The sequence below is a fragment of the Magnolia sinica genome, chromosome 6 (genome assembly GCF_029962835.1).
Source record: "Magnolia sinica isolate HGM2019 chromosome 6, MsV1, whole genome shotgun sequence".
Classification (NCBI taxonomy): Eukaryota; Viridiplantae; Streptophyta; class Magnoliopsida; order Magnoliales; family Magnoliaceae; genus Magnolia; species Magnolia sinica.
Genome location: NC_080578.1, coordinates 18,860,944 through 18,930,787, shown reverse-complemented (window position 1 = coordinate 18,930,787; position 69,844 = coordinate 18,860,944). Strand labels below are relative to the sequence as shown.

Below are 69,844 nucleotides of genomic sequence, written 5' to 3'. Positions count from 1 at the left end.
ATGGCTACAAAGTTTCATATCGGTGTTTTTCACTTTATTCCAGTGGCAAGGACTTTATAAACGGACTGGATGGCATATAAACATTTAGATCTCATGAAAATTTCAACGATAGGAAACTCTTTTTCAATGATGTGGAATGATCACAAACATCACAGTGGCCCCACTTAGCATCCCAGCGCTTTCGCATGAAATCCGCGTCGTAAAAACGTGTGCGAGACTCGACTTTTCAGGTACTAAATTCAATGCCGTACTAAATTCGAAAACGGATTTGCTACTCCCTGCGAAATCGGATTACGTACTGAGTTACTCAGTATGCTTTTATCGTACTGAGTAAACTCAGTTTGGCCTACCATGAATGTGTGTGGATTATCCACGTCGTACATTTGTTTTTACGGCTAATATTAGTGGTTGAGCCGAAAATTGAAGCATGCACAAAGCTCAAGTGGAACACACCACAGGAAACACTGGGAATAATGACATCCACCGTTGAAACCTTGGTAGGCCCCACAGTGATGTTTATTTGTCATCTAACCTGTTCATAAGATCACACAGACATGGATGAAAGAAAAACAGAAATAACAGATTGACCCAAAACTTCTGTGTCCCCTAAGAAATTTTCAACGGTAGAATTTCAATTCACACTGTTTCCGTGGTGAGGTCCACTTGAGATTTGGATACACTTTGTTTTTGGTCTATGGCCTCAAGTTATCTTTTAAAATGGATGGACGGAGTGGATAAAATATGTAAATTATGGTGGACCCCACCGAATTTACTCAGTTTACTCAGTATGCTTAGCGTGCTGAGTTACTCAGTACACAATCCGCGTCCCTCCCCTGCCGGGCTGGTGGTCGGTGCTCTGTCGGCCCACCATGATGTATGTGTTTCATCTATTCCGTTTATCCATTTTTCCATATCATTTTAAGGCTTGATGCAAACAATGAGAGGTATATAAATCTAAGGTGGACCACACCACAGGAAAACAGTAGTGATGGGATATCCATCATTAAAATCTTCCTAAGGCCCGCCGTACTGTTTATTTGACATCCAATCAGGGCATACAGGCCCAACGCAGGAAAACAACAAAGATCAGCTTGATATAAAATCCTCCTAAGGCCCACTGTCCTGTTTATTTGACACCCAACCTGTTGATTAGGTCATACAAGGCCAGACGAAGGAAAACAACAAAGATCAGCCTGATATAAAACTTTTATGGCCCCCAGAAGGTTTTTAATGGCTGTCACTCATTCAACACTGTTTCATATAATGTGGTCCACTCGAGATTAGGATATAATTAATTTTTGGTCTCATCCCATAAAATCATATGAAAAGATAGATGGACGGTATGGATGAAACATATACATCATGGTGGGGCCCACAGAGCACCGACTATCAGCCATTGGCTGCTGGCAGGGTGAGTAGCCAATCCGTTTCCACCAAATTAATTCCTTGGTAACGGCTAGATCTGGCATATCTAACGGTAGTAGAAACGCTGACATAGTAACCTTCAGGCTCTATTTAAACCGTCCATTTCTCCATTTGACCCACACTCAATTTCAAGAAATGGCAGCAACTAAACTTCGCACGACTGCTTTTGTTCTTCTCTTGCTCGTTTTCTGCACCCTGGCAATAGGTAGGTAGTTTCAAACCTTCATATTTGCAATGGTTAATTGAGATTTGAATAGTGGTAGTTTTAAACCTTCATATTTGCAACGGTTAATTGAGATTTGAATAGTGGTCTATCCCTCGATGTTCCCTATCAACGTTCTGGGTCAAGGATACATGGTCTCCATCTATACAAGCTATGCATTTCCATGCAATTCCTCTTGTTTATGGTCACCACCTAGTCGTGTGTCTCGACTAACATGCACCTTGGTGTGTTGCAGGGACCATGGCCGAGGACTTATGCTCATGGCTGGAGGTGCCATGCAAGACGGACGACGACTGCACAAAACACTGCCAATACCATATATTTGCTAGCTCGGGATTTTGCCAGGACTATCCGGCTGGTGGGACCAGATGCTGTTGCCATTTTTGATTATAATGAAGAAGATGAACGATCATGATGTTCCGTGAGATATGTTTTCCGGTGGATGGATGATGTTCTTTGATTAATAAAACTGGGTTCAGATATTTTAATATATTTTACAATTCTCCAGTGCCTTCAGTACCGAGTCCAGTTGCTTCACGCCCCGAACCCAAACCCTATAACTGGACCCGTTATCTGAGATGATATGAACACGCTAAATTTTTTTGGGCCAAGTCCCATGTCAGGCTAAAATATTGACAAAAACCTCAATGTCCCACTTGAATTTGCTAATCTTTGTGTTCGACCAAGTGGGCCACATATGCGTGAAGAAATAGATGGGATGGCTCGAGGAATGAAATCAATGGTCTACATTGTAAATGAAGGGGTGGTATAAGAAAATATGAGACATGAACACAAGAAGTGACACAGGGAAGGACATGTAGAGGTGGACCGCCATCTTCCTCTAGTATAACTACTCCGAATCAACAGAGCTTCAGTGGACTCCTCATAGAGATTTCTCAAATCCACGAGAAAATAAACAAATATAAAATAGAAATAAATGCTAGAAAATTCGTAATTGGATTGATGATTGAAATAAACAAGTTTACAACCCTTCAAATAGGGATGCTAAGTCATGGGAGAAGTTTCGGAACCAAACTACAACTAAAACTCCTATAATTCACAATTTACTATAAATAGTAAAGTTACTACTTACAGACACAGTCGTGATCTCTACTAGTGTGCATGGTTTTCGGCCCAAAATAGTAACTATCCTATTTGGATGAATCATGATGTTCCCCTAATTATTTTAAGCATTTTTCATGTTGGATGCAACTGCTAAAGCCCAATGGATGAAGAGTTATAACTAAAACTTACTATAAATAATAAAAACATTAATAAAACGGGCATGCAGAATCTTGCAAATTCGGCTTGCGCATATGCTAGGTTGGGTGGCTAAAGTAGTTCGTCCTACCCCAAAATCATATATTGTACGTTGAATAACTCATTTCGATTTGCGAGATATGTGCAATTTAAGGTCCTAACGGTCCGGATCACTTTTGCTTGCGATCGGGCCTCTTCTTGTCCATCTTGGCCATGAAATTATTCACAACCCACTCTACATCAAAAAGTGAAGTGAAGCTACGCTAGGCTGACCGGGTTAAATTAAAAAAAAAAGGACTTGTGCACGATCCTGCCCAAAAAAAAAAATGATTAGGCCATGCATATCAGACTCAGATCTGTCCCATAGGCCAGGCTAATATGTATATATAAGCCCAGTCCAAATCCACGTCAGCCTCTTTGGCCTTGGGGTTGCTCGGCCTAATACCACCCTTATACAAAACCATTTCGCAGCAGTCCATCTTAAACAGTAGACCCTGCTGTTGCAAAAGAGGATAATCTATCTTTAACTTAGGCTGCGTTTGGTTGCACCAAATATTATGAAATTTCATGTCAATTCACAGGGTTCCTTATATAACGAATGGACCAGTGTTTAACATGTATTCCATGACCCTTATGAGACCAAAATGATCCTTGACCTCCAGAATTGTAGTGGATTGCCTGATCGATGATCTATCCCTGGTGATCCAAATCTATAGGGCCATGGTGATGTATGTGTTTTGTCCATACCGTCCATCTGTTTTTTGATCCCCAAAAATGTGACAAATCCAAAGCTCAAGTGGGCCACGTCACAAGAAACAGCGGGGATAAAGTCACAGACTACTTGGATGTAGAAACACAAATACACTACAAGAAAATTGGCCTTCACCAACAATTAACTTCCATTGTTTCCTGTAGTACTGTGGTCAACTTTATTTAATTCCCATTGTTTCCTGTAGTGTGGTCCACTTGACCTTTATATCTGCCTCATGAGCCTAAAATTGAGCAGAAACAACTCAGTAGATCCCACCATGATGTATTTGTTTTATCCACACTGTGTTGTTTTGTTAGCTCATTTTAGATATGAGCCCAAAATGAAGTATAACCAAAATTCAAGTAAAGCACGGCATAGAAAATAGGGGTATTGAAAGCCCAGCATTAAAATCATTTTGAAGGCCATAGAAGTTTTGTAGCAAATCGATACTTGCGTTTTCCCTTCATTCATATTGGTGTGATAGGAACTCGGTGGATGGCAAATAAACACTATGGTGGCCCCTAGGAAGGTTTCAATGTGGGCATTATAATTCCCACTGTTACACATGGTATGGTTCACATGAGCTTTCCATCTACCTCATTTTTTTGTCATGAGGATAAAATTAGATGGACAACATGGAAAAAACACATACATTATTGAGGCCTCACAGAGTCATGCCATGAGGGATATCTGTAACACCTTCGTAACTCAAGTGTACAAATTGTTTTCCGAAATACCGAGTGTTAACCATAAAATTTAAAGTTCAAATTTAAACAATTAATATACATAGTTAGCAGCAATTACTAGCGGAGTAGACTGAACATTGAGTAAAAGTATTACGTTCATTACAAAAATTCAAATGTAGTTCCCATACAGGATTTATACAACCCAAATACCAAAAGTACGCTAATTCGAAATGAAAATCTATTAAGTAATGACGAAGCTCAGTATGCTCCACTAGGACATCATCTAGCTCCTTAATTACTCAATCATTTCCATCAAATAGGTGAACGGTGTCGACTCGCTCTACGCCTGCATCAATTGATATGTTTTGATAGTGTCAATGAATATTGTAATGAGGAATACCCTTAAGATTACACACCTAACATTCATAATTAAGTATAGCTCGCTAGACAAAGAAAAAGATATATTCAATAATGAAATTCTAATTCATGATCATATACACAAAGAACATAAATAATCAACATATTTTCACCATTAATAGAATGTGTTAGAGACCATAATATATTCTATTAATGGTCTGGATTTAAGATTGTATTTATGATACTTTAAATTAATTTTTTTTTATTTTGGAAATATAAATGGTCTGGATCTAAGAGATCTATTAACCCTTTATCAATTTAAAATTTTATGATGTCAATGGATGGCTTAGATCTGTCTCGTATGATCAGTAAATCATCTCCGAGTAAGATGTTTGATTATAAAACCTTTAACCTCTACGTAGATGTTTATATTTTGCTTCTAGCATGGGAATTGGGCATGGCCCACGTTGACATGCATGTGCAATCCGATCCACACCATCCATCTAATTATTGAGGTGGAATTACGTTGGAGCCACAAATATTAGGTCAATCTAATCATCAGGTGGACCATGTTGATTAGATGGTATTTGTTAAAAAGAGAAGTATTAAAAATACCGTGTGGGCTATTAAGGTTTCAAATTAAACTGATTATTTGGCCCTACATAAACTGTTCCTTAACTGGTCATTAATCGGTTAGGATTTGACCAATATATTTAAAGTATACTTTAGATTTTAAATAAGAAAACTCTCAAAACTTTTATTCTTTTCTAAAGAATAAAGTAGAATTTAAGAGTTAGTCAATTTGACACGTAGGATTATCAATCCAAATTGATAGAGAGATCTTAACTAAATTTGACAGAGCATGCATCAGTCAATTCGATTCAGTCCGACCGACAAAGGTAAAAACATATTACTTATACTCTGAATTTAAGGACTCTGATGAATTGAGTCATTTCATTTATGATTAACTATAATTGTTGGGTTATTTGAAATGTAAATGAAAATGATAGAGACCACTTTGATTAATCAGGTAGGTCTCGCATGAAATGGTTGTCATTACAGACCCTGTATCAAGGGTTGAATCTAAAGAGATCCAGATTTGAGAATATTATGGACCCTGGTCATGTCCTCGATCAATCAAAGGTGGGCCTTATCATATGAATTCTATAAATCAGGATAATAATTCTATGTATATGTTGTGTTTTAGGAAATTCTAAACTATCATATTTCAATTATTCGAAAAATAATTCCTCCTCGCCAAATCATTAGGTGAGTGAACTCGATATGTTTTTTATCCATTGTTATTAAAATAGTCATCTCATTGTTTTGATAATTGTGACTTTTTGTGTTGATGCAAAAATCAGGTTAACCTTCCTTGGACCTTTAAGCACATGTACAAGGAACGGAGAAAGGAGACCCTGGCTAATACAGGGGACCCTCCAATGCCTAAGTCAGGTAAGGAATTTGAGTCTAGTTGTAAACGGAGTTTTAGGCTAGAGATTGTGCATACCTTCCACCATTGGAAGGGCTCCTATTTATAAATGAGGAGAGGCGGTGGCTTAGAGGAGATCTCCTTGTTGGGTAGGGACGTGTTGTGGTAGGATTCGTATCCCGTATGTGTCACGATAATCTTCCTAGATTCTCGGCTAGGATCTCGGGCAGATCCATGTTGCAGCCGCTTTCCTAGATCCTTGGCTGGGAACTTGGGTAGACACCGTCAGGATCAGGTCGGAACCAGGAAAAGAAAGGTTGTGCCGGCCTGGGGTTATGCCGACTTAGGATTATGCTGACCTGGGGTTACGCTGACCTGACTCCTTTGGCGAGTAATAGTTGAGCTTCTTTTGAAATTAGGCAAATCAGTGGGTCTTCTGACCTGCTGACGAGAGACCGAGCTCGACCTTATTTCCTACTCGGTCTGGGGCCAGAGGTCAAATCTTTAGTCGTATCTGTCGTTGTAATACCCTGAACTTTTCAATACCCGAGTATTGAAAGTTCTCGAGTGTCACCATAAAGTTTAATTTTGTATGCACATGTGTACGATAGCAATTTACCTATCATAACCTTACATTTATTCTTTAACATGAATTTGACCGTTGAGAATGATCTTCATCCATAGATCAAGCCATCCAACCGTTAATTTTAAGACAAGACATCATATGTCTGACTATTCCCACTTGTCCACCATAACTAATTGTTCAGTCAACTATCCACCAATAGGTAAAAATATTTGACCGTCCACTTTGAGTTTAGACCACTCAATTATAGTAAACTTAATTACTTGATATCTGCATCCACTCTTACACATATCAAATTGAGATTTTAATATGTTCATCTTGTTCACTACCTATGAATATGTTTAACTTATCATCAAAACTACAATCTGAGAAACTTACACATGTGAACAAGTCACTTAAATCTAACGGTATATATGTTCTACTTCTTGATCACTCCAAAAACTCACTTGTGTTCACCAGTTTACAAAACTGACCATACAATCACCTACATGCATGATTAGAGTACTAACCATCAAGTTTTTCTATTTTAACATGTCATCTGAGCATCCATCATATTTGGATCCGCCCAATGAGCCGCCTAAATATCAGAATGAACTACTCAGTTTGAAGATCGTAAGGTATATGCCACAACTACCGGCTGACTTCTTTATTAGATATATGAAAGCATTGATTTAGACCTAAGGGCGATATAGCTCATTAAAAAGGCATCTTGGTCATCTGTAAGTGATCAAGGCCCAAAATGAGGTAATGGAAAAAGAATGAAAAGTAAAAAATGTCTGTCAAATTTCAATGTATTTGGATGGTATAGTCCGACGTTACAGATGGTAGAAGTTGGAGAAATAAAATATGGCAAAATTATAAACACTTAATGTCATTAACCTATACCCTTGAATTCTAAATCACATGGTTCCTATGATACGTTTCATGTAAAATTTTATACCATACCTATTTATTATAAATTAACCATACACCTCGAATTTCAGCCCTTAAATCATTGTAAAAGTGACCCAATTAACAAATTAGTCCATTAACTGTTGATTTTGGTGTCCATCGAGTAAAGAAAGCTCGTAGGTAGTCATAGTAGGATATTTCCCTTCGTAAGAATAACTTAAATTTTTCATCATATAGACCAAGTATGAAATATGAGAACCCCACCTTGGTAGGTTTTCTTTAGTCGCAAAATTATTCGTGTCACGCTTACCGACTCTTTCTAAATCTGGAGCTTACGATTGACCCATTTTACACCGTCAATCATAACTCAAATTTGGACTACACTTTGGCCTCATATGACTATGATATCATATAAAATTTAAATCCCAATCTATGATCCTACACTATTGAATGATGACCGCCTTAACTCTAATTCATTCCTTTTAGTACAAAAGGTGAAATTTCAGATTTAGGCATTTTTCACCAATTATCAACTACCAACTTTTGTTCAACCGTTTTCCTATCATGACTACACATTTCTACCAAAATTGGGCCCTGATCATTAAGTGTGATCCGTTAATTGAGATTAAGTTTGTTTTAGCACCCGTTAAGAGAATTTTAAAGATATGCCAATCTAAATTTCGCATCACCAAGAAAATCATATATCCCGTCTCTATTTGATGACCCCGACACACTGAACGAATTAGATTTAAAGAAAGATCGCCAGAAAAGGTCAAATTGGAGAAACTCAATCCAAGTGGGATGTGAAACACACCCCTCTTACACGCCCACTCCTTTTGTAAAAGGGGTGTACGTCCCCTTCTCCACTCACACACCACCTCCTAATGTCCAAGGAGAAGAGAGAAATAGAAAGAGAGAAAGAAAAAGAAAAAGAAAAAGAAAAAGAGAAAGAGAAGCTTAGACGTCCACTATCCTCTTCCTTCTCCACATGTATGGTGTCTCCCTCTCACTCAAGCGATGTCATAATTCATGTAGAAGCTCTTCTACATCAAGATCTACCTAGGGTTTAGATCTAAGGCTAAGGTGAGGGATTCCTTTAAGCTTACACTAATTTGAGTCAATATGATTTATCTTGTTTTTGCATACTTTCATATTATTGTGATTTTTCATGCAATTAATTGATGGATCGTTATGAATTATTTATCCTTTCGGGAATTATGGTTAAGGTATGATTTTAATTATGCGTAATTTTTATGAATTTATGTGGGGTGATGAATACAAGCCTTGCCCTTTGTCAAGTTTAATAGCGACGCGTGCTTCCACTTTATATTGAGTTGGCCTTTTTGATGAAATTGCGGTTTAGACCGCTACAATAGAAGTATGGAATTAGTTCAAGTATCTTAGAGGGGGATGAATAGGACTTTTTGAATATTATGTCAATTTAAAAATCCTAATTGCCTAATCTTAAACTACTTAGTAACTAAACTAAGCAAGGCAATATAACTCTAAAGGCTTCCAAGCCAATAAAGGGTCCAATCACATAAGCTACTTAAAATATGCACATTAAGTAACTAGCATATAGCATAGTGAACATGTGTGTATGGAATATGCTATCTATCAATCCTAGGCATTCATCTAATCATGTATACATAGTTAAGCATTCAAATACATAAGCATAATTAAACAAATGCGCAAATGACAAATCCAAACACAGGCATGTATAGTGGTTCAACTACGTACCTACTCCACTCCCGGCGGAAGCAATCTCTCGTAGAGTATACCGAATTTCACTATTAAATGGTTTAAAATCAGGTTAACCATCAATCTTCACAACCTACACAAGGTTAACTAAGGAGCCTACACAAGGCAACCTTTGTAGGCAACAGGTCCTACACAAGGACATAACAAGTCCTATACAAGGACATAACAAGGAGCCTACACAAGGCAACCTTTGCCTACACAAGGTGAAGACTACACAAGGACATAACAAGTCCTACACAAGAACATAACAAGGAGCTTACACAAGGACTCTACAATTTATGCCCTACAAAAGAGCAAGGGTCCTACACAATAACATAGGTTTAAGCCACATAGGCAAAGGTCATACACAAGGGCCTAACAAGGAACCTACACAAGGCAACTTTTGCCTATACAAGGTAACTTTTGCCTACACAAGGTGAAGCCTACACAAGGCTAACCAGTCCTACATAAGGACTTGACGTATTCTCCCACCGAAGGCCTATGAAGGTCTTAGCGAGTTTGCAAACAAAGTCTGAAACCACATCTTACACAAGAAATAGGTTTCAAACTCTTTGGACTCTTATACTTACCTTATAAGTGGATGAGCCCTTCTTGATATAGTTTGTAGGTTGCTTGATCTCTGCTTTATTGAGCTTTAATCAGCTCCCTAGTGCTCCTCCGATCACGATGCTGTGGTTGACCTGATGTTTCAGCTTCACAATCGATTTCCTTGTATATGATGTTCCTTTTCGGGTAAACATGGTAATAGGAGTAGGTTGAATCTCCTATAACTTGACGGCAAGTGAATTTCCTAGGGGATTCAACTGATGGATGCACTAGAGTATGACGAAGACTAAGAATATACCAATAGGTTTGGTCTCAATACTCTAGTGAAGGCTTGAGATCATGTTCTTCATTAATAAGAGCTTTGAATACTCATTAAGATGATGAATCACAATGAAAAGAACATGAATCTCGTATGGGTAGAGTCTAAAATGGCTAGGGTAAGCTTGTGATGCACTAGGGACTCCAGGATGCCTTAATCCATAATTTTTATGAAGTTTTGGATGCTCCTTTTATAGAGAAAAAGTGTCACGCCACAGACCTAGAAATCGGATTCACAGGAATCCCGATTATCGAATCTGGTGTTGACAGAAGTTGGTATCAGGGCATAACTTAGGAATACCAGAAGATAACATCACATATCTACTGATAGATACCTTACACTCTATGATTGTTAAAAACTTGTGGTTATGTTTTTTACGAGATAAATGTACGTTGAAAAAAAAATTTCCTTGTAGGATCCCAGGATCGGAACCTGTCATATGGGCGCTGGGAGCCGAGAATGGGGCACTACGGAGGCTGCCAGCACCAGATTCGGTAATCGAGATTCCTGTGAATCCGATTTTCCGGTTTGGGTGTGACAAAAAATCCTAATAGATCTATAACGGCTATATTTTGGTCCTACCGAGGGATCCTTTAGTCACGCCGAACTATCGTCGGTAGGACTGAATTAACTCTCGGTGGTGCCAAATTAAGTCTTAAAGTTACTGGACATTTTTTTATCACTTTCGGTGGCACCGAATATAGTATCGGTGTGACCGAATTGCCTTCAATGTTTGTTGGACTGTTTTAGTCACTTTCGGTGGGACCAAAGATGCCATTCGGTGGCACATTTTCTAACCGAAGTTAAGACAGTTTTTTCCTATTTAAGTTCTTGTCCTACAATTCTTTCAGCAACTTTGAACCTATATAGCCCAATTAAAGAAGATGGGGAATATGAGCTTTTTGGCTAAGGGATGATCTAAATAAGGTTTCTTATTTGAGTCAGGATCATCTAAAGGGTATAGGTTTGTTTTGTTTTGAGGATATGAACATCGTTTTACCCTTTGAATGTATCTTGACTCTTCTGCTCCAATTGAATCTTCAGTCTTCATTTTCCAACGGCTCACCGAACTTAGTTGATACAATTATTCACGTGATTGACAAACAAGTGTGCAAGGTGAGTGCACTAACATTTGATCATCTCCCATTATTCTTGTTAAGTTAGCCTATTTGCTATTCTTCTCTTTTATTGAGTTAGCTTATTGCTACTCTTCTCCTTTATTAGGTCAGCCTTGTATTACCTCCCTTTATAGATCGGGCATGTGTCTTGGAATTCAAAAATCCTCATGTTTTGACTTATTTCTCCATTGATGTAAGTGATGTATTTTAAGCCTCATATATAGTGGTTCATATATATTATCATGGGTGTAATGCATTTCAGGTAGCGGCCCTCTTGGTCGGCACGTAATCTCATGGGTTGGGTAGTGGTGTACAATCAATATAGGTAAACTATTATGCGTGTTACATCACTTCTCAGGATTGGATGTCACAAATAGTTACTCCATGAACAAATCATGTCACGTAAATCTTCAAATCGTGTTGTCGTGTCGCTTTGAGATGTTTGCATAAATTTAAGTTAATGTTGGAGATGCCGGTGAATCTCCGTAGTGTAAGAATGCAGGGCGAGCTGAATTTTCTATGAATTATATTTCACATTGTGATGATCACTACGTATGATGGAATGCACACACTTTGCTAGGCATGCATTCGTGTTTGTGAGTGTGTGTGTGCGCGCGCGCATATATGTGTATATTGGTTGCGCATACTGATACTACTCGTAGTGGTGGAGTACGAGACGTACCCTCACATTATTCTTATGAATCTCTAGAATTAGAGTTAATCTTAAAGGATAACCATCACTATGAGTAGGGCATGGACCCTCTCCAATCATATAGATATTGCAGGTGAATTACATGTTGATGATACGGCCGGTTATCATTGTATGGAAGATTCTTTCGAATAAAGAAGAAGGATAGCACCACGAATTATTTTATTTAGTTTCCACTGCAAACTTTGATAATGTAATAAGTTCTCATTGAGAAAGCATTAAAGAATTATTTGTATATTTTTTACTCTAATGGAATAATAAATACAGTTGATTTTATTCTTGTGAATGTAATTAGATGTGATCTAAATGAAAAATAAAAAAATAAGGTACGATTTTGAAGCATTCAATATTTACATTATTAACATCTGGAATTCTTGGGATGTTATAGTCGTTGTCTGACCTAGCGAAGTGCATAAAGTTCTGACCTGACCTTATTTTATTGGTCGATCCATTTTTCCCATAACAGTAAGCTCCCCCTACTTTCAAGTTTACATAGGGGGGCTTGAGAAGTAGATCGGTCTTGGTCAGGTTGTACTATCTTGTGCCTGGGGTGTCGAATCTTCTTGTCATTAATGTTGAGTTAGGTGGTGTGCATAGAAATCGGAGCATATTTGCAATCATGATACGTTGCGAATGTGGTGTCGTGTCATGGCTCGAGGTCACGTGCGCTGTCAGGGCGCCTTTTCAGATCTCGACGTATGGGGTGCTGACGTGTGGCCTGTTCTCAGTCGCAGAGCTATGCAGCAAGTGGTAGTGCTCCACGTGTTCAGAAGAAGTGTTAAGGAGCCATCTTCGGCTACGCATTAAATGCAAGCATTGAAACCCGTACAAGTAAACCTGCTATAAAAGGCAGTGCCCTAGGTGATGCAAAGAGGTAGATGCGGCTCTGATGCAGAAGAGCGTTGAGTCTAAGTAGCTTCACTTGGAGAATGTTTCTTTGAAGGCTCAGGTGGAGAGGGCGAAGACCGAGCTGGAAGCGTTAAAGTCGCTTCTTAAAGAAGCTCTGGAGAAGGGCGCCCGATGGAAGGCGAATTGAGGCGCGAATATAGAGCAAAAATGAAGGAAGCCCAGGCAGCTATCCCTGTGGCTCCGGCAGCGGCCGTAGAAGAGTTCAAGGCCTCCAAGGAATTCGAAGAAGATATGGATGCGCTTGTCAGCCTTGGATACGACTAGTGCTTGGAAGATGTAGGTGCACCCTAAGATCGACCTGTCTGCTTTAGAGGTCGACCCCTCTAAAGACTTCACCCCGCTGAAAGTTGAAGTTTCACCTTCCGAGTAGCCTCCTCGAATGGAACCCTGAACACCTTTCCCTTCTCTTGTACCCCTCTTACTGTTGTATTTCTTTTTTCCCCCATTATGTACTCTTTTTATCACGTAAATGAAAAAGATTTTTTGTTGCAATGATTATTTGTGCAAATCTTCTAAGTGGACTAGTCAAATCAGTTTATCATTAATTGGCAGGTTGACCCTTTAGGTCATGTCAGGGCTTAAGTAAGAACCCTCCTTGTAGATCGTGTGGTTAGTGGTCCGACCTCTTCTTTAAGGGTTGGGTGATTGGTGAAGACTGTTTCTCCCTTGTACTAAGGGAAGTCCTTAGTAGGCCATGTAAATCAAGCTATTGTAGATGACAAGTAGAAAGCAAAATTTCCTGACCTCAGGATTTTTATTGTAGATTCTAAAGAAAACATGTGGGTTCCGACTTGGTCAGTTGCTTATTATAGATTCTAGGTAACAGAACTATGGATTTTGGCCTTAGGCCTTCTTGGCTTTCATGGGTAGTAGATTTTCAGATGTTCGGCATTTCATGCGCGTGGAAGAAGTCGACCTTCCACATCTTTCAGTCGATAGGTTCCTAGTCGGGTCGTGTCCGACACTTTGTACAGTCATTCCTAGTTTAGCCCTAAGGTTCCCATACCAGGCTCTTTGGTGTTTTGGAAGGTCCGTCGGAGAACCAGTCTCCAACTCAAAACCTTTTCATCTTCACTATAGAATCGTAGAATTGGACGACCTACTGTTGTCGAGCTGTAACCTTGAGCTGGGCTTGCCCACTCCTTTCTTCGAGTATGTCAAGTTCCAGGGCCATCTACTCGACATTCTGAGCTTCATCGTAGAAATGAGTCCGAGCAGTGGGGAGCCCGATCTCGACCGGGGCAATGCCTTCGGATCCAAAGGCTGAGGAGAAAGGGGTTTCTATTGTGGTTGTTCGGATAGTAGTTTGGTATGCCAAGAAGACAAGGGGGAGCTCTTCGGCTCAGGCCCCTTAAGCTTTCTTGAGTTTGGTTCATAAATGGTTCTTGATGATATTATTGACCACCTCGACCTAACCGTTAGCCAGGGGATGCCAAGGTGATGAGTAGATGTTTCAGATTCTGAGGTTTTCACACGTGCTTCGGAATCGATTGTTGTCAAACCACTTCCCATTGTCCGAGACGATTGTGTGTGAGATCCCATATCGACAGATGATGTTTTTCCATATGAAGTCGGTAATCTTTTGCTAGGTGATCTTGGCTAGCAGCTCGGCCTCGGCCCAATTGATGAAGTGACTGCAATGATCGCGGATTTGGCCTAACCCTTCCCAGTTGGCAAGGACCCGATGATGTCGATTACCCATTGGGCGAAGGGCCATCGTCCATTCATGGGACTCAGCTGTTCAGGTGGCTGGCAAGGTATTGCTGCGAACCTTTAACATTTATTGCACCTCTGGGTGTACTCCTTGGCGTCCTTCTGGACGGTTAGCCAGAAGTACCCTTGCCAGATGACTTGGTGGCCCAGTGCATGGCTGCAGAAGTGGTTGCCAAAAATCCCCTCATATATCTCTTTGAGAACGTATTTAGCCTCTTCAGGTCGAAGGCACCTGAGGTGTGGGAGGGAGAATCCTTTTTTATATAGGGTGTCCCCAATCATGGTGTACCGAGCCGACCTGGAATGGAGTCTATGTGCCTTGAGTCAATCTTCGAGTAGTCTTCCTTCCTGTAAGTAGCTGGTTAACGGGTCCATCTAGGTTGATTTCGAATCTATTGGGAGGACTGTGTTCAGGTCGGATTCTCTGATACTCGATTTGGTCAGGAACTCGATTAGGATCGACTTCGGGATGTCGTCTTCAGCCGCCATGGCCAACTTTTCTAACATATCCACCTTTGAGTTCCCCGATATGGGGATCAAGTTGATATTACACCTCGAGAACTTGCTGATCAGATCTCGGGCCTTTTGCAAGTAGGCTTTCATTCTCTCTTCCTTGGTATTCACTGGCTATCTGGTTGACAACGAGCTGTGAGTTATAGTAGACTTTTAGGTTCTGGGCTCCCATTGCCACTGCCAGCCTGAGCCTGGCTAATAGTGCTTCGTATTCTGCTGTGTTGTTTGATGTTTGGAATCTAAATCTCAAATAATATTGTGTGCAGGTCCGTTCAGGAGCCTGTTCACACCCCAAGTATAGGGTTGTGATGTAGTAATAAACTCGGTAAGACCGAGGTCGAATCCACAGGAACTGAAACCTGTACGTAATCTGAAAATAACCAAAACTAGAACTAGAATAAGATGAAATCTAAATTGAATGAATATGAGGGAATAATGGTGAAAATATTAATTTAAAATTTGTAGAAATCAAAGGTGGAAAACTAGGGATTTAGAGGATCCACTTGTAGAGATCGGGGAGATCTACGCTTGATTCACAAACTCAACTGGACTTTGAGCCCCATCTTCATCCAGTTGGAAGATATATCACTAAAGCACAATCTAAACTTCCTTCGATCTAGTTTTCAAAGAGATGAAAGGTATAAGAATTAGAGATAATTACATCACAAAACTATGCCCATGAGACAAAGCAAACAATAGAATTAAACCAATCAACAACCAATTAGATAGACGTATGAATGTTAGGAAGGATTCCATCATCCAACCATGTCCAAGGGGCATTGATGAACAATAGAGCTTCCTAACTTCACAATCAAATAATGGAAAGGAAATACTTAAAGCTATCGTAGACTTACTGTAATTCCAGTCACAACAAACCATTAAAAACTAGAAGTATTCTTATAATCAAACCAGAATCAATATCAATTCAAAAACATGAATCCAAGCCGTAGAATCAGTCCCATCACTCTACAAGCTTCCCCTCTTAGCCCTAACTAAGAGGTTTAGCCCAACATAATAGGACTAGATCTCTTAAAAATCATAAAAACAGTAAAGAAAAAATAACTAAAATTCAAAACTTCTCTCTCTCTCTTTCTCTCTCTCAACCGTGGATTGAATGCCTCAACTCTCTCTTCTCTCTTCTCTATATAGCAGCAAAAGGTCAGTTGGTGAGAGCTTTCGCACAGAGAGGCGGTGCATAGACAGCTGGAGTCGGTTGTGGTTACAGAGGCAGTGGAGAAGGCGTGCGTAGTGACAAATCTGGAAACCTTCTTGCGCAACAACTAGTAGAAGCAGAAACGGGGAGCTGATCGCGTGATCTGCTCCGTTCAGTCTCCTTGGGGGTGATCGGTTGCCCATATGAAGGGTTTGGACGACCAGGATCATTGGTCCGATCCTAGCCATGGTCGTAGAACGGCCCCGAAATGTCCGAGTTTCGGCAGACGCGCGGCCTTCTGCGCAACACATGCAACTAATCCGATTTGCATTAGTTGTGGGGTCCCTAATCGATGCTGCTTGGAAATCCAGTCCGATAATTGTTTCCATCTCGAAATTTAAGCTGGAAATGGATGGTTTTGGTTGTCCGTTGATGCAGCCCAGGGAATTCGTGCTTTTGCCATCCGACTTGCGTTTGCAACTTCATGCACATGCAACATTCAAGATACTCAGTCCACCGATCATGGTATGATAGGTTTGACCCCCTAGTTTCAATGAACGGATTGGATCATTGAATGGTATGATGATAGTGGCCCACCGAGCTTCGTTCGCAAGCTTTGTCTGCGAAACAGAGGCGACAATCTGGATTTTCCAATCTAGACGGGTCAGCAGTTGCTGACCGTTTTGAATGGCTTGGTGTACAACGAGTGCACTTGCTGCAGTGCACGTGCAGCACTCGTGTGAGATCCAAAATGATATTTCTGATGAATCCACACCGTCCATCTGCCTTCCCATCTCACTTAAAGGGTTGATACCAAAATTGAAGCATATTCAGAGATCAGGTAGGCCCTAGATTAATGATTTATGGGCTGATCTGTCTGTTGGACCACTTTCACAGGGATCCAATGGCTAAAATTTGACTTGTACGGTTAATTTATGATCTTCTAGCCATATATAAAGTTTCGAGCCGAATGGATGGTGAGAACCCTATGATCTTGCATTCTGGACTAATTTCAGGCTTCTTTAACGTGACATACTGGATTTTCTCGAATCCCGAGTGTATAAATTCTTCGATCTCGGTCCTCTGGAGTTCATTCCTTACCTTAGTGACTTTAGAGCGTCAAGTCCATGCTTTTAGCATCCTTTTCTGTCCATGCTCGTACATTCACCTTGCATCACAAACACGATTAAAATAAGGCGTTAAATGGTATCATGTTCGTAAAATCCGGTAATAACTAGGGTCTAATATGCAATATTTGACCCTCAATAGAGCCTCAAGGACTATCTTGGCCCTGTTCAGGAGCCTCAAGGACTATCCATGTTGGTAGATTTAGCTCGGGTGTCTGATCTTTAGGCTGATTGGTTTGGATGCTCGGACTAGCCTCCAGGTCACTCTCGTGCACGAGTTCGACAATGAAATCAGCCACTGCTTGGCCTTTGATGGTGCTCCAATATTGATATTTAATGTTGAACTCGCTGAGCTTGATTACCCATTTCGTAAATCTTCCCAATACCTTAGGCTTTTGGAGTACCTGACGGAGAGGTTGGTTGGTTGAGACTACGATGGTGTGGGCTTGGAAGTAAGGTCGCAGGCGACAGGATGAGATGACCAAGGCCAAGGGGAGCTTTTAGATGTCTGGATACCTGGTCTTGGTAGGGACCAGAGCTTTCCTGACGTAATACACCGGTAGTTGTTTTCCTTCTTGCTCTCGGATGAGGACCGAGCTGACTGTTACTGTCGAAACTGCCAAGTATAATAGCAGTGGCTTCCCTTGCTCAGGTTTTGAAAGTAATGGTGGAGATCTCAAGTACTGCTTGAGCTACTGGAAGGCAAGCTCGCACTCCCCTGTACATTCTATCTTTTGTTTCCCTTTCAGTTGCTTAAAAAATGGGAGACATTTATCAGTGGCTTGGGGCTGTAATTCTCTCTATGAGGCATTGAATTTCTTTCGTTGTCTTGGGCGAGCTCATATCCAGCAGAGCCTGAATTTTATCGGGGTTTGCTTATATTCCCCTCTGGCTGACAAAAAAGCCAAGGAACTTTACCGAGCTGACGCCGAAGGGGCATTTGCTTGGATTCAACTTCATCCGATATTTCCACAAAATCACAAACATCTCCTTGAGGTCAGTGATGTGGCTTGTAGCTTTGATTCTTTTGACGAGCATATCGTCGATGTAGTCACTACCAAAAAAAGACCAACACCGACGGCTGTATAGCGTTTTTTCTGACGGCTAAAATCCGTCGGCAAATAATAATAAGCCCCAATAGCATAAAAATTGGAATGTAACGCCCACTACATAATTTCTATTTTATCTAAGCCGTTTATCCATTTTGAAAGCGCATTTTAGGGTATGAGCCAAAAAAGGAAGTAGAACGAAGGCCTAGATGGACCACACTGAAATAATTGACATCGAGCGTCTACCATTGATACGTGGTGTCCCAATCGAGGCTTTGACTTACCTCCTTTTTGGGATAGTACCCTAAAATAAACTATAGAAATGGATGGACGGAGTGGATAAACAATATAAATCATGGTGGGCTCCATGAGGCCTGACTGGACGGAAATAGATTGGCTACTCCCCTGACACGGGCCAATGGCTGGTGGTTGGTGCTCTGTGCGCCCTACCATGATGTATGTGTTTCATCCATACGGTCCATCTATTTTTACGGATCATTTTATGGTATGAGACCAAAAATGAGGTATATCCCACTCTCAAGTGGACAATATTATAGGAAACAGTGTTGAATGAGTTGACCGTTGAAAACATTTTGGGGGCCATAAAAGTTTTGGATCAAGCTGATTTTTATTTTTCCACTTCAAATGGGCCTATATGACCTAATCAACATATCGGATGTCAAATAAACAGTACAGTGGGCCTTAGGAGGATTTTGATTGTTTTCATGTGGTGTGGTCCTCATGAGCTTTATATCCCTCTCATTTTTGGGATCAAGCCCTAAAATGATATGCAAAAATGGATGAACGGAATGGATGAAACACACACATCATGGTGGGGCCCACAGAGCACCGACCACCAGCCACGGGGCTGATGGCAGGGGGAGCAGCCAATCCGTTCCCTGACTGGACCGTCCGTCTCTGGCTCCGCCCCGCACGCAGTAAAGAAGCAGATTGGTTGGTGTATCACACACCAGCAGCCTATGCTGGTGTGTTGACGTCACTAAGTTCTGTGGGTCACATCATGAGGCATGCGTTATATCCAAACCGTCCGTCCAATTGGTGATTTAGTCATAAGATTTGATCCAAAAAATAAGACGAATCCAATCATCAAGTCGACCACAATGTAAAAGGCAGTGAGGGATTGAACGACTGCCATTAAAACCCTTTTGGGGTCACGGAAATTTTGGATCAATATGATATTTGTTTTTTCTCTTCATCTAGGTCTGTGTGACCTTAATCATGAACAGAATGGATGGAAAGTAAAAGTAACAGTGGCCCTATGAATGTTTTAATAGTGAGAATCATTGTCTCCACTACTTTTTGGGGTGTGGTCCACTTGAATCTAAAATTAATCATTTTTCGGATCAAGATCTAAAATGATCTCACCGAATGGATGAACGGTGTAGATATGATAAATACATCATCGTGGGAACATGTAACTCTGATTTCCTTTGAACATGTAACTTTGATTTCCTTTAAATACATCATCGTGGGAACTCGAGGAACATTAGTGATCAGGAAACGGGTGGGCTACTCCCCATTGCCACAAAGCAATGGCTAGTGGTCGGTGCTCTACGACCTCAACATGATATATGTATCTCATCCACACCGTTCATTCATTTTTTCAGATAAATTTATGGTATGATCCCAAAACTGAGGTAGGTCACAATAATCCGTCGGTAAAAATATGAAAATTTTAATGGTGGACATTAAATTACCATTATTTTCCTGTAGTGTGGTTCATATGAGATTTAGATCTGCCTCAGTTTTAGGATCAAGCCCTAAAATGATATTAAGAAATGGATGGATGGCGTGGATAAAATACATGCATCATGTTGGACCCATAGAACACCTGGCTAGTGGTAACGCCAATAACCGAATGGAAGCGGATTGCTAGTGTACCACACACCACCAATCTAGCTGGTGTGGGGACGTGTCGTGCGAAGACCGACTCTTCTCAAGGTTCCAGTTGTACAAACGGTTCAAAGGAGATCAAAGTTACATGTCCCACAATGATGTATTTATCATATCTACACCGTTTATCCATTTGGGGAGATCATTTTAGATATTTCTTCCAAAAATGAGTAATTTCCAAGGCTCAAGTGGACCACACCACAAATAACAGTGGGACAATGATTCTCACCGTTAAAACATTCGTAAGGCCCACCGTAACGTTTGCTTTCCATTTAATATGTTCGTAAGGTCACACAAACCTGAACGAAGAGAAAAAACAAATATCATATTGATCCAAAATTTATGTGACCCCCCAAAGGGTTTCAACGGTAGGTGTTCAATCCCCCACTGCTTTTTACAATGTGGTCCACTTGATTTTTGGATCTATTTTATGTTTTGGATCAAGCCTTATGACGATCTCACCAAGTGGATGGACAATTTAGATGTAACTCATAGCTCATGATAGGACCCACAGAACTTGGTGACGTAAACACACCATCCACATTGATGGTGTGTGGTACACTTAGAGTTGGGCAGAATCCGACCCAATTCGACGGATCCAAACCAAACCGAAGGCCTGGATTGGTGCGGATTGAGTAGGATAACTCAGATCTGATCGCACATCGAATTGAGTTCGGATCAGTGGTCAATCCGGACCGATTCGATCCGAAATTCGATCCGAATGGATCCGATTCGACCTGATCTGCACAACGTTCATTCAACACTGTTTCCTATAATGTTGTCCACTTAAGATTGGGATATACCTCTTTTTTTTTTTATAAAAAAAAAGAATAAACTGATCTAAAAAAATAGCCGATCACCAGCCATTGGCGGGTGGCAGAGGGAGTAGCTGATCCGTCTCCTCAATCATCTCAACCGGCACTGGAGCAGGACGTGGGTTCCATGCTACACCCTTTCGCATAAAGTTTCTACGCAAGGATGCTGAGTGGGGCCCACTGCAATGTATGTGAGAAATTCATTTCGTCCATCCATTTTGCGAGCTCATTTCCGGATGTGAGACCAAAAATGAAGTGGATACAAAACTAAAGTGGGTCACACGAGAGAGAAAAATGGGGAAAGAAATTCCCACCGTTGAGATCTTCTTGGGTTCCACCTTAATGTTTATATGCTATCCAAACCATTTATAAGGTCATTCCAAATGGGATGAAGTGAAGACACCAAATATATAGTGTGATATAGAACTTTTATGACCATAATAATGCTTCAACGTTACTCACTGAATGCCCACTTTTTCCTCTAGTGTGTCCCACTTAAGTGTTGGATACACCTTGTTCTTAGTCACACGTCCTAAAAGCATCTATCAAAATGGATGGACGGGGTGGATTACACACAAACATCTCGGTGGGCCCCACCCTGTATCCTTGCACAGGAACTTACTACGAAAGTCTTTCGTAGGAAAACCGCGCCCCCTCCATTCTGACTTCTGACTACTCGGTATGCAATCTGACTTCATGTGATACACGACACCAGCTATACAGCTGGGCTGGTGTAGATACATGTCATGCGAAGACGAGCACGGACACACCTCGAGCTCCATGAACGACTCAAATGCAATCAAAGTTACGTGGCCCCACAATGATGTATTTATTATATCCATACCATTTATCCATTTTTCAAGATCATTTTAGAGCATTAGAAAAAAAAAATGAATCATATTAAAAGCTCAAATGGACCAAGCTCAAATGGACCACACCAAAAATAGCAGTGAGGATAATGATTTTCACCGTTAAAAAATTATAGGGCCCACCATAACGTTTACTTTCCATCTAATCTGTTAATAAGGTTAAAAATACATATATGAAGAGGAAAAGCAAATTTCATATTGATCCGAAACTTTCGTGATCTCCAAAAGGGTTTCAATGGTAAATGTTCAATCCCCCACTTTTTTTGCATTGTGGTCCAATTTATCTTTGGATCCGTCTAATTTTTCAAATAAAGCCTTAAGAAGAGCTCTCCAAATGGATGGACGGTTTGAATATAACACATACCTCATAGTTTGACTCACATACTCAACCTGATCCGAAACATACCCAACCCGATCCAACTCGGTTTCTCTGACTGAGTCGGACTCAGTCCCGGATTGGATCGAGTTCAGGTCAGTTGCTTGAAAATTCGGATCGAGTCAAGTTAGACCCAATATGGCCCGACTCGACTCGGTGCCCAACTCTAGGTGCACCCACCAATCCGCTTCCTAGCCAAACACCTCTCTCCTCTCTCGAAACCTTTTTGTAAAAACCCTCGAAAAACACAGCCCGCGCCCAATTCTCTCTCTCTCTCTCTCTCTCTCTCTCTCCAGTCGTCCCCATGCCTCCGCCTATGATGAATCGTCTTATAGAGAACCCTTGTCATGGGCCTGTTACTTGTGGGCTTGGCCTGGGATGTGAGGCCTTATGCTTTGCTTATTTGACTTAGTCTATTCTGTTAGTAGTGGGGTTCTCCGAGTCTTTGGGTAGTTAATTATAGTCTGGTCATGCGGATAGTGGGTGGTTATCCGTGGGGTTGCTAGGTGGTTATGCAGTAGTTGTTATTGTGGGTTGTTACGTGTTGCTTAATTTTAGTAAGTAGTGGGCTGTTGGTTACTTGTCATGTTACTTAAGTTGCTGTTGTTAATGAAAATCTATCTGGAAGTTTATTCATTATTCGTAATAGGAGGACTCAGCCCCCTCGAAGTGGCTATCTACTTACTTCTGATATCTAGCTCCTTACAAGTGGTATCAGAGATGTTCGGTCCATGGCTGACGGGCACAATACTCGCTTATCCCACCTTGCTGAATCATTGGCTGCAGTTCGGCACACACAAGAAATTCAACACCAAAATCAAGAAGCCTTGCAACAGGCCGTGGAAAACTTGTCAGCACAATTACAACTGGTGGTGAGTAATGTGGAGACCTTGGTCATTCAGCAAGGAAAGCATAAGGAAGACTCTCACATTGGGTCATCCTCTCAGCAGGAAAATCATTTATTTGAAGAGCATGATGGAATTCAAACAAGGGCTATTCGTCTCAACTTTCCTAAATTCGATGGCGACAACCCTAATGGTTGGATTTATCGCGCTAATCAATTTTTTAATTATCATCAAACTAACCCTCATCATCAGGCCTTTTGGCTTCCTTTCATATGGAGGGTAAAGCCCTCACTTGGTTTCAGGATTTGGAGGCTTCAGGTGGGATCACTAGTTGGGATGGCTTCTCTCAATCCTTACTCACCAGATTTGGTCCTTCCCTTTTGGATGATCCAATGAAGGCCCTTATACGGCTCCGACAAACAACAATCGTGGAGGCTTACAAGTCACAATTTGAGGTCTTATCTAATCGGCTTAAAGGGTTGGCAGAACCATATAAGCTCAGTTATTTTTTGAGCCGCTTACGGGAGGATATTCGGTTCATGGTTCGTATGCTAAATCCCTCCAACCTCACAATGGCTTTTGGTATGGCAAAAATGCAGGAGGAAAATGTTGCCGCCTTCCAGCGGGGTTCAAAGGTGAGCTCTCTTCCCACACGCCCATTTATAACCAGCAGCCCACTACTTACTGAAATTAAGCAACACGTAACAACCCACAATAACAACTACTGCATAACCACCTAGCAACCCCACGGATAACCACCCACTATCCTCATGATCAGACTATAATTAACTACCCAAAGACTCGGAGAACCCCACTACTAACAGAATAGACTAAGTCAAATAAGCAAAGCATAAGGCCTCACGTCCCAGGCCAAGCCCACAAGTAACAGGCCCATGACAATGATGAAGAGTTTTATGAAGCCCTGAGTGACCTGCTTGAGGGCTCCCATGAACCAAATGAAGCAACTGCTCCCTGATAGCAGTAGAGTCACTAATATACAGTCTGCCCTTGTAAAACAACAAGCCATCCTTTAAATGATATTTAGAGAAATCAAGGAGATGGTTTGAAAAATCATAGATGAGTTTCTTTAATTTTGGATCCAAGGAATAGGATACACGCAAATCTGAAAGCCAACTAGGAGAAGGAAAGGACAAAGCAGCCAGCTGGCTAGGTGCATCTTCAAATTTCCTGGATAGAGCATTTGCCACCAAATTGTCTTTCCCCTTTCGGTATTCAACCACAAAATCAAATCCCAACAACTTAGTAAGCCATTTCTGTTGCATTGGAGTACCCACCTTTTGCTCAAGTAAGTACTTGAGGCTTTGATGGTCTGTTTGTATTCGAAAAGTCTGCCCCAACACATAAGACCGTCATTTCTTCACTGCTAGAACTAAAGCCAGCAACTCCTTTTCATATGTAGAGAGGTGCAAGGCTTTTCCATGAATGGCCCGACTCATAAAGGCAATGGGTCTGTCCTGTTGCATTAATACAGCACCTAGCAACCCCACGGATAACCACCCACTATCCGCATGACCAGACTAAAATTAACTACCCAAAGACTTGGAGAACCCCACTACTAACAGAATAGACTAAGTCAAATAAGCAAAGCATAAGGCCTCACGTCCCAAGCCAAGCCCACAAGTAACAGGCCCATGACAACCCTCGAATTGCTAGAGATCCTCACAATGTCAGCAGCAGGTCAGTACTCCCGTTGCTTTTGCAGCCTTCTTTTATGTGCAAATCGGTTTTTTTTTTTTTCCTTGCAAATATGTGGGAAACTAGGTTTTTGGAGGTAGTGAGCCATTGGAGGTTGAATTTTAGAAAATGGTGTATAGTTTTACTTGTTTGGAGAATAGGTTGGGATATTAGGTGTTTTGGTGGATTTTGGAAAGTTAAAAGAGTTTCAGATCTGAGGATATAGGAATTCCTTCTATTGTATTTTCTCGTTGATTTTCACTAGACTCGCTTTGCTTATCAGTGGTTAGTTTGGATGATGTTTGGTGTTGTAATCTTAGATGGGAATGATAGGAAACACGACTTACAAGGGAAAATGGTTTGCCCCATTGATTGATAATCCAAACTACAAGGGCATTTGGAAGACACATCAGATTCCAAATCCTGATTACTCTGAACTTGAAAAACCTGACTTCCCCTGGGTGTCTTCTCTAATGCAGCGGTCTCAACACATCAGGATCTATGCTCTACAAATAGTGGGATCGGTTCAGGCATTTTGGTGGAGGGTTGGTTGATGGCAGGTTGCCAAGACATGGCCGGCTCATGGTGGGTGTTGCCTAATCAGTGGGCTCCCACCTTTGTTTTGAAAGAAAAAACTTGAGAAACCTGACTTTGAGCTTGTTACAGCCATTGGCATTGAGATTTGTACCAGGCAAAATGGGATCATGCTCGACAATATTTTGATAGCAAGTGGTGAGAAGATTGCTGAATCATACAGGGAGATGACCCTAAGTTTGAAGTTGAGAAAGAAAAGCACAGAGGAAGTAGGGGTTGCTTCAGATACTGAATATGCTCTTTCCCTATTGTTAGATTTTGAAATACTAGTAGGGTTTTGGCATAAATGAGATATTCTGGTTCTCACAATCTGATTCTTGTCAGCTTGAAGAGATGGATTTCCTTAGTGTTCTTCAAATGATTCCTTCACGTTTTCAACTTATGTTGACATGTAGGTATTAGCTTGAGGAAAAGCAGTTTTAAATTATGCTCTTTTATTGACAATGTGATCATTTAATTACTTGTGCAATTCGTTACTCATCCATTGCTCTAACAATATCTTGTTCAGTCATTAAGCTATAGCTGCATTCTCCCATGTGTTTGAGGGTGCGGATGCGTCTCTTTTTTTAGTTTAGGAATTCAGTCTGCCTAGAGGATCATGCTGATATTTCTTTTATCTGGAACATCGTTGGGCTCCACTGTGGATGGACCATTTCATAATATCTCCCAAGGTTAGAGATCCTAGCATTTCCTTAAGACTTTTGTACTTGTGTGCTTCTTTACACATATGTGCGCATGTTTTGGAGTGTAGAACTCCGTAGCAGCCATGAGATGAAACACGAAATTGTACTTTTGTACTTGTGTGCTTCTTTACACAGGTGTGCTTGTTTTTGAGCGTAGAACTCCGTAGCAGCCATGAGATGAAACATGAACTTCATTCCTGGTTGAGATCCAAGAGGCAAGGACACAAGACTTAATAATTTGGAAAATTATCTGTCTTGTTTTTTAATCATAATTTCTTGTTTTGTTTTTTCTTTGGATGATATTTCCAAGCTCGTGCTTGAATTATTTGAAGTGCCTATGATGGCTTTAAATATACTTTTGAGTCATAACTACGAAAAAAATATGATCAGAGGCACATCTATTTATATTTATTTTTTTCCTGTTGTTTGATCAATGCTCTATTTGGATGCACTAACAAATTGAATTGTAAAAATTTAGTTCGATCATGAACAAGTGACCAAATTGTAGGGTGTGTTTGGAAGAAAATTTTCCTTGTTTCTATAATAAATGATTTTTTTGGAGACGATGGGGGGTGGAAATTGCTTCATTTCTTTAAACTTTAACGTAATTGTGAACATTTGGATATTAACTTAAAATTGAATTTGAGTAAGCATGATGTGTTTTTTAATGTTTTTTTCCCTCTTAATGCCTTGTGGTTGCAGGGTTTGAAATTTGTAGGCACTAAAAAGGATTTGGAAAGTTTGATCTGACTAATGGTATTGGAACTTTCTTATTTTGTGCTTCTCATTTTCTTGTGAGGGGGAAAGAATGATAGGAAAAAGAAAAAGGCAATTCTTCTGGTTTTTTCCTACTTTTGAAGTCAAAATCATTAATATCCTTCCCTTTTTTTTTTTCTTTTCTTTTTTCAGTTATAAGTAAGTTGTTCAATTTGGGTGTTCTTTAATTCCCATCTCTTCGTTGGATTTTCTTCATCTGAATCTTTTATGCATGAATAACAAGTTTCAAGTTTTGGGGTATCTGGTTGTATTTAAAATTTGGACTTCTCATTCTCTATTGAGAGGAAAATGGAGATATTAGAGATGACCTTCAGGAAGGTATTTGTCAGCTATCATGTATTAGATTCTAATTTTTGAGGATGTTGTTTTTCTTAGATTCTAATTTTTTAGGGTTGTTCATCTATTTTTTCAGCTCACTGTAGGCCATTCTGTCTCAAGCTGCCATCTCCCCTCAACTAAGGTGAGTTGCTCTCTCTCCATGCCTTTGCAGATCACACATGCTCTGAGGTTCTTTCCATCGAGTTTGAATTTCATTTTCATTGTCGTCAGCTAGGGTTCTTTTTTAGTAGAATATGATAACATTTTCAGGGTTTGGTGCTTGAACCCTGATTCATGGAGAGCTTATTGAAGATTGGGATTTTTACTTGGATATCTTAGTGGTTTTATTTCTGGGCAGAATCGTGGAATTTGTTCAGTTTGATCGAATAATTTGTGTTTTTCTTTTTTCTTTTTCTTTTTTTTTCTTTTTTTTTTTTTTTTTTTTTGTTGAATTTTCATTTGTTTGAAAATTTATGAAAGATTTGATTTTCAATTGTTTGGAATATTGTCAGTTTGATTTTCAGAGTAGGATCGATGCATTGTATGGAAACAGTAGACACTCTGAACAACTCACTGGTTACCATCCCTTGTCTTCACACACAGGTGGCCTACCTTATGGACTAGCTGGATTGTTATGCCACTACATCAACTGAATGGATCCTTTTTTAAAAAAAAAGAATGGGATTTGAAGCTTTTGAATTGCGATGTGTACCGAATGTTTGACAAAATGCCAAAGGAGACACGCATACCAAATGTTTGATATGATAACTAACAGAAACTTGGTTTTTTTTGTAACATAGGGATTAGGGGATGTTACTCTGTAGTTTGAACTTCTGCTTGTATATGCCAGTCACAGGTGGCCTGATTGCATCATCATATTGTTCGTGAATGAAGCTACCTACCCTGTTTAATTTGGAATGCATCAGTAGTTGTCTGCTCTTTCCTGCCTAGAGTGGGTCCTCTGTGACCACGGTCCTCATTTCTTCTTTAAAGATGCTGACTTAAATCTTGTTTGGGGCTCATTTTAGGTGTGAAGTTGCTATGATGCCTCTTGCTTATTTATAAGAAAGTATCTAGTGCTAGATGCTAATATCTTAGTTATCTTAGTTACGTAAGACCCTTAACATGGCACTTATGTATGAGATCGAAACTGTTCATCTATTGTACCCTACTGTGCATTTTTGTTTCCTTTGAATCTGAGTTCTTTACAAATGATTTTCAAACTGATATGTATGGCGTCTAATAGAGCTTTGAATCAAGTTCAGATCAGAATCTGGTTTCTTTTCTTCTTCTTCTTCTTTTTTTTTTTTTTTTTGCCTTTTTTTCCTTGCTTTTTCCCCTTTGATTTAGGTTGAGCAGTTTTTAGAGATTTTAGAGGATAATGCTTGTTCATGCTTCAGCTGATGAGAGTTCACCTCAAAGAGGAACATGCTGCTTTTTTTCTTTTTCTTTTTTGCTTTTTTAAACTAACCAGCTTCTATAATCAAAAGATATGCTGTATTTTCTGCTCCAAACTACTGTGACTAGGTAATCAAATTACTTGTAGGTATTTCTTAATATGATCATGAGTACCATGGATAGAGCATAGACAACAAAACAAAAAAAAAAAATTACAATTAGAAGATAATATGATCCATCTGAATTTTCCCTTTGCATTTAGACCAATTGCTTTCTTAATTTTTAATCATTTTCTGTAGCCATAAATTAGGTAGTTAGGATTGCTTGATCAGTGTGATTTAGAGATATGCCTCATCCACAATGGGACCTACAATTTGGATGGTCTAGAATAATACATTAGTGCAAGATCTAAGGAGGATGAGCCACCCCAATTTTTCAAATGGTGCGCACTAACATTGGACTCTGGGCTCTTTTTTTATATGATATACATCCACATCCTTTCATTTTTTTCAATGATTGTGCTTGCTACGTCACCAGACCAGCAAATCTCGAACCTAGGTCATGAGCTAGTGGGTAGGTGTCATGAGTCATGACCATGGTCCAAAACTTTGAAGAACATAGTCTAAAATTTTGAAAGACATGTATCTTAATAGTCCTGTCTTAGAGTGCATGTTGTGGCTTCACTACTATTTGCTGAATTGCTTGGCGACCTGTTATGCTTCAAGACAGGTCAATATTCGTCCACCATCGGGCCTCCACTACTTTCTGGCATCGAGACCTTCCGAGTCTCTTCTCGTCATCAGTGCCATGTTGCATGGGCCTGTGTTCATCATCCTAAGCTGGCCTTATTGCATTCTACAAGGGTTTCTGACAGAAAAATAGAATGTGACTTCCCATGTGGCATATCTTTTTCTTCATATGTACCCTTAAGCTGCAGCAACGTTCTTGCACCCTAACAGATGATGTTAAGTTTTAGACATCGGCAGTCGTAAAGAATTTGCACTGTAGAAATTCCGGAGGTGTTTGTTTTGAACAAGCAGAATAGTCAATTTATTATCTTCTGATATTCTTTTAATCCAAGTGATTGGGTATTTGAGAAATCAGTAGTCTACTATGAATGGATAGGTGATGTCTGTAAAATGGAGAAAGAAACTTTGGTATTCTCTTGACAAAATGTGTTTTCCTTGTAACGCATCCATCTTTACCTTGAAACTAATGGTGTTTTGTGACTATGCCATTGAGGAATTTTCACATGGCTCCTTGCACTCCTTTGCAATTTGGTGAACAAGTATTTGGGATTGTTTGGATGAGTATGAGCATGATATACATGCATTCAGAAATATATTGAATCCCTTGACAGTTGTATGCTTCTTCATTTTCATTTCCCTTTCTTAGTCCTTTCATTTACGGTGTTCTCTCATTTTGTGGGCTGCTGGTTAAGAAGATTTGCTAGGATTCAAGGCATTCAATGCTCATCGGGCCAATGACCATCCTTATATAGACCAAACACAACCAACTATGCAACAATCATTTAGTGCAGTACTTTTTGCTGATATTGTTAGCTGAACAAGAGAAAATTAGGATTTTATGTCAATTCAATCTCCTTGTTTTCCTTCTTTAAGTGGAAATAGTTCTCAGACAATGTTTTCTATTGGCCAGACTAATCTCTTAGGAAATAAATAGATGAAGTACATTCTATCATGGCCAGGTGGCAACCTGAGATTGGGTAATACACAATCAAATTTTTATTATTATTTTATATATATATATATATATATATATATATATATATATATTTTTTAATTTATGGAAATACAAATTTTATATGTTTGGGATTTTGGTAATATATCTGATTTTGATTTTTTTCCTTTTCTTTTGTGTAGACTTATCTTCTCAAATAGGTTGGTTTTAGGGCTTTGGAGAAATAGGTATATCTAGTTTTGGATGTGTGCTTCGGTTATATATATTTTTAAATTTATTGAGAAATGCCAACTGTTAAAACCGTTGGTGAATGGTCGACGGACCATTGAAAACGCCGACGGTTTTGGCCGTCGCCCTTAGCCATCAAAAACGTCGACGGTTTTAGCCATAAAAAACGCCGACGCCCCCTTTCCCAACGAATTAGTCTGATGGCAAAAAGCTGTCGGGGAAGGTCATTGCGGACGGGTTTTAGCCGTCGGCGTTTCCGTGTTTTTTTAGTAGGGAGTTTTCCATGGAGCGTTCGATTTGCTGAGCGAACATCCTGTTGACAAGTAGCTGGTATGTGGCCCTAACATTCTTCAGCCTAAAGGGCATGACCTTGTAGCAATAGAGCTTTTTGTCGGTGACAAAGGTCGTCTTCTGCTTGTCGTAAAGATGCATGACAATTTGGTTGTATCCTGAGTAAGCATCCATGAAGCTTAGGAGTTCGTGCTTTGCAATACTATCGACCAGCTGGTTGATCCATGGAAGAGGGAAATTGTCCTTAGGGCAGGCTTTGTTCAAGTCGGTGTATCAACACAGACCCGCCACTTCTCCATAGACTTTTTCACCAGGACAACATTGGCAATCCAATCAAGGTAGTAAATTTCTAGGAGTTTACTAACCTCTTCGCCGATTATTGCATACCATTTTAGCTCAAATGCTCATTGCTTTTGCCTTATCAACCGATGGTCGGGGTCGACATTTAGCTTGTGAACTATTACCTTTGGACTGATGTCAGGCATATCCCGATGGGACCAGGCGAATACGTTGGCGTGTTGTCGGAGGAGATCCATTATTTCATTTCACAGAGCTGGATTCATTGATGAACCGATCTGCACCGTCTTGGTCGGATTGGATTCATCGAGTGGGATCTTTATGAGATCTTCCACCGAGCACCCCCTATTAACTGAGTCCTCCTGAGGATCTAATGAGGTGACGGCCATCATCTGGTATTGCGTTCTCAATGCCATGGAGTAGCATTGCCGAGCTTCTTACTAATCTCCTTTGACTTTCTTGACTCCATGCTCAGTCGAGAATTTCATTGCAAGATGGTACGTTGATACCACTGCTCATAGAGTATTGAGGAAGGGTTGTCCGAAGATGACATTGTTGACAGATGGGCAGTTGACTACTAAAAAGTCGTTCATTATCATTGTTTGGTTCTGTCCTTCTCCTGCCGTGACTGGGAACTGAATAGATCCTCCGGAGGTGACCTAGGTGATGCTAGGGCACCCCCTTTTATAGCAGTTCCACTCGTACGGGTTTCAATGCTTGCATTTAATGCACAACCGAAGACAGCTCCTCGACACTCCCGTCTGGACATGTGGAGCACTACCACTCGTTGCATGGCTCCGCGACCGAGAACAAGCCACATGTCGGCACCCCATATGTCAAGCGTCGAAAAGGCGCCCTAACAGTGCATGTGACCTCGAGCCGCGACACACCACCTCAAGCGTAGCATATCATGATTGTAGATACGATCTGATTCCTGTGCACGCCGCCTAACTCGACATTAATGACAAGAAAATTCGACACCGCAAGTAAATTTGACACCCCACGACACACCACCTCAAGCGTAGCGTATCATCTTTGTGTATTGGGAGTTCCATTTCACTTTAGTGATTTTTGGTTTCTGATTGTTTATGTTATAATATATTTCTTCTATTTAATAGCAATTTCAGTATAACCCATTTCTTCCTTGATTGCTAAGTATACATTTGGGACTGATCTGTTTTCCGTTGTTGCAGGTTGGTGTAGGTGTTGTTCACACCCCAAGTATAGGGTTGTGATGTAGTAATAAACTCGGTGAGACCGAGGTCGAATCCCAAGGGACTGAAACCTATACGTAATCTGAAACTAGGTAGAAATAAAACTAGCCTACGATGAAATCTAAATCAAATATAAATTGATGAATAATAGTGAGAGATTAATGTAAAACTTAAGAGAAATCAGAGATAAGAAACTAAGGATTCAGAGGATCCACTTGTAGAGATCAGGGAGATCTTAGGCCTGCTTCAAGAATCATGGAAATTAAACTGAACTTCCTTTGATATAATTTTAAAGAGATGAAAGGTATTTGAATTAGAATGGATTTCATCACCAAACCATGCCCAGGAGACAAAGCAAATAATAGAATTAAACTAATTACCAACCAATCATTATGTTATGAAGGTTAGGAAGGGTACCGTCATCCTACCATGCTCAGGAGACGATGATGAATAACATGGCTTCCTGACGTCATAAACATAAAAGGAAAGGAACATGCTCAAAGCTATCGCAGACCCATTGTAATTTCAGTCACAACAGACCATTAAAAACTAAAAATATTCCCTTAATAATCAAACCACAATCAAGCTCAATTCACAATTTAATAGTTAAATAAAAAAATAAAGTCTCCCATCTCATTACAAGCTTCACCTCTTAGCCCTAGCTAAGAGGTTTAGCTGATCACAGGCATGATTAGGCTAAATCCAAAATAAACAAAAAAAAAAGAAGAAAAGAAAAGGAAAACTAAATAACTCTCTCTCTCTTCCTGCTCACGTCCAGCCGTAGATCCCTGCAAATTCCCGCTGCCTCCAACCTACCCGTCCAAAGCTTTTTTCCCCCTCACATTCCTTCTTTCTCTTTCTTATAGGCTGATACAGTCGGCTGAGAGTTTTTACACACAAGAGGAACGTGTTGGAGTCGGTGGTGAAACGGCTTTCGCAGCAATAGCCGCGTAACTCCTTTACGCAGCTAAACTCGGGGACTCATAACTCCTGTTTTCCTTGCACTTCGTCCGTGAAATCAACGTCTCCTGGGACGTTTTTGACTGATCTTTACGATGGACGGTCCAGATCTGCCATATGATCAATGACCATGATCATACAATCGACCAAACAGCATTGATTTCGGACGTTGAAACTGAACTTGCGCACGCTGTTTACGCTGTGGTGCTCGGTGGGGTCCGTGGTCAAAGTTGCGTGAGACATCCACTTCGTCCATCAGCTTCATGGAGAAATTTCGGTAGGATGGACGGTGTTTGGACATCTTTTGATGCGTCCCACCTGGCTTATCATGTAACATAGTTCTACCGTCCATCCGTTTTTCACCTTCTATCCGCCATGTTTCAAACCAAGATCAACTAGATCTTGGTCTAAATCCTCCTATAATTTGAATGAACAGTTTTGATTGACTATATGGATGATAAGTGGGGCCCATAGCGATCACCCGCAGCCTCTGTTGCGAAACAGAGCCCGCGAATTCACGCCGTGGTAGTCGGTGGACCCATGATTGACGTCGGTTGAGAAATCCACACCGATCATTGAACTATACTCGAAAAACCAAATGGAAATGGCTAGCTTTTAATTAGATTCGGTGTGGCCCACATCATTTTCTGTTCTACCGTCTGTCCTGGGTTTGAAAGGTGATCTACTTGTCTGTACGTACATGGTACCAAAAAGAAAGCTAGGCGACGATTTTGGCTCTCTGGAGCATATGGACGGCTCTGATTGTCAACATATATGATGGATGGGGCCCACTAGCAAAGAACTGACGGACAACATCCGTTCACTATCTTGGTGCAGGAGACGGGTCGGGCCAACCTGGTTTTGACCAGGCTGCTCGACCGGTGCACGTCCAGTGCATGTGTGCTATGCACATGCACCATGTAAACTGGGTCACTACTTGATGTATATGAGAAATCCACACCATCCATCTTGTTCCCCATTTCATTTGAACCGTGGGGACCAAAGTTGAAGAGTATCCGGACAGCGGGTGGGCCCCAAATCAGGGTTTTATGGACTGATCTGTCAGTTTAGCCACTTCCACGAGGATTCAATGGCTAAAATTTGACGTGTACGGTTAATTTATGGTCCTCAGGACACCTATGGAGTTTTGAGCTAAAAGGATGGTGGGAACCCTGTGATCTCGCATTCTAGACGTCTTTCAGGCCATTTGAGCTTTAGTTTCTCGATTTTCTCGGATCTCTGGCACGTAAATCCGTCGACCTTGGTCCCATGGAGTCCATCCCTTGCCTTGGTGATTCTGGAGCGTCAAATCCATGTATTTAGCACCCTTTTTCAGTCCAAGCTCGTAAATACACCTTGCATCACAAACACGATTAAATTAAGCCGCTAAACCGTACCATGTTCGTAAATCTATGTAATAAATGAGGTCTAATATGCAATATTTGACCCTCAACAGGTGTCACTTCAGGGGGAGTTAACAAGATAAGTTTATATTTTTCTTTTTGGTAGCATTTGAGTGTCTAATTACCTGCTTGCCTTCTTTTCTTTTCGTTTTTCTCTTTCTTTTAATTGTAATTCTCTTTGACTATTTTAGATCAATAAGGGACGTCCTCACATTCAAGGAACGGTTTCAACATGACAATGACGGTAAGATTAACTCTAAATATCACCTTTATAATAAGAATTTGTGCTCTTTATTGTCTGCTTTTGAACTATAATATATATATATATATATAATTGACACCTTTTATCTCGGAATATGATCTATGAAGTAGCATATGAACGCAATCCCCATCAAAATCTACACCTAGGGGAGCGCAAATAAGAGGATTGATCTTAACAGTATGGTCATCATGCACATAGACAGAAAATGCTTGCAATGAATGTTTATGAGTACTAAGCTATCAATGAAAACAATATCTCCATCCATAATACGCCTGTTTATGATTTAACCAACTTTCAAATATGTATGTCCTTTTGAACCTTCTCTAATTGCATAAGTGGCTGAACTATCTCTATATGTTACACATAATTTGTCATCCACTAGCTTATGTAAATGATCCATGTTGTATGTGGTGACCTTCTCCTCAAATGCGATCTTTTGAGCAATTTCTAATGGTAAACCGATTTCATGAATCCATTTATATGCATCCCCAATAATCACGCTACGAGAAGAGAACCCTGATCCCTTCCTGATAAACAGTGTCCGCATCTTTTCAAGCCATGCCTTTGTAGAAGAATCATTAACCTCTTTAACAGCCCCATACTTCCTAGTAATGTCATGGGGTGCCTTGTAACCTTAACCTAAACCTATAACCTATACTTACAACCTTAACCGAAACTTAACCTATACTTATAACCTGTAACCTACAACATTAACCTAAACCTAAACCCAATCCTGAACCCGAACTCAATTCCCTAAACCTTAACTTACACCCTAACCTAAACCTATACTTATAACTTAAACCTATTCTCAAATCTCAAAACCTATAACCTAAACCTAAACCTTAACCTAAACCTATAACCTATAAATTGAACCTATAACCTAAACCTAATCTCAACTCCCTAACCTAAACCTAAACCTAAACTTGAAAACTCAAACCTAAACCTAAACCTAAACTTGAAAACCCAAACCTAAACCCGATCCCGAACTCGAACCCGATTTCCTAAACCTAAACCTTAACCTATTCTCAATTCCCTAAACCTATAGCTTATAACCTAAACCTAGACCTAACCTAAACCTATAACCTTAACCTAAACCAAAACCTATGACCTAAAACCTTAACCTATGACCTATAACCTAAACTTATAACCTATAACCTAACCTTAACCTAAACCTAAAACCTAAACCTTAACCTATAACCTAAAACCTTAACCTAAACCTAAAACCTAAACCTTAACCTATAACCTAAAACCTAAACCTAAACCTATAACCTAAATGTATTCTCAAATCCCTAAACCTAAACCTACACCTAATCCTAATCTTAACTCCTTAAGTTAAACCTAAACCTAAACTTGAAAACCCAAACCTAAACCTGATCCCGAACACGAACCCGATTTCCTAAACCTAAACCTTAACCTATTCTCAATTCCCTAAACCTATAGCTTATAACCTAAACCAAAACCTAAACCTATATCTTAACCTAAACCTAAACCTAAACCTATAACCTATAACCTAAACATAAACCTAAAACCTAAATGTATTCTCACATTTTCTTCATTCTTCTTTTCACTTCTCTGATATTCCATTGTATTAAAGAAGTCTTGTACTAATATTTGATTCACAACTTAGAAAACTAAACAATATTTTTGTGAATTCAAATTCCTCATGTTTGAAGTAACCTTGGATTCAAGCATGGCTTAAGCTGAAATTCCTTCAATGCAAAAGAAGAGAAGAAGAAGAAGAAGAAGAAACTTTCTCTGCATTCTTCATTTCATTTTTCTGATATTCAGTTGTAGTAAACTGAAATTCCTGCAAATTTGTAGACTTAATGCAAGGATTAAGCAGAACCTTCCTGCCATGCAGTAGTTGGAACATGAGCTTGGGGTCATGTCTTCCTTTGATTATAGGCAAGTTTTTATCAACTCAATCTGGTCAAACTTTAGAACTGAAAGGCTAAATCTTGCCTTGAGTCTTACTATCCAACATTAAAAACTGCTGCATTAGTTGTATGTCTTTGAATCAAAGTTGGGTTTGGGCTAAATCATTTCATGTGTTCAAAATGCAGCATCTTCCCTCCTCAGTTACTTATATCCTTCTTCTTTTTTTTAGCTTTAAATGAAGGTTCATGCATTCAAAAATGCAACATCTTTCCCTGCTTAGGTAACTCATCTCCTTTTGTTTTTTCTTTAAATGAAGGTTGGGGAGAACGACTATGGATCTATTCCTTCATATTCTTCAAAGCCATATGGAGGGTTTGTATTTCGTATCTTAGAGTTTTGCCTCTGCTTTAGGCTAGTTATTTGAGTATTTTAATTTTTATCTGAGCCTGCTCTTTCTATATTTTCATTTGTACAGACTTCCTTCAACCCTGGAGATTGTCATCGTGGCCCATGCAGTGGGTAAAGTGATGGGTAAAGGTGGAGCAAACATAGGAAATATTTGTAAGGTATGTTCCGTTCCCGGTTATTATTGTTTTATATCAGGTAACAGGCTTGTGTTTTTAACAGTCCCATTAGTACGGTTTGGCTGGATTTTTTTTATATATAAATTTTTTTACACCCATGTGAATCTGTTTGGATTCTGTTGCAATTAATTTTCTATTTACAGAAGGGAATCTCACATGGGTATCTCTGTTTTTGAAGTTTCTTTGATTTTTTTTTTTGGTGAAAATCAATTTGATTTTAGTAGATGTGTAGTTGTTTTTTTTTTTTTTTCTTTTTGGAAAATTAGTGAAATTTGGGATGTTTTGAAGCAATTTTATGCACATTTTTCGATTTTGATGTTCGTCAAATTTGGATTAGTTTAAAAAAGAAGTATTATGTGTGTTTTTTCTATTATATGTAACAGAATCTCATTTGAGTGCTTTTGCATTTATTAGTTCTTCAAGTCCGTGTAATCATTTGATGTGAATCCATTTGGATTCTACTGTAATAAGTTTTCTATTGTCAAGAAGGAAATCTCATATGGGTATCTGTTCTTTTGAACTTTCTTTGATTTGGTGAAAATCAATGTGACTTTAAGATGATGTGTGGGCTGTTTTCAATTGTTTTGGGATGAAAAACCAATGAAATTTAGGATGTTCTTAAGCAGTTTGATGCATATTGGTTGAAAAATGAAGTGTTATGCAGATTTATTATAATTTTTTATGGTTTAGATGATGGATTCTCATGTGGGTGCTTTTGCATTTATCAATTCTTAAAATTTATGGGATTACTTGATGTGAATCAATGGGAGTTTTTGATAATTAGTAGTTGCTTTTGGGTGTTCTTGGACTGAAACCTATGGAATTTGGGGCACTTTCATGTTATTTGATGCTAGTTGATTGATTTTAGTGTTATTTGGACTCAGCATAATTAATGGAGTGTTGTACACATCATTTATGTTACATGTAAGCGAAGCTCATGTGGGTACTTTTGCATTTGGTAGTTTTTGAAGTTTATGTGATCATGTTATATTAATTGATGGGAATTTAGGATGATGGGTACTTGTTTCTAGGGTTTTTTTTTTGGGGGGGGACCAAAATAAAGGGAACTTGGGACGTTCTCAAGCAATTTGATGCATATGTATTGACCCAGATGTTCTTCATACTTGGATTATCTGAAAAATGGAGTGGTCATGTAGATACTTTTCTGTTTATTAGTTTTTGAAGTTTATGTTTATTTGATGAAAATCAATGGGAGCTCAGGATGCCGGGTACTTGTTTTCAGGTGTTTTGATTGGAACTAAAGTAATTAGGGGCTTTTTCTAGTTAACTGATGCATGTTGATTGATTTTAATGTTTTTCAGATTTTAATGATTGTATTTATATGCATGTGGTGTCCTCAGGTCTTACATGAACTAATTTATAAGCATGTGGTGTCCGCAGGTCTTACGTGAACTAATACGACACCCCAACTATATTATGTGGAGAAAGAAAGAAGTCAGTTTTCTTCCCTTTACCATTGTTGTTTGATTGTTAATCCATGCAACGATTATTTTTTATGCCATAAGTCTTGGCACTTGCTATTTTTCTTAGAATTTATTAGTTTAATAACCTAGCTATGTAAACTATTAGACTTTGTTTCATAAGCATAAATATGAATCACCTTCTTTCTTCTTTTTGCTAGGTGGCATCAAATCTAGATGTCGTAACAGATGTCTATGATTTCGTCCATTTGGTAAGCACTATTTCTAGTAAAAAAGAAGTGAGCAATGAATGTCTAGGTGCAGATGTTGATGAAAAAAAGTAAGCAATGAAGCAGCCCATTCAATCTGACCAATCTACTCCCTGGGGGGGTTAGAAATCAAATGATGTGTACAACAATTCAGGTATGGTTTGCACCAATTCAAGAGACTATACATTAGGCATTCAATATATAAGACTGGAGTGAGATTGATTAGGCATTTAAATGTGTTGCAGGATGTTGTTTGAATTACTTGTCCTAACAGGTGCACAAGTTGGGATGGATTGGACTTCTATCTTGAGAAAATGCCATGATTTCAGGTAGTGATTATTGTAATGGAAAGTTAAAAAATTAAAAGAGAGATAATGAATTCATGGAAAGAAATGTTCTTTATCATTAGAGCTGCTTTAGCCGGGTTTGATGCAGAAATCGTCGCCAACTTCACAGAAAGACAAATAGCATCAGTGGCCACAGATTGCAACCTGGATTTAAACAAGGTTCAAGGTGCCATCAACAATACTAATAGAATCCTCCAGGTCAGATTGTTGATTGGACCTGATTTTATTTAAATGATCTTGATAATCCATTTTATTTAAATGAGCAGACTCGGATGTGCGTCGGAGCTATCCGGATGTTGAGCGGGGGTCCCTGGAAGGTGGGAACCGCTGTTATGACCATGATGAAGCTGTCCATTTCCTATGGACAACATTGGAGTGGCCTAGCCATTTGGACATGCCATGTTTATGTATTTACTCAAAATTGATGGAGCAGACCCGGATATGCGTCGGAGCTATCCAGATGTTAAGCAGAGATTCCTGAAAGATGGGAACCGCTGTTATGACTATGATGAAGCTACCCATTTCCTATGGACAGCATTGGAAGAGCCTGGCCAATTAGAGCAGGCCGTGTTTATATCTGTATTTGTAGGGACCACACCCTTAACCTATAACCTAAACCTATTCTCAAATCCCAAAACCTATAACTACAACCTAAACCTATAAACTATAACCTAAACCTATAACCTAAACTCAATTCCCTAAAGTTTAACCTACAACCTAACCTAAACCTATACTTATTCCCTAAACCTATTCTCAAATTTCAAAACCTATAACCTAAACCATACCCTAAACCTATAACCTGAACCTATAACCGAAACTCAATTCCCTAAACCTTAACCTATAACCTAACCTAAACCTATATTTATAACTTAAACCTATTCTCAAATCCCAAAACCTATAACCTAAACCTATAACCTATAACCAATAACCTGAACCTATAACCTAAACTCAATTCGCTAAACCTTAACCTATAACCTAACCTAAACCTATACTTATAACCTAAACCTATTCTCAAATCCCAAAACCTATAACTATAACCTAAACCTTAACCAAAAACCTATAACCTAACCTAAACCTAAACCTATAACTTTAACCTAAACCTAAACCTCTAACCTTAACGTTAACATATAACCTTAACCTACACGTAAACCTAAACCTAAACCTATAACCTAAACCTATTCTCAAATCCCAAAACCTAAACCTAAACTTTAATGTATTCTCAAATCCCTAAACCTAAACCTACACCTAATCCTAATCTAAACTCCCTAACCTAAACCTAAACCTAAACTTGAAAACCCAAACCTAAACCCAATCCCGAACCCGAACCCGATTTCCTAAACCTAAACCTAAACCTATAACCTATTACCTAAACCTAAACCTAAAACCTAAATGTATTGTCAAATCCCTAAACCTAAACCTACACCTAATCCTAATCTCAACTCCCTAACCTAAACCTAAACCTAAACTTGAAAACCAAAACCTAAACCCGATCCCAAATCCGAACCCGATGTCCTAAACCTAAACCTTAACGTATTCTCAATTCCCTAAACCTATAGCCTATAACCTAAACCGAAACCTATACCTATACCTAAACCTAAACCTAAACCTAAAACCTAAATGTATTCTCGAATCCCTAAACCTAAACCTACACCTAATCCTAGTCTCAACTCCCTAACCTAAACCTAAACCTAAACTTGAAAACTCAAACCTAAACCCGATCACGAACCCAAACCCGATTTCCTAAACCTAAACCTATACCTATTCTCAATTACCTAAACTTATATCTTATAACCTAAACCTAAACCTTAACCGAAACCTAAACCTAAACCAATAACCTATAACTTAAACCCAAACCTAAAACCTAAATATATTCTCAAATCCCTAAACCTAAACCTACACCTAATCCTAATCTCAACTCCCTAACATAAACCTAAACCTAAACTTGAAAACCCAAACCTAAACCCGATCCTGATCCCGAACCCGAACCCGATTTCCTAAACCTAAAGCTTAATGTATTCTCAAATCCCTAAACCTAAAACTACACCTAATCCTAATCTCAACTCCTTAACCTAAACCTAAACTTAAACTTGAAAACCTAAACCTAAATTCGATCCCGAACTCGAACCCGATTTCCTAAACCTAAACATTAACCTATTCTCAATTCCTTAAACCTATATCTTATAACCGAAACCTAAACCTAAATATAAACCTTAACCTAAACCTATAACCTATAACCATAACCTATAAACCTAAACCCAAACCTGTAACCTATAACCTAAACCTAAACCTATAACCTAAATGAATTCTCAAATCCTTAAAACTAAACCTACACCTAATCCTAATCTCAACTCCCTAACCTAAACCTAAACTTAAACATGAAAACCCAAACCTAAACTCGATCCTGAACCCGAACCTGATTTCCTAAACCTAAACATTAACCTTTACTCAATTCCCTAAACCTATATCTTATAACCTAAACTTAAACCTTAACCTAAACCTAAACCTATAACCTATAACCTTAACCTAACCTAAACCTAAACCTGTAACCTATAACCTAAACCTAAACATAAAACCTAAATGTATTCTCAAATCCTTAAACCTAAACCTACACCTAATCCTAATCTTAACTCCCTAACCTAAACCTAAACCTAAAACCTAAATGTATTCTCAAATCCTTAAACCTAAACCTACACCTAATCCTAATCTCAAATCCCTAACCTAAACCTAAACTTAAACTTGAAAACCCAACCTAAACCCGATTTCAAACCGAACCCGATATCCTAAACCTAAACCTTAACCTATTCTCAATTCCCTAAACCGATATCTTATAACCTAATACTAAGCCTAAACCTAAACCTAAACCTGTAGCCTATAACCTAAACCTAAACCTAAAACCTAAATGTATTCTCAAATCCCTAAACTTAAACCTACACCTAATCCTAATCTCAACTCCCTAACCTAAACCTAAACCTAAACTTGAAAACCAAAACCTAAACCCGATCTCAAACCCGAACCCGATTTCCTAAACCTAAACCTTAACCTATTCTCAATTCCCTAAACCTATAGCTTATAACCTAAACTGAAACCTATACCTATACCTTAACCTAAACCTATAACCTATAACCTAAACCTAAACCTAAAACTTAAATGTATTCTCAAATCCCTAAACCTAAACCTACACCTAATCCTAATCTCAACTCCCCAACCTAAACCTGAACCTAAACTTGAAAACCCAAACCTAAACCCGATCTTGAACCCGAACCCGATTTCCTAAACCTAAACCTATACCTATTCTCAATTCCTTAAACCTATATCTTATAATCTAAACCTAAACCTAAACCATAACCTAAACCTAAACCTAAACCAATAACCTATAACCTAAACCCAAACCTAAAACCTAAATGTATTCTTAAATCCCTAAACCTAAACCTACACCCAATCCTAATATCAACTCCCTAACCTAAACCTAAACCTAAACTTGAAAACCCAAACCTAAACCCGATCCCGAACCTGAACCCGATTTCCTAAACCAAAACCTAAACTTGAAAACCCAAACCTAAACCCGACCCCGAACCTGAACCCGATTTCCTAAACCAAAACCTTAATGTATTCTCAAATCCCTAAACCTAAACCTATACCTAATCCTAATCTCAACTCCCTAACCTAAACCTAAACCTAAACTTGAAAACCAAAACCTAAACCCGATCCCGAACCCGAATCCAATTTCCTAAACCTAAACCTTAACCTATTCTCAATTCCCTAAACCTATAGCTTATAACCTAAACCGAAACTTATACCTATACCTTAACCTAAACCTATAACCTATAACCTAAACCTAAACCTAAAACCTAAATGTATTCTCGAATCCTTAAACCGAAACCTACACCTAATCTTAATCTCAACTCCCTAACCAAAACTTGAACCTAAACTTGAAAACCCAAACCTAAACCTGATCCCGAACCCGAACCCGATTTCCTAAACCTAAACCTACACCCATTCTCAATTCCCTAAACCTATATCTTATAACCTAAACCTAAACCTAAACCTATAACTTATAACATTAACCTAACCTAAACCTAAACCTGTAACCTATAACTTAAACCTAAACCTAAAACCTAAATGTATTCTCAAATCCTTAAACATAAACCTACACATAATCCTAATCTCAACTCCCTAACCTAAACCTAAACTTAAACTTGAAAACCCAAACCTAAACCCGATCCCGAACCAAACCCAATTTCCTAAACCTAAACCTTAACCTATTCTCAATTCCTTAAACCGATATCTTATAACCTAAACCTAAGCCTAAACCTAAACCTAAACCTAAACCTATAGCCTATAACCTAAACCTAAACCTAAAACCTAAATGTATTCTCAAATCCTTAAACCTAAACCTACACCTAATCCTAATCTCAACTCCCTAACCTAAACCTAAACCAAAACTTGAAAACCAAAACTTAAACCCGAATCCGATTTCCTAAACCTAAACCTTAACCTATTCTCAATTCTCTAAACCTATAGCTTATAACCTAAACCGAAACCTATACCTATTCCTTAACCTAAACCTAAACCTAAACCTAAACCTAAACCTATAACCTAAACCTAAACCTAAAACCTAAATGTATTCTCGAATCCCTAAACCTAAACCTACACCTAATCCTAATCTCAACTCCCTAACCTAAACTTGAAAACCCAAACCTAAACCCGATCTCGAACCCGAACCCGATTTCCTAAACCTAAACCTTAACCTATTCTCAATTCCCTAAACCTATAGCTTATAACTTAAACCTAAACCTAAACCTAAACTTAAATCTATAACATATTACCTAAACCTAAACCTAAAACCTAATGTATTCTCAAATCCTTAAACCTAAACCTACACCTAATCCTAATCTCAACTCCCTAACCTAAACCTAAACTTAAACTTGAAAACCCAAACCTAAACCCGATCCTGAACCCGAACCCGATTTCCTAAACCTAAACCTTAACCTATTCTCAATTCCCTAAACCTATATTTTATAACCTAAACCTAAGCCTAAACCTAAACCTTAACCTAAACCTAAACCTAAACCTGTAACCTATAACATAAACCTAAACCTAAAACCTAAATGTATTCTCAAATCCCTAAACCTAAACCTACACCAAATCCTAATCTCAACTCCCTAACCTAAACCTAAATCTAAACTTCAAAACCAAAACCTAAACCCGATCCCGAATCCGAACCCGATTTCCTAAACCTAAACCTTAACCTATTCTCAATTCCCTAAACCTATAGCTTATAAGCTAAACCTAAACCTAAACTTATAACATATAACCTAAACCTAAACCTAAAACCTAATGTATTCTCAAATCCCTAAACCTAACCTACACCTAATCCTAATCTCAACTCCCTAACCTAAACCTAAACCTAAACTTCAAAACCAAAACCTAAACCCGATCTCGAACCCGAACCCGATTTCATAAACCTAAACCTTAACCTATTCTCAATTCCCTAAACCTATAGCTTAGAACCTAAACCTAAGCCTAAACCTAAACCTTAACCTAAACCTAAACCTAAACCTAAACCTGTAACTTATAACCTAAACCTAAACCTAAAACCTAAATGTATTCTCAAATCCCTAAACCTATACCTACACCTAATCCTATTCTCAACTCCCTAACCTAAACCTAAACCTAAACTTGAAAACCAAAACCTAAACCCGATCCCGAACCTGAACCCGATTTCCTAAACCTAAACCTTAACCTATTCTCAATTCCCTAAACCTATTGCTTATAACCTAAACCGAAACCTAAACCTATACCTTAACATAAACCTAAACCTAAACCTATAACCTAAAACCTAAATGTTTTCTCAAATCCCTAAACCTAAACCTACACCTAATCCTAATCTCAACTCCCTAACCTAAACCTAAACCTAAACTTGAAAACTCAAACCTAAACCCGATCCTGAACCCGAACTCGATTTTCTAAACCTAAACCTTAATGTATTGACAAATCCCTAAACTTAAACCTACACCTAATCCTTATCTCAACTCCCTAACCTAAATCTAAACCTAAACTTGAAAACCCAAACCTAAACCCGATCCCGAACCCGAGTCCGATTTCCTAAACCTAAACCTAAACCTATTCTCAATTCCCTAAACCCATTGCTTATAACCTAAACCGAAACCTAAATCTAAACCTTAACCTAAACCTAAACCTATAACCTATAACCTAAACCTAAGCCTAAAACTTAAATGTATTCTCAAATCCCTAAACCTAAACCTACACATAATCATAATCTCAACTCCCTAACCTAAACCTAAACCTAAACTTGAAAACCAAAACCTAAACCCGATCCCGAACCCAAACCCGATTTCCTAAACCTAAACCTTAACCTATTTTCAATTCCCTAAACCTATAGCTTATAACCTAAACCTAAACCTTAACCTAAACCTAAACCTAAACCTAAACCTAAACCTGTAACCTATAACCTAAACCTTAACCTAAAACCTAAATGTATTCTCAAATCCCTAAACCTAAACCTACACCTAATCCTAATCTCAACTCCCTAACCTAAACCTAAACCTAAACCCGATCTCGAACCTGAACTCGATTTCCTAAACCTAAGCCTTAACCTATTCTCAATTCCCTAAACCTATTGCTTATAACTTAAACCGAAACCTAAACCTATACCTTAACCTAAACCTAAACCTAAACCTATAACCTATAACCTAAACATAAACCTAAAACCTAAATGTAATCTCAAATCCCTAAACCTATAACTTGAATTGAAACACTTTTTTGTATTATTTGCTTGCATTAGTTTTATTTTTAAAGTGTTAACTTTTTTGGAAGAAGTTTATGCAATTCTTCATGATTCTGAATTATAATGTTTTGTTGGTTTAATATTTTTTTTTCAGATGAAAGACAAAAAAAAAAATTGTTGCTAATTTTTTTTCTTTTTTATTTATGATGTTAAACTTATATGTATTTATGTGTGGATGAATGTAATGTGGATAAGATTGTTTGTGTTTGGATGGATGTAGTTTATGTTTGGATGAATGTAGTTTATGTTGGATTTACGTTGTTTGGGTTTAGATAGATATGAATGTGAATATGATGAAATATATTATATCACAGGTGTATATCAGGAAGAATATATTGTAACAGGTTGAAGGCTCAAAAGGGACGGTCCATGACAGTCCTTTTTAAGGACGGTCTATGGCCGTCCTTTGAAGGCTCATATGAGACGATCTATGACAGTCCTTTTTAAGGACGGTCCATGACCGTTCTTTTAAGGATGGTCCATAGCCGTCCTTTGAAGGGCCATAAGAGACGGTCCATGACAGTCCTTTTTAAGGACGGTCCATGACCGTCCTTTCAAAGGACGGTCCATGGCCGTCCTTTGAAGGCTCATAAGAGACGGTCTATGACAGTCCTTTTTAAGGACGGTCCATGACCGTCCTCTTAAATGACGGTCCATAGCCATCCTTTGAAGGGCCATAAGAGACGGTCCACGACTATCCTTTTTTCGTCAATAAGAATGATGGTTTTCGACCGTCCTTTAAGAATACGACACGTCAAAATTTGACGGCCCATGTGACGGTCCACGACTGTCCTTTTTGGTCATTTGAGACGGTTTTGGACCGTCCTTTTTTTGCAGTTTTGGCGTAGTGCACAATATATCCATGTAATAAGGACCAAGTGAATAGTCATGCAACATGTGAACAACAGATTGATGTTTAACAGCAGCGTCAGTTATAACTTGTAAATGCGTTAGGTATATAAAAAGTACATAATGCAAATCAAAAAAAAAATTTGATGTGCTAAACATTCTTTAAGGAATTTAATCAAACATATGATGTGTAGGTGTAAGATGTATGTGGATGGAGGAGATACATTGATTTTAATTTTATTTTTTCAATTTAAACTATTTCAAAACTTTGATCTTTGATACTTTTTCTTATACTTATTGTGTATAAGGTTAGGGCTAGTACCATAGGAATTTTAGTTCCATTACGGACAAGCCCATGGTTTAGGGAACCACGGCCAAGGTAGGACCAACCACGGTTCATTGCCGCCCAGCCAAGTGGGAACAATCGTTACAATGTTAAGATATTAAACTAAAAAGGATTGGCTTCTATAACCACCTAAACTTGATTGGGTCAGGTTGGGCACCTTCGATAGATATCTCTATCTAGTAACTTTTTTGTCAAGCTGGAACAGGACCTTCATTAACCCTAAATGCCAAGATTTTTGGTGTTCTTGCCTGAAATGGAGATGCAGTACAAAAATAAATTGTAAAATTTGTATAAAATGATATTCAAATATTTAATTATAATATATGAAATAAATCGTTGGTTCTAATGAAAGAAGAAAGATACCTAGGATGGATGTTCAATGTAATGTTCTCCATGAAAATCTCACTTGATGCTCGTCTTTAAGCTCATACTTAAAAGCCTTGGAAAAAAAATGAAAGAAGAATGCTTACAAGGAGATTCAAATGCATGAAGAGCTTGATGGGAATGTCTTCTTCACCTGCAAATCTTATAAGATGAGATGTAGAAAATATGAACATCTATAGACAGTCATATACTAATAACACAACATAAAGATCATACATTTATCAAAGATCTATCCATTATCACCCACATTGACATATCACAATTCAATGTAATCATCAACATTAAATTAGGATGTTTCCAACTTAATCAGAACAAAGTGGAAATGTGTCTTTGGAGTGATGGGTCATCAGTGTATGCCACTGAAACTTAGGGCCTGTTTGGATTTGTTGAAATATAAATTAAGGACTTCATTTATTTTTATAAATTTCCTGGAAATGTGGTTTCCATTTCACCAAATGCCCCACATGTGTAAAATTTTAAAAATCCCTAATTTGTAAAATCAGAAAAACCCCAATTCGGGGTCCACATTCAAATCCGTAAGCCCTAGAATCCCCAAATCCCTAAATGAGGGTTCACATAGAATCAGGAATCCACAAATTACTAAATCCCCAAATCCCTTAATCGACATTGAGATTGAGAGAGATTAAGAGAGAGGGAGGGAGAGAGAAAGAGAGAGAGAGAGAGAGAGAGAGAGAGAGAGAGAGAAATACCTCACGGTTGTGAATGAGCTAGCCTTCAACCAAGCTTCAGAGAGAGAGAGAGAGAGAGAGGGCGTGCATGAGTAGGGCGTTCGGCAATAATAGATTGTGGCTGGAGAGAGAGGACAAGGGAAAGGGAGAGGCTAAGTGTGTGAGAGAGAGAGAGAGAGGCTGAGGGAGCCTGGGAGATGGAGAGAGGGCAATGGAAATGGGGTTTTAGGAGGTCTGCGCGCGGGAGAAAAGGGCGGATGGAATTGGATTTCATTTTGGGCGAGGGGCGCGTGACGGACATAAGCCGTGGGTTTTACAACCATGGGGCTCACCATGATGTATGTTATTTATCCACTCCGTCCATTAATTTTAAAATATTATTTTAAGGGTTAATGCAAAAAATGAGTTAGATTGAAGCTGTAAGAAGAGCACACAACATATTTTTAATTTTTATGATTTCTTATTGTGTGCTCCACTTAGACCTTTAATCTAGATAATTTTTGGCCTAATCCACTAAAATTTTATATAAGAATTTATAGACGGCTTAGATCAAACACATATATTTCAACAGGCCCCATGGAGCCCCTTTAGCACCATCAATATCTAATACAACTATGATGAGGAGGCAGGCTATAGGTACAGATCAATTAGGTTTTAGGCACGGATTAGATCTGTAGCATAATTGCTACAGATTAAATTCGTAGCCAAAAACTTTCAAAGTCCATAGCCTTTGCTCGATTTTTTGGTAGTGGGTGAGTATCGCCTCTCTCCATGATGTTGTTGAGACCCCTACTAAGAACTTCCGCTGTGAGGATGAAGAGCCCAAGTAAGATAAATCATGCTGGCGGAGTCCTCTAGTTAATTTAAAGAACCCAGCCGATTCACCATTGATGATGATAAAAAACCAAGAGTTAGCCCAACATCTTTCCACCAAGTCGATCCATTTTTTCTCAAATCCAAACTTAGACAGAACCTTCTTCAAGAAAGCCCAGTTGAGTCTATCATAAGCTTTTTCCATATCAAGTTTCGATAGAATGTTGCCTCCTCTTATCTTTCTATTAATATCCCAAAAGATCTCTTGGACCAGGGCATAATTTTTTGCTATGGATCTCTCCTGCACAAAAGCACCTTGTTCAAGTGAGATGATACTAGGGAGAATCTTCCCTAATCTCACCGCTATAAGTTTGGAGAGGATTTTGTAAATACAAATACATAAACTGACCGGCCTGAAGTCAGAAATTTTTTTAAGAGAGCTTATCATGGGAATTAGGCATAGAAGGGTTGAGGTGAGACCCCTAGGAAGGTTACCCCCCTTAAAGAAAAGTTTTTTCGCCTCCATGATGCCATGACAAACTGTATCCTGGCTAGCTTGGGAGAAGGCTCCAGAAAAGCCATCTAGACCCGGCGCACCATCCGGGGGTTGATTCATGACTACCTCACGGACCTCCTCCATCGAAGGCTCCATCAGAAGATCCCAATTTTGGTTCTCCCTAACTGAGTGAGGGATGGAAAGGAGGAGATCCCCCATTCGAGAGTCTTGGTACCCTTGCATTAAATTTTGAAAGAAGGATATGACTGCGTTCTTGATCTCTTCAATGTCCGTAAAATATTACTCCATCTCCTTGATCAATTTACTGAATCTTGGCCCTCTTGTTCTTGGTTGTAACCCTAGTATGGAAGTAATTGGTGTTCCGGTCCCCCTCCTTCAACCAATGGGCTCTATACTTCTGTTTCCAGAAGATCTCTCCACAGAGTTCGAGCAGTGCCAACCTGTCCTTAGCTGTAAGAAGAGGTTGAAGATGGTCAGAATTAGTAGCCCCTTGCGTAGCTTCTTCTACAATGCACAGATCATCTTTGACTAATTTAAGGTTCCGATAGAGATCCCCAAAGACCTCTCTATTCCATGTCTTAAGAGCTCCTTTCACTCTTTTCAGTTGACCAATCAGCGCTTGAATTGGATTACCAAGGGAATAGGTGGCCCAAGCTGCATTGACTATGTCCTTGTATCCCTCGTGAGTAGTCCACATACGTTGGAAATGGAAAGGTTTGAGGGCCGACACATGGGGCGTAGGAAATGTAAGAAGTAAAGGGGCATGGTTCGAAATTCTCCTCGAAAGATGTTTGACTTGGAAATTAGAAAAAGTTTGGAAGCAGCGATCATTGCAATAAATTCTCTCTAGTCTGGCCCACACCCGCAGCTGACCCCTTTGGCTGTTGCACCATGTAAATCTATTACCTGAGAAATGAGCATCTTGAATGCCCCCATTAATCAATCCTTTGGCAAACTTCGCAGAGCTAAGAACCTCAAAAGAGGAAGCCTCGAACCTTTCTGATAGAGAAAGGACTGCATTGAAGTCCCCACAAACAACCCATGGGCACTACGCCAAAATCGCTGATTTACAATGGACCAAATCCGTCGTAAAACCAAATAAACGACCGATTTCGTCCGTTGCTTGGTCTGTCGCTATTTATTGGGTCATTTTTTTCGACAAATAAAATCCTTCGTTTAATCAGCGACGGATAAGATCCGTTGTAAAAAATAAAAAATCCATCAGTAAAATTCAAAAAATTAGTCGTCACTAAAAACATTAGTGACAAATAAGGTTCGTCGCTAATTTGAGTAAACGCCGGACCTCAAATCCATCACTGATTTTCAATGTTCAGAAATTAGCGACGGATTTGGTCCGTTGCTAAAATATCTATAAATAAAAAAATATTGATAAATTATTATTATTATTATTTTAATCTTGCACCTGGTAGTCATTCAAAAAATAATTCACACTATTGTTTGATAAGAATCCTATTCACAAAATTGGTAACAACTCAATTCAATAAAAGAGGAAATGACCCAAGTGGCCCACTCCAACAAAAATTGACTTTAACCCTCCTAACTAAACACTTCCCCCTCCTAAACTAGGACCCATACAAAAGAAATTACCCGGAACTTCAACTATTGGCTATGCCTTGCCTTGAATTGGCCACTAAGTATCTGCTCTTGTTTAGCCTTCTTTTGAGCCCTTCCTACATATATTACAAACAACCAGATTCAATCCAAGAAAAGACTAGTTTTGTCAACCCTTCATATATTACAAATAACTAGCTCAAATCCATGAAAAGTGAGTAGTTTAATCAATTGAAACCAATTAACAAAATAAAATATTAGAATTCATCCTAGCCGTTAGAGGTTCAGGTAAAAGCATTTCTTAACTTCATAGCATTCACTGGGAGAGCATAATACAGTTTGAAAAGATCTTTAGAAGTTGGAATCAATACACAACATCACAATGCAATCTGCATTTAATGCACTAGTGTTTAACGACATGACCAAATGAAAGTGTAGGAACTGGGAAATTTCTATTTCCCAACAATCCGAACTCTTTTATGAGCAAGGATAATGCATGAAGTTCAGCTAAGTTGGACCGTAGGTTATTGTCCAGCCAGTGGACAACTTCTAACCTGTCGTGCATGCAACATCCAACTTGTCCAAAAGGTGGGCCTACCATGAGGAGCACCCTGTGCAAAAACCAGCACAATCCATGCATCGGATGAACCCTATATGTATAGATGCCCTGGCCCATAATTCAGGCTGGTATGCTCATCAAGCTGGTCCCACATGCATGCATGTTGATTGTTTGGGACCACATGAAGAAACTTGATTTATATACGAAGACATCATGTCTTTAGTCAAGCACAATTGTCTATTTGAAAGAAAAAAAAGAAGGAGAAAATGTACCCATTTAAATAGATATTCATGGTTTAGATTCCATGTGTATGAGAGATTCACGCCAAAGATCCCAGCAACCAATGAATAAATAGAGAGGCAAACAGTTCTAGAGCTAAGGAAGAGCTCTAGGTGCAATGGAATAGAAGAAAAGATAAATAGATCCCCAAACATGCATTGCAACTAAAAAAAAATACTGTCAGTAGTAAAATGCTAGAATTTGGAGACTAAACTAAAGAAAAGAATTTAATGCATGTGTAGTTCATTACCAATGTCCTTGTAAAATCTCACCTGAATCAGTTGATTTCAATGATTGTCAAGTTGTGGCAGAGGGAAAAAAACCATGATCGTCAATTGCATTAACATCTTCAGTTTTGCTATAACCATCACCATTGGAGTCAACCATGTATACTATAAAAGATACAAAACTTGAAAATGTCCACAGAAGTGCTTAATGCAAGTGCAAGGGATGGTATTGGACTAAAAAACCCCAGATAACTTTGGAACGAAAAAATAAGGAAAAAAATAGCAAATTCAATCACATAAACCGAACACTTGCAACCATACATCACATAAATCGCATTAAAAGAAAAAAAAAATATTAAACTATCTATTCATTTCCTACCAAAACATGCCAGGTTGGTATGTGTGCAACAAATTATCTCTTTGGTTTATTATCACCACAATCACATCAGAACTTCATACATGGCTGGAATTCCCCTAATTGCTGGAATTCTCATCCAGCAAAACTAACATGACCCTATTTGGGCAAATGTTTGCCTAAACTGTATTCTGTTAGTAGTAACCATCTTAATTATTTCACTATTTTACTTTTTACCATGCATTTCATAGCCCATTTGTTGGATGTTTAGGGGTGTTGGTTAGTGTGCTTTTGAAGGTATGTTCCTATAATGGAACCCACAATTTAGATGCCCTGGATAGCTGTGAATCAATGCCACGTGGGGAGGATGAGTTATAACAATTTTTTAAATGGTGAGACTAACACAGCCCTATTTGGGTGATAAGTTTGCCAAACTCATGCGTGTACAAGGCAGACCTATGAACTAGAACACCAGCACATGTGCCAACATGGCATGGCAGAGAGGTATAATGTTCAAGCTATTCACAAAGTGGCACCTCCGAAGATGTTTTTGTGGCCCATGATGTTAAAAACATGTGGACAATTTAGAAAACTCCTACCAAGTTTTTTTTTCTGTACTTTTATTTCACAAACTGTGGCTACTCAATATGTGGACCAACCTGATTCTTGCACGAGGGCATTCGCATGGAAGGAACCATTTGATGGATAGGTGGTACCTGTAGCAATGTGCCATGCTAGCACTTGTGGTGGAATGTGCATGAACTGCCTTGCACCCATGGGTGGATGTAGCGAAGCTCCGTTTGCAATTAGGGGAATTGTATGACTGCTGAGTTTAATGTTTGATACACAGACATTTGGAAATTGTACACATGTTAGATAATAGTTCAAATTAAACTGGACAATTTGTTGGTCCCACTGAGGATTGTGCATGATTCTACTAAAGCACATTAGTCTGATGATGCTAAATCATCCAATCTATGGCTCATAAGAAATTTTCAATGATAGGATGATGAGCAGCATTTGAGTAATGTTAAGGCCTATTTGTTAAATCTGAATTCCAAAGTATGAATCTGAAGTTGGAAAACTAGTGGTGATTAGATGTTTGGTTTATCCAAAAGGTATCCAGTTTGAAGCTGAAAGGCATAAAAAGTGCCTCTTCCAATCTATTTTACTCGGTCTTCCACTCAAAACAAAATGTTTACTATTGAACCTAGTATTATCTACTACATACTAGTAACATGCAACCAATATTGGGGCACCATACCATAAGCTACAAAATTTCATGTCCCCTAAACAAGGCATCCTCCATTGATAACATATATATATATATATATATATATATATATATAATCATAAGTTTTTTATTTTTATTTACATTCACAAATACATTCATCATCCATCCAACTATTAATAACATTTACAAAAAATAAAATATATCCAACCAACTCTTAATAATAATTTGTAACTTAACCTACTGGGAACCGTCATGCACCGTAATGTCTTACCGCAGAGCGGGTTCTAAGGAGTTACAAGTTGACCCTGACGATAGCATATAAATGCAGCGATAAGGATATAAATGATTCAAGATTAATTAAAGGTTTTGAGAACTTACATCCACCTCACTCTTATTGCCAAGTAGTCCTGACGAAAATGCATCCACACTGTGAGAAGGTAAAAAAAAAAATTGTGGCTGCACCGATACGGTCTAGTATGAATGGCTGCCTACGTATCTAATGTTGGAAGATTGGGATCAAGCCACTATGTAGTTCTTAATATTTAAATCAAATCATTTTACACATATGCAAAGAAAAAATCAAAACAAATCATAATAGAAATACGTGTACCTTCTGTCACGCATAAGAAGATGAAAAGCTGAAACAAATCACCATATTAGTCAAGAAAAACTACTAAATAATTCAAGATAAAGATTTAGTCAAATAATATCCAAAATAACCTCAAACACAATCCACACATCCTGACCAAATTACAAAAATATGTTCTTAACTTAGGAAAAGTTTTAAGTAAACTCCTTTAATATATATGCTTTCGTCAGCACTCTAGGCCAAACGAGAACATCACCCACGTCGCAATCGGCTAACGTCTTCTCAATGTCACCAAATACATACACACTGGGAACTTCAACATCCAATATGACTTTGATGCAATCTGTAGGGATGCCTGCATTATCTTTAATCAGACGCCCACGTGCAACAACTTGACTACAAATATCTGTCAAATGACAGATTTGTTCCACCCGTAGAAGTGGAGGTGGAGGTGGAGCTGACTCATCACGATGACTTAAGGTCTCGCCAGATCGAAAAAACGCCTACAAGAAATAATTTTTATTATTTTCATGGATAAAATAGTAACTATACATTATTCTTTAATTGTTAAAATACCTGAGAACCAGCAGTGCCAGGAGAGCATTGGTTGAACTAGAGTATTTATTTGATTCTGAACTTCAACCAAACGTTCTCCAATGTTCAATATCATGTTCTTGCACAGGTCAAATTTCTCGTTGATCTTGTTTTCCAGTTGCTCTTTTAATACAATGATCGATGATTTAACCTCAACAATTTCACCGTTTCCTTCTCTAATTTCATTAATGCAAGGAGTTGAAGCAATAATGGTAGTTTTTGAAATATGACCCAACCCTCTTACACGTCCTCTTTTATCAAGACCACAAACCTAAATGATAATCAGCCATTATTAGTAATGCATGTATATTAGTAACAAAAAATGTTCAAAAAGCTAAGTATGTCAAAGTGAAGAGAATGAATGAAAAACTTGTGCAACCGAGTCGTGATTTAAATCATTATGTATACAAGCCGGGTCATTGGAAACTATTTCTTTTATTTTTTCCATTGTGATGCTCAACTCATGTGAAGGGAGAGACCCATCGGATCTAGTATGAGTTGCCAGAAACAATTCAATTCTCATGATTTAAGTATCTGGATTTTTTTGTTGCTGTAATTTACAATGAGAAATCATGTTAATTATTCTGTATTCTTAAATTGGATTAAAAGAAATAGTTATGTTAAAAACTTACAATCAACTCTGCCGTCCTAGCAGATCCCCATCGACCAGTCATGTGAGGGAACATCTCTCTTCTGGATTCCTTTCCCTTTCCACGATGAGACTTTGCCTCTTCTGTAGATTCATAATCAACGAATTTGACCCAATCTTCTAGCTTTACACGAGTAGGGAAATTTTTTTTCCTATCTCCATCATTATCATACATATCCAGGACAATTCCTCGTAATTGATTCTGCTAGGCCGTCCACAAATCATTAGCAGGCTTAATTATAAATGTTTTATAGCTGTCATTGTCGTCAACATCATATTTGGCCTACATATTTCATTACATAGGGCAATTAGTCAACAACAATTATATTATAAATATTAGAAAGTAAAACTCATGTATTTAAATGCTTACCAAAACAGTTGACCAAACATTATCCTTAATGGTATCTGGCATAAGCTGCCAGTTTTTGTATGCAATTAGACAATGAGTCCTGACCACATTTCCTAGAAATGAGGTGAATTGATTTTTGTTATATCCAGTAATTTCTCCAACTGGACTGATTGAAACTTTTATCTTTGTGGTGCTTCCTAGGGCAGAACTAGAAGGCCCTACATACGACATAATTCCTCCAAAAAAATTTAAGATTATTAGTCATTTAATATGTTGGTATACATAATAAAGAGATGACGCTAGACACATGCATATGTTTTTGCTGAATTTGAAAAAAATGAAAAGGAAAATAATCTAATATAGTAAATATAATTAAATTTACTTCAACCTGATATGAAACTTGATCAGTTTCTTTTCCGCTTCTGAATATGTGGGTTACTTGATTCAATTTCTACATATGACTCTTCTTGTATATCTTCACTAGTTGGGTCATACAAATCATCTATTAAGGAAGGGCTCGAGGAACCTGCAGTTAACCTGGCCTCAAACACTAGCGGATCCTCAAATGCATATGCATCTTTTGTCAATCGCTTTGGAATATCTAATACAACATGTCAGTCATCTCTTGTCGGATCCTTGCAATAGAAGACCTGAGCTGCCTGAGATGCATGGATAAATGGCTCATCCTCTTCATTTTTCTTTTTTTTTGCTCATCCTCTTCCTTGATATTCCTTCTAAACCTTCCTAGGTTAACAAATATCAAATTTGTTTCAGGATCTACATGACATCCATTTGAAGTATCTTCGATATGCACCCAATCACAGCAGAACAATGTTATCTTGAAGGTGAAGTAGTTAAATTCAAGAATTTGTCTAATGATACCATAGTAGGTGGCTTCCTGTTCTACCAAGTTCTTATTCCTGGCACTCGCCCTAAACATAGTTAAGGCTTTCATAGAGACCCTGTTATTTTGTGTTGTCAAGTTTTTTTCAGAGTCTGATGTGGAAAAACCATATCCATTTACTGAGTATGTACTGTATGATGTGGCATCATAGCTAGGACAAGTAGCAATTCTCTGAAATTCTGACATTTCTTCATTCTCCAATTGTTCCCTTAACCAAGCATTGTAGTCTACTTCTTTTTGTACCGACGGATTGCCCCTCCTGTTTTGTCCCTTATGTGTTTGGCCATGAATGTATTCATTGTACTTCCTACAATTCACATATATAACATAATATATATAAATTAAAATTTTACTTTGCATGGTACAATTTAAAAACATTAAGGATAGAAACATAGACTTTTGTCAACATACCCCAGCCATTGAGTATTTTCAGCGTGATGTTGTAATACCCATCTGCATGCTTGTTGATATTGCACATTAGTAAGAAGATAACTTTTCCCTTTTTTATCAATTTGGAAAGTATCAGCATTATCATCACCCTCATCATAGAATATCTTTTTCACTCTCTTATGGCATCCTAACATCTTATCAGGCATGTAGTCCATGCAGTACATCATGGACTCTTCCAGTATATAGCGTTCAGCAATACAACCCTCTGGATAAGTTTGATTCGTCACATACTTTTTGTATGTTCTCATCATCCTATACACATTAAAATCAGATATATCTATATATATATATATATATATATATATATATATATATAATCGAAAAAAGAAAGTTAATAAATTCTGATAATTTATGTTACCTCTCAAAAGGATACATTCATCAATATCTGACAAGTCCACAAAGTTGTACTTCCTCTGCTAAGTGCACCACTAGGTGTGTCATAGGAACAAAAAAAGTTGGGGGAAAATATTTTTCGAATACACATAATTTTAATTTTCCACTATTTTATTTTTTATATTTTGAAGCTCTCCACGATTAATAACTTTTGAACATATGATGTTGAAGAATCTTGACATTTCACAAATGGCGGTGCACAATGTCTTCTTCTTTCCTAAAAATGAGTGCATTAACAAAACTGATAGCAATTACTGCATCACAATGTGATAATCATGTGACTTGAGGGCCTTTAGTTGAAAATCCTCTAAATTGACACGATGTGTCCAGTTTGCACAATATCCTCTTGGGACTTTCAAATTGCTCAGTGTCAGACAAAACATGTTTCTTTCAGATGTGGATAATGTGAAATGAGCTTTGGGTAAGAATAACCTTTCGTTTCTTTCTTCAGGCCATATAGACTTTCTTATCTTCATAGCCTGAAGATCCTGACGGGCTTGTAAACCATCCTTAGTCTTATCTTTTATATCCATGATTGTTGCAATAAGGTTTTCGGTGACATTTTTCTCAACATGCATCACATCCAGATTGTGACGAATGGGCAAATGCTCCCAGTATGGCAAGCAAAAAGGATTGATCTCTTCGTCCAAGCAGTAATGTTGTTCAAGTCATTCTTAGGCTTTTTCTTAATCTTTCTCACTTGCTTTTCAAAAATGATTTCAATATTATTCATTTTACGTAGTACATCTGAACCTTTCATATGCTTCAGAGCTTTCCTTTTTTCCTCTTTCTCATTGAATCTGGTTTTGTTAGTCTTAAAGTCATGACCTGATGGCAGGAATCTTCTATGTCCCATATATGCAAACTTCTTTCCATGTTCAAGCCAAACCGATTCCATCTCCTCACTACAAATAGGGCATGTGTACTTTCCTCCTGTCCTATAACCAAAAAGATGTCCATATGCTGGAAAATCGTGTATTGCTCATAGTAAAATTGCCCTCATTGTGAACATATTCTTACTGTGTGACTCATATGTCACAAATCCTTCCCGCAATTCAAGCAACTCTGCAATCAACGGTTGCAAGTAAATTTCAATGTCATGTCCTGGACCTTTTTTTCCAAGGATCAAAAGTGCTAACATGGTAAACTCCTTCCCCATGCATAAATGAGGCGGGAGATTATACGTACCAATCATAACAGGCCAGCAACTATATGAATTGCTCAATTCCCAAAAGGATTGAATTTATCCGTTGCAAGTCCCAAATGAATGTTACGGGGCTCCGCAGCAAAATCAGCATACTTTCATCTACAATCTTCCACATAGATGAATCCACTGGATGACGCATGCAAATATCATCTTGAGCCGACTTTGAATGCCATATCATATTCTCTGCAATCTCTGGTATAGTGTAGAGTCTTTTTAACCTCAGCGTTAATGAGAAGTACCTTAGTACCTTACAAGGTACACGTGGGGCGGTTGACCTTACAACACTATTAAATTTCCATCTGTTTGCTCCACGTTTTGGACAACACTGCTTATCAACATGGTCCTTCCAGTACAAAATACAATCATTAGGGCATGCGTGTATTGTCTCATAGTTCATACCCAATGAACTGATCAGCCTCTTTGCATTATAAGTACTATCTAGCAAAGAGTTCTCGTTTGGCAAAATTTTCTTGAGCAAGTTTAACAACTCTGTAAAGCTAGCTATTGTTTTACCAATGAAAGCTAGCCTTCATACTCAGCAACTCCACTGTCACAAACAACTTTGTATGCTCCGGTTTACATGATGGATATAGGGGTTGTTTTGCATCCTCCATTAACTTCCTATACCGAGCCTCATCGCCTAAGTCATCATGATGTTCAATATCATCTTCATTATTAACCTCATCCATACATGCATCTAACTCAATGGGTTAAAAATGACTGAAAGCATCATTCACCAAATCGACTATTCTGGGCAACACATCTTCATTACAATTATCGACAGATGTACTCGCACCTGTTTCAAGACGTTGCTCCCCATGGAGAAACCACGTCATGTACGTTTGATCTATGTCATTAAAAACCAAGTGGTCGGAAATGGTTTCTAATGTCATCTTCCCACGTATATTACAACACTTGACACAAGGACAGTTGGACTAGCACATCCTCTAAAATTTCCCTTGGTACCTTAATGGAGCGGTCAACGAGTTAGAGTGTAATTGTGACTAGTTTAAGCTCGCCTAACCCCATTTGTTTGTAAACTGAATAAGGTACTAAGTTGACACTTGCACCCAAATCTAGCAAAGCATGCTCAATTTGAAAATTTCCAATAATACAAGGAATAGTGAGACTTCACGGGTCTTTATATTTGTGTATAGCCGTTTGTTGAATGATAGCGCTCACTTTCTCAGTAAGGAAGGCCTTTTTGTGCACATTTAATTTCCTCTTTATAGTGCATAAGTCCTTGAGATATTTAGCATATGATGGAATTTGTCTAATTGCATCAAGCAGAGGAATATTGACAGTAACCTTTTGGAGGTCAATGCATCCTCCACAGATGAACGCTTTGGTGGGGGCACATATGGTGCATTGTTAGGTGCCCCAAAGAAGTTGTTTTGTGGAGGCATTTGAGGTGCATTGGGCGGATTAATTTGTGGTCCATTCCTCTAACTAAGATTAGGATGGTTACACCAATTTGGATTATACGTATTTCCCCTTGGTTGTATAACTGACCTTTGGTAGTTATTTATAGCAATTGCTTGATCATGCTCATGCGTGATATTTTGTACAACTGAGATTATTAGACAATCCTTTGTGTCATGGTCTGTACCACCACAAATGCTATAAAAATTACCTAAGAAAGTGTTTGCTTTAACTATATCAACCTTCCTAATTTTCAAGGCTTCAACCTTTCTAGCCAATGCAGTGAATTTTACATTAAGGTCATCTTCCTATCTTAAGACATACATCCCCACTTTCTCTCTAGGAATGGGTCTAGTTTGGTCTGATTTAGCAGAGACATCCCATGTCTGCGTATTCTTTGCTAACATATCTAGAAAATTCCAAGCCTCATTATAATCTTTGTCAAGAAAGGTTCCACCATACATCATCTCTATGAACTGATGGGTATCCATGGTGAGCCCCTTTCGGAAAGCATCAATCATGTGCCATGGTTCATAACCATGTTATGGACAAGTAATTAGAATATCTTTGAAGCGTTCCCAAGCTTGAAAAAATAGTTCATTCCCCTTTTGGGAGAATGACATGACTTCTTATTTTAGTGCATTTGTTTTGTGTTCGGGAAAAAACTTTTTCAAAAACTCTCTACTTAAGGCTTGCCATGAAATGATGGTATTAGATCTTAGAGAATTGAGCCATGCTTTGGCCCGATCCTTTAGAGAAAATGAGAATAACCTAAGCTTAAGTACATCCCTATTGTCACTATTTACTTGTAACGTTGCAATTACTTCCTCAAAGTCCTTGAGGTGCAAGTAGGGGCTTTCAGAATCCAAGCCATGAAATTTAGGAATTAATTGAATCACACCTAGTTTAAAATCAATGTTCCCTATGTGAGCAGGGAATACTATGCAAGATGGTAAAGTTGATCTCTCAAAGTATAAATGTTCACATAAAGTCCATGGTTGGTTTAACACATTCTTATGAACTTCATTTTCATCCTCAAGAGGAGGATTAGGTTGATTTTCTCTGTTTTGATTTATAGTTGGATCTGGTAGATTTGGATTTGGACTATCAACTAGGTCTGCCATGGAATCCAAGTGATGTTGAGTGCCTCTTCTAAGTGAATGATCAAGGCCTGGAACTAATCCGCCTTCGGAGAAGAGTGGATTGTTTTGATCTTTACTCCAACGGGACATAAACCATCCACACCACACAACAAATACCACTAATTCAAATAACAAGTATGATACTTAAAATAAAAATAAAAACTTAACCAACAACCCAAGCGACAGGGCCGACCATGAGGGTTCAATCCACAAAGCAAAATAAACTAACAACCCAGGCGGCAGGGCCGACCATGAGGGTTCAGTCCACAAAGTAAAAATAAATCAACAACCCAGGCGGCAGGGCCAATCATGAGGGTTCAGTCCACAAAGTAAAAATAAACCAACAATCCAGGCGGCAGGGCCGACCATGAGGGTTCAGTCCACAAAGTAAAAATAAATCAACAACCCAGGCGGCAAGGCCGACCATGAGGGTTCAGTCCACAAAACAAAAATAAACCAACAACCCAGGCGGCGGGGCCGACCATGAGGGTTCGGTCCATAAAGCAAAAATAAATCAACAACCCAGGCAACATGGCCGACCATAAGGGTTCAGTCCACGAAAATAATAATAATAATAAATAAATCAATCAATCAATGAAAGTAAAACTAATGTAAATATTAAACTATGCTAATCTAGAAAATAGATTCAGCGGATGATCTTTGTGATCAAACAGCAACTGTAGGACAACCATATCACTTGGGTGATAAAATCCCAAGCAAGACAACTTTATTTCATAGTTAGTGCTTGAAAAACTCAACTGAATTTACTTTCAAAGAAAAAGAAAAAAAATCTATGGAAAATTTGGAGGATTTAGAAGAGAACTTACCTTAGAAGAAAACTTATCTTAGCTATCTTGCACAGATCTGATCTATCTTAGTCTCTCCCTGGCAACGGCGCCAAAAACTTGATTGCTTGCCTCCAAGTGCAGAGGTTCGTAAGTAGTATCTCGTGAATATAGGGTCGATCCCACAGGGAGATAAATTGTGAAAAGAAAAAAATTAAATGCAAAACAAACTAAGTAATAAAAACTAAACTGATGAGTTAATTTTTGGATTTTCAAATGGATGTAATTCAACTGAATAAAATAACACACAATCTTCAAAGTTTCACATATAGGTTAATGTTCTAAAATCATGATGACTTGGATAACACAACTAGGATCTGAGCACTATGGTCAACCTAATCGAAAAATAAAACAGTTTAAATATTTTAATAAGTGATAAAAAATATTTAAAAATCATGGATTTGCACCATTAATATATATTCTCAAGCATCAGTGATTTTAAGAATTCAATATCAATAAGATAATGAAAATCAAAGAAATATAACAGGTTGAGAACCTCTCCTATCTAGGAAATCTGATTGATCTAGGGTAAGCCTATCCATCAATGTGGATCTCATATGATGGAAACAGATGGATCTCACAAGAGGATAAAAAATAAAATGTAAATAATAGATAGCATGCATACACCATTCTTCTCATCATTAAAACAATCAATCGTCATAATCTTAAAAATTATTAAACCCATGTGCTTCCCTTCTAGCTTGGGCTAGAAGGAACTTAAAAAATATAATTAAAATAAGAAAGGAAAAAAAATAAGAAGAAAGAAATAAATGCAAATAGAAAAGATCTAAAAAATAAAAAATAACTTATAAAACTTTTATAAAATTAAAAACTCTTTAAAAATCCTAAATTTTACTTTGGGATGCCTTGAATGATACTTAGGAATGCCCTAGGAAGCCCTATTTATAAGTAGGGAACTCCAATTTTCGTACAAAGTTGACAAACCCTAGAAACCGCCTCAAATATACTTAATTTTTCAAAATAGACTTCTCGTTACACAGTTTGTTTAAAATAGATTTTCTGCTGCGCATTTTTTCAAATTAGACCTCAGAGCTTCAAAATACACTTTTTTAGAACGATTTTTGGATTCTTCACTTCAAATTTTCAATTTTCTTCATTCTTCATTCTTCACTTGGTTTTCTTGGATCTTTAATATGTGAATTCTTCAAACTTGGTCTCCTAAGATCCATCCCTTACCTTGGTGATTCTTGAGCATCAAATCCATGCTTTTTAGCACCCTTTTTCAATCCAAGCTCTTAAATTCACCTTGCAACACATACATGAGTAAAATAGAACATTAAGTTGATTCATGTTCATAAAACCAAGATGTAAATGGGAAAATTTATGCAATATTTGAGTCTCAACAAGGACCAGGCGTAGTTGTGCAGAAAATCTTACACAGAAAAATTTTAATGCTTATGTTTGGCCTTATGCCAAAACTCATATGTGCAAATCTAGTGAACTACATTATTTGTATTTTGAAGGCCACACATAAAGCTACTAAAGGAACCTAATGGAATGCCAAAAGGTGGCCCCACCTGATCATGGGACACACCCAAAAATGGCTAAAGGTCATTTCTGCACATCTCTCCAAAGCACCCATGTTTAGACCTTCACAAATACTTGTGCATGCACGATTAATGATAACTGAATTTTGATTTTTGATTCCTCTACATATAACCATCAAATGGATATTTTTCTCTTATGGAAGTGGACTCCAGAAAGGAAATAGCCCGGTAATAAGAGAGAGGGCACTGACATGCTAATCAACGGACCTTAACCCTAGGGGCGACACTAAAAATCGACAGACTACTCCTAAGTGCGAACCATTATCTTTAGGTTGTCAATTATCGAACCTATGTCACAAATAATGATTGTGTAGTGAAAATTGTGAATTGCATGCTAACTAGTGACTAATCCTTAGGCTTATTATCCTCTATGAAGTGAAATTTTTGTTTATGGTTGCTGATTATTGATTGCATACTAGAATAGACTGGATACATTGAAATTTCATGCCCATATGTTCCATATTTTTCCTTGATACATGCGCCTAATTAGCTGATTGTGGTAAATTGTGAGATGTTTGAATAATGCACTTACATGCTAATTTGTTTGCCCATATTAGCTAGAATATCCTGAAATACTGTTTAGTTGGTTGCCTATTCTTGAATATAAATGATTGTGTCATGCTGTAAAATATGAGTCTATTGGTAATTGGGTTGGCCAGCAAACTGAAAAAATTCATAAGGGCAGCCCTACTGGATCGGCTGCCCTGGGCCAATCCGACCGATTTAAGCCAAAGACGGACAACCAACAGTAGTTGGACTACACAGGATGCTTACACCCAGTGCTGGTTGAGCCGTAGTTCACTTAAGTTAGCCGAATTAGTCCACTAGTTGGCCAACCATGTATGGTCACGCTTGCCTGAATCTGAAGCACCCCATACCTTTGAGAGGCATACTGATAACCGTTAGTGATATAATCCCACTAAGACTCATGAGCCGAGCATGGTGGTATGGGACACCATATCCAAGCTGTTGGTTTATGTTGGGGTGATGAGCCTCCCCGTAGTGACCAGTGAACAACTAAGACTCGGGAGCCGGGCATGGTGGTATGGGATACTGTGTCCGTGCTGTCAACTTATGCTAGGTGACGAGCCTCCCCGTAGTGACCAGCGAGCATAGGAGGCGATAGGTCCTTATTCGAACAACCCCTGTTAAATTACTCGGCCGATAGTTCTGTGCTAGAGTACCATTCGAACGACCCTGACATGAATGGAATTGGGTGATGAGCCTTTCCTTGTGGTGATTTGGTTATGTGGCAAGCCCGTACCCCAAAAATGAGTGATCATAATCTGTGTTTAGGTGACGACCCACACCGAGTTGATCATCATACTTTTGGGTATCATGCCTTACCTTTGAAATTATTAATTTGTGAGACAAATGGATGATACCTAATTTTGGATCATGGATCGCAGGCTCAGAGCCGCTACGACTGTCATGGGTCAAGTGATCTGGATAAGCCATTGATTAAGTAGAGGTGTTTCAACTTCCCCAATCTTGCTGGATGAACGGACTTAATTAAATACTCGACTAACATGAATATTCACGCATTGCATTAGTTAGGTTTGCGACTTAGCAGTCGAAGTCGCCTAATGAAGGAGTGTCGGGCATTACGAATGTTAGATGATGTCGCTCGAGGGAGTGTTAGATGGTAAGGGTATATATCATATCATAATACCATGCATGTGCATTAATAAGAGTGTCTAGAAACTATATGCTTAAATTATTTTTCATTAATTGTGCATGTGGATTTGATAGCTTGTGTAACTTAATGTTAATGGAACCACTGAGTTGATCACTCACTCTCACTCTGGGATGGTGTTTTAAAACACCAATCAGTCGATATTATCGATGCAGGTACTATCGACATATCAAACGGATAGGATTAGAATGGCTTGCACCACTGACGTTGTGTTTTAGAGGATTGGATCAAACTGAAACTTGCACTTTAATCATTTTTGGTATGTATATTGTGTCTTGTATAATCCTCATTTGGGCGGACATCATATTTTAATTGTATTATTAGTATTAGCTCCATATTTATTTATCTTTGTTATCTCTATCTCGCTTTGGGTCCGCTAATTTGAATTATGCTACTCTGATTGCTCGTGTGAAAAAAAAATGAGTGTGAATATGAACGAGGTTACACGTGCATTTTATTTGGTTAACACCTGGAAACTCGAAATCAGGGTGTCTATACTCGGGTGCTGATTTTTGGAGTGTTACAATCTCATATGCTTCTTCTTAATATTCAAAGTCCATCAATGCTTACTCGTTGTTTATATCATTCTTCCCTTGTCAAATTGTGACAAAAAAGGGGAGAGTTGGTTATAATTATACTAGTGAAAATGGAGAATGCATGTATGCTATAGAAAAAGTTATGGAAATGTTGTATATATGTGTGTATGGAATGTTATGTTTGACAGTACAAGGGAAGTTCTATTTAAGAGGGAGTAGTACCAATTGAGCTTCATAGCTTTCAAGAAGCTCCTACTACAAGATTTCTTCGAATTATAAGACTTCAAATATTTTCATATCTATAATGATAATTGTTTTCTCACGAAATTGACAAATGGAGAGATTGCAAGTGCTAAAATGATTAAAGCACTCTTTAGTTGTCAAATTTCGTAAAGTCAAAACAACTTGACAAGATATCTTCAAGACCAGTCCATAATCGAGAAAAGATCAAGCTCAAGATCAAGAGAAGATTAAGCTCAAGACTGATACATTCTTAAGAGAAGATCAAGCTAAAGCTCAACTGATGTTCAAGAATAGATCAAGCTCAAAAGTCAAGATGAAGTCCGTAATCGAGTTCAAGACAAAGAAGCTCAGATATTTCATATATCTCAGGTAGTATAAAACCCTATAAAGACCTTAGGATTAGGTGCTTTTAAAATCATTCAAAATTAGGTTTTTATGCTTGTTTTTACTTGAAAGTCGACCAGCCTAAGGTTTGGTTCGACTAGTATAAGTTTTCTCGGCCAGTCCAAGTTCAAGTCAAAGCAAAAAACTAATTTTGTTTGCAAATTTGACTAGTCAAAGTTTTTATTTGACTAGTCGAAGCTTGTCCTTCGACCAGCTCGAGAAAATTCGACTCCAAGTCTAGCAACTACGACAATTCAAATTTTTAAAACTTGACCAGTCGAAGACCAAATTCAACTAGTCGAACATAGCTCTTTGACTAGTTGAACTGGTCCTCAAGCTAGTTGAAGTTTGGATAGATCTTATCCCGTACGATCTGAAATCTGTTGAATTGAATTCGGTCTGCTCGTGCTAGTCAAAGATTCAACTTCTTTGCCTATAAATTGACTTCCACTCTTAATCCAAAATGTCTAAGTTAATTATCAAAATCTTTGTACAAGAGAGAGAGAGAGAGAGAGAAGCTCAAGTTATTAGCAAGCTATTTGAACCGTATTTATGAATTTTATTTATAGCCTTTGTTTAATTCCCTTAATCTCAATATCTTTCTATTCTGATTCTAAAGAGAGTAAATTATACTCTTCTTTTAAGATTTAAGAGGATTAACGCAAGTAGTGTAACGTCTCGGGAAATTTCGTACAAAGAACCGAGTATCACCTCAGGCAGAAAGACCTAAGGACTGTACCATGTCGTAATTTAGACGAAAATTAATTAAACGTTAAACTAATTAATCGGTGGATTTAGCTCGAACCACCATTTTCACAAATGGTAAGACCTAAAACTATTAATACCGCTAACTCAACACTACTTAAAAACCTAGGAGAAATCCCAAGAGTCTGTCGCTCTCGGGAGTACATTGAAACCCCGTATCGGACCTGGACGGCGCGTCGAAAGTCCGATGATCGCGAAACTATAGGGTTATATCCATCTTACTGGGCTTGACAACCATCGCAGGAATCGAGCCCAGATTGTGTCCAGAAACACATAACTTGAGCCCTGAGTAAAGTGTGTGAAAAACGTGAATATCTTTAGAAAACGGAATGAAACTTAAGTAAATTAGGCCATTCGATTACGCGTAAAATTGAGGATTTCAGACCGTCAGTTTCTGACCAAACTTCACCCATGGAAAGAGAAAATTTCGCTACCCGTATCCATATGCTTGTGGCCCCGATCAAGTAAGTATGACCGTTGATCTGACACGGGTCCTCCACGGTCGATCGGCCTATCTAATCACACCGAAATCACATCCTGACATAGATCCATTGTTAGGGAACTTCTCTTATGACGTAAGTGAATAATATACCTCCCTATGAGCCCTGTTAGTTAGAAATAGGGACCCTTTTGATATAAACTAAGTATACCATAGCCCTGGGGCCTATTGCATCACTTCTGGACTTATATATAGCACTTATTTCACCCCACTTCTATTCCATACGAATTTTTCTAAACCCTAGGAGAGAGAAGAGATAAAAGGAGAGAAAAGAAGAAGGAGAGAAGAATGATCTTTGGTGATTGCTGCAGTGTTTCTCTCTCACTACTCCACGCACTGAATCACCTTTCCATTACGCTACCCAATCTGTTTCAGCTATGATATTGGGTAAGAAATCCTAATCCTAATCTTTGTATAGATCCAGGTTGATTAATCGTCAAACTAGCGGACCGTTTACGTTATTTAGGTGCCCGATGTTCTGTTTTCAAGAACCAAGTCTGAATCGAGTATTCCGATGAAAGGTGCGGACTATAAAAGTTTAAGTTATGGTTGTCAATACTTTCAATGTCAGTTAATGGTTTATATCTGACTTGATTACTACCATATTGTCTTACACGTGCCGATTTCGATAGATTTTACATGTATGAGCTATGTTGAACAAAATATGCATTCCATGTATTTGTTGAAATGTTTGTATGAACACGTAAACATGATTTATGCTCGCCATGACTACTAGTCTAGGATTCATCGTTGCCATATGCATGTCAACCTCTCTACATAAGGATTTGCTAAAATATATATTATAACTAACCTAGTTTATATATTTGGTAAAGTGTAGTTTAAGTGCTTGATAAATTGTCTGAATGAGAAATTACTAATGATTTGTGTTTATTAGGAGTATTAGGATAGGATCTTCATTTACCTTACTCATGTGCATAGTTTCTTTCATGTATTCATACTTGCCTCTACGTAAATCATGGACAACATACAAGTGTATGATAATAGGAACAACGTGTTTGATGAAATGCTCAAATGAGGAATTTACTTGGATTATTTATTAAATGTTGAGATGTTTACCACGTGTGTTTACTCCCTGCATCTGAGTAAGATTGGAGCTACAACGTGGCCAAGGGAATCGGTAAGCGTCTCTGTTCAGGTGGCCGAATTAGTCCCGTCACACTAGATAAATTCGACGAATCCGAGTCGTACGACGATTATCGACAGTGGTTAGGCCACGAGGGGTGCTTATGCACTCCATGTCGATTAAGTCTGCGTGTGCTCATACCAATCGAACTTGTCTAATAAACCGATTG

The 69,844-nt window shown here is 38.5% G+C and overlaps 1 non-coding gene across 1 annotated transcript; it reads left to right on the top strand.

The window, feature by feature from the left end:
- The first annotated feature begins 26,644 nt into the window (after nucleotides 1–26,644).
- On the top strand, nucleotides 26,645–26,715 carry LOC131250453 (small nucleolar RNA Z267). The gene has a single exon (XR_009173379.1). It is a non-coding gene; the product is annotated as a small nucleolar RNA Z267 (small nucleolar RNA).
- Nucleotides 26,716–69,844: the final 43,129 nt, after the last annotated feature.